The 72,089-nt window shown below is 40.9% G+C and overlaps 1 protein-coding gene across 4 annotated transcripts; it reads right to left on the bottom strand.

Moving 5' to 3' along the window:
• Positions 1-39,161: 39,161 nt before the first annotated feature.
• LOC133807100 (synaptotagmin-2-like) lies at positions 39,162-44,372 on the bottom strand. 4 transcript variants are annotated; one of them, XM_062245251.1, is made up of 13 exons: positions 44,167-44,370; positions 43,904-44,031; positions 43,134-43,217; positions 43,005-43,055; positions 42,772-42,895; positions 41,921-42,039; positions 41,700-41,801; positions 41,222-41,296; positions 40,919-40,995; positions 40,584-40,830; positions 40,069-40,419; positions 39,615-39,746; positions 39,162-39,493 (listed from the first exon to the last, which is right to left on the bottom strand). In XM_062245251.1, exons 2-13 carry the CDS (start codon positions 44,012-44,014, stop codon positions 39,365-39,367), a joined length of 1,602 nt encoding a protein of 533 aa, XP_062101235.1. In that variant the 5' UTR covers positions 44,015-44,031; positions 44,167-44,370; the 3' UTR covers positions 39,162-39,364. The 4 variants fall into 4 exon arrangements, with proteins under 4 accessions (XP_062101235.1, XP_062101237.1, XP_062101236.1 ...); XM_062245253.1 differs by having other exon boundaries at positions 43,904-44,028; XM_062245252.1 differs by having other exon boundaries at positions 44,202-44,370.
• Between the last annotated feature and the right edge of the window lie 27,717 nt (positions 44,373-72,089).

Genomic DNA, 72,089 nt, shown 5'->3' with positions numbered 1-72,089 from the left:
AAAATAACTCTATTTTGTAGAGTTATCAATCGGTTCTTGAAACTTATTGTCACTATACAACAAATTCTCAAAGAATTTAACTTCTCTTGATTCAGTTATAACATTAGACTTCAAGTCTAATAGCCAATATGCCTTGCTATTTGAGGTATAGCCAACAAATACAAATTTAATGGCCCTTGGACCCAACTTTGTCATTTTAGGCTCCCTGCTCTTGCAATGGGCAAGGCACCCCCACACTTTGAGATACCTTAGGTTGGGTCTCTTTCCTTTCCATAGCTCATATGGTGAAATTTGATTATTCTTTTGAGGAATCCGGTTTAGAATATGACAATCGGATAGCAAGACTTCTCCCCATAACACAAAACTCAAATTCGCATGTAATAACATAACATTTATCATTTTAACATATGTTATATTCTTTCTTTCCTCTATACCATTTTTTTGGGGAGTATAAGAAGTTGTACATTCATGTATTATACCATGCATTTCACAAAAACAAATTGAATTCATTGGAAAAGTATTCACCACCTCTATCACTTCTAATCCCTTTAATTTTCTTTTCCAATTGATTTTCAACTTCGACTTTATATATTTTATAAATGCTAAGGGCTTCATCCTTTGTAACGCCCTACTAATCAGGACTGTTACACTGTGTATTTTAAACAGTGCTAGACTCTCTAAATGAGTCATTTGGCCATAAACATGTGACTAAATGTGATTAACGGTTTAGGGTTAAATTTTTTGGTTAAAAGGAATAGTCATTTCATTAAAATGTTAAGTTCGTACATGGGATCCTAAAATAAACATTTACAAAGTGATTTACAGTTCCAAAAGGGTAATTACAACATAAGCCAGCCTAAGCGACAAAATAAGGTTCAACCCTAGTTCCTCTAAGAAACCCCAGTCGTGGTGGTCGAGCAGTCGCATATGTACATGTGGCCACCGAAGCTCTCCAACTCATGGATAGTCTAGCTTTCTTTTCCTCTTACCTGCACCACATAACACCCGTGAGCCAAGGCTCAACAAGAATACCTCACAAGGTATAACAATATACTCAAATATTCAAAAGCACTAAATACATGCTTCACATATATCAGATACATTCATTCCCATCATATAACCTTTAAACGCATTCCACAGTTTACAAATAAATATATTCAAGTAAGTCATACAATCGATTATTCGGCCCATGATATCAGTCTTGCTGAGCGGCCCAATCGAGCGAGGTGCATACTCAGGCACCCAGCCTGCGGTTCATGCCGAGTAATGGGGATCGCACCCTCATATTGGACTAGTTCTCAGTCACACGGTCCAGGAAACAATCATGCCAAATGACCTAACCGAGTGAGTGCGTACTCAGACCACACCCTCAGATTACACTTCCCTTTCGGCCTACGTTCCACACGCGTCATTGTTGAGTCTAGTTTTGTGTTGTATTTTAGGTGGTTTTTTATTAATCTTTTTAGTTTTTTAGTGCAATATTATGATTTGTTTTTGCTTGTTTTCAGGTTTTAGCATATAAATAAAGGAAAAGAACAATTGGAGCAAATTGGCAAAAAAATGATGAAAAATTGGCTTTTTGGTGTTGATTTCGTGAAAAGATGAATCCTCAAGCAATTTTATGGCTTCGGTGAATTTTCGGGACAAAAAGCACAAAAAATGAAGAAATTGTTAAGGGTCGTGGTACCATGATGCTGAGCCGTGGCCCGGTCCAAGGCAAAAAGCCTGTTTTTCAGAAAATTGACATGGGTCGCGGCGTAGGAACAGAGGGCCGCGGCGCGCCTAACTTTGTCTGCCTTGAAAATTTACACGGGTCGCGGCGCTAAAGAGGTTGGGTCGCGGTGCTCCTAACATCCACGTGAAGCCTAAATTGACACGGACTGCGACGCTTGAAATGTTGGGTCGTGGCCCACATTGCTTTTGAAGAAAAAATTAGGTTTTAAACCAAATTTCGAGATGAGAGAATTAGACAAAAGGGGGGGGGGGGGGGGGGACGAAAATTAGAAGTGGAGAACACCTTGGAGAGCATTTCAATTCGTTCTAAAGAGTTTTTTTTTTCTATTTCCTTTCATTCTTATGTTTAGCTTAAGTGTTGTTTATGTTTAGAATGATGATTATGAACTAAATTTGTTATTAGAGATTTTAATTGAGTCACTTGAACTCCTATTATGATCTAATGAAAAGTTGATTTTATTCTTCAATTTTTGAGTCTCTTGCCTATCTATGCTTATTGTTTGATATTTGACTGGCCATCAAGTATCATAATCTATATGCTTTTGAATCAAAATCTGAAAAGTGAGATTTAATTAGGCTTTGATAGGTTAGACATAAGATTAATCATAGAACGAGAGTATCATGATAGTTTATGTGGCATATTAAAATTGTGAATGTTAATGCTTCCTAGTTGATGAATTTATCATAGAAATATAGAAAATTATCATCTAGGTCGAGGTTTGTAATTCGTAACTTGATTATAAACTGCTTTTGACAAATTGCTAGCTTGATAAGAAAGAGAAAAGAAAACCTGTATTAGTAATTGATTGGAGGGATAGTTGATGAGATTAAAAGCCTTCATTGTTTAATCTCTAATTTATTTCTTATGTTTCTTTATTCTTGAAATTTACAATAGTTTATGTTCTTTACTTTTACAAACAAACATATTGTTAACCAAATGGAAACAAAAAATATTAATTGATTGGTAATTGATAATTCAGTCCTTGTGGGACGATACTTGGTCTTACCAAGATTTATTACAAATTGCAACTGTGTGCACATGCATAGCTATTAAATTTCGCAACAGCTACCGAGCGACATGCGTACTCAGGCATTCAGCTCGCGGTTTTTGCCGAGCGAGTAGAGACTGCACCCTTATCCAGGACTCACCTTTACGACCAGCGTTCCACATGCATTGCCGAGCGACCCAACTGAGCGATATGCGTACTCATGCATTTAGCTCACAGTTCTTGCTGGGCGAGTAGGGACTATACCCGTATCCAAGACTCGCCTTTCGACCAACGCTCAGCGTGCTATTGCCGCCCTTGATATATAAGTCAATGCTTTCGACTAGCGCTCAGCGCGCTACTGTCGACCTTGACTTTTAAGTCAATCATTTTCAATCAGATAATGCAAACAAGCGTACATCATTTAACAATTATCCAGATACGGAGCATTCAAACATGCTTAATCAAACAATCACAGGCATAATCATAATCATGCTCATTCACAGGGGACTTAGCTCTAATCATAACTATGTTTAACAATCGGGCTAAGCCCTAATCACATATATCATTAGGTGTAGTTTCGTATCTCTGGTCCAAGCATAGGATAGATAGAATGACCCTTAAGCATGATCTTGACCCGAACCCTAGTGGTAACCTAGTCACAACCATAAATAATGTCCTCATTAAGATTCAATCCCAAAAAAAAACTCTAGGGCTAATCCTGTAACGCACTACTACCCTGGAGTCGTTACCATGTGATTTTATAATGTGTCATTAGTTCGCTAATCTTAGATTGAAAAGTGTGATTAATCCAATTAAAGACTCATTAACTGAAAATTAAGTATAAAAAGGTTTGGACATTCATTAAAATTATAAAAGTATTACATTGGGATCCCAAAATAATGTTTGAAATATATTTACAATCCAAAAGTGTGGGTACGTTTGACCTAAGCGACAAAATCAAACGTTTACAACGTGTCCCTCAAAATAACCCCATTTGTGGCGGCCAGGTAGGCTAAACATGTACGCGCCGCTCCATGCCCTCCAACTCATGCTTGGTTGGCCTTTCCTTTTCCCTTACCTGCACCATAGAGCTCCCGTGACACGTTGGATATTTGACAAATGCATAATTTATTTCAACAAATGCATAATTATTCAAACACAACATACAATTACAAGTTTCTATCAGAATTCACAACAGCGGCCTACGCTGGTTGGGGTGTGTTACCAGGCACCAAGTTCACGGTCTTCACCGAGGGGGTGAGTACAACACCCTTAGAGGGTGTTGCCCTAGCAACCTGCTGTCAGCATGCTTAATGCCGATCCCGGCCTTTTCCGTTCTCGACCTCTGCTGATCCCGGCCTTCGCCGTTCCCAACCTCCTCTGATCTCGGCCTTCGCCACTCCCGACCTTTTCCATTCCCGACCACTTACTTGAGTCTCGAGCTGACCGTATAGTGCGACCCCAAGCACGATCCCCTAAACCCAAGACTAAGCGGTAAAACCTAGTCACAACACAATAAGGGATAAACATTAAGATCTAAACCAACTTAAAAGCTTCAGAATAATATACTAGCCTCTAGGACCTCGGATTCTTCTAAACCGGGTAGTAGAACCCTTCCTGAGCCTTTAGATTTGAGTTCCCGAGCTTAAAACCCTCAATTGGCCAATATTGTAACACCCCAACTTGCTAATAAGGTTTAGGACCTTGATTAGCGTGCCTGGAGGGCAATAAATGAATTAACATGTTAATATATGAGTTTAAATGAATATGTGATTAGAATGCATGTTTAGGTGGAATAAATATACGTGTGGGTCCCGTTTGTATGTTAGGGGTAAAATGGTAATTTTAGCCCGCTGAGGGCATAGATGTAATAATTATGTTATATGGTTAACACCATGTGTGAGTGGTGATATTATTGTGATGCACGTGCCGAGACGGTCCTAGGGAGCTAATTAGTTTAAAAGTCACAACGGGATAAAATACCCGGCTCGGGAGGAGCCTAAGGGTATTTTAGGAATTTTATACTTTGAGTTTGTGAGTTAATGGTTAAGTGTAATTGAGTAACTTGAGTGACCATTAGTAACCATTAGGAGTAACAAATTTAGATGAGAAAGTGGTAGAATTGTAGGAAAGGTGAAATGGCAAAAATGCCCTCGAGGTTTAGTTAGGAAAGGAATTACTTGGATGGGTAAAATAGTCTTTTGGCAGGGGTTTAGATAGCTTCAGCTGGGGGAAAGATGATTCACGTTCTAACACTTGGTCACATTTTGCTCTTGTTGAAATTGGAGGAGAAACTAGAAGGAAAAGGAAAACCAAGGGCAAGAAGAAGAAAAGAGGGGAGCTAAAATTGGGAACTTAGGAGGAGAATCAAGAGGCTTGAGGCAACTAAAATCAAGTATAGGCTAAGGATTATTCAGAGGTAAGAGTTTATCCCCTGTTTTACTAAGTTTCAAGTTTGATTTTAGAAAGTAAGCATGAAAATTGAAAGATTGTTGTGGCTGGTTTTGTATGGGAATTCAGCTTGGTAATCAAGAGGATTTGGTTTGAAGCTAGGTTTGGAGAGGGCTCAAAGTTGAATTCTTGATTGAGGTAAGAGTTTTAAACATCTTTGAGTTTTCGTATCTGATGTGGTTAAGAATTTGGAAGCATGGTTTAAGTTTTTCAAGTTTTGGTTTAAGTTTTTGACCTACTGGTTTAAGTTTATGAAGTTTGAAACCAAAGTGTGGATTTTGGGTGTGATTGTGTGTTTGACCTTGTTGGTGGTGTTTATAGGTTGTTAGATGGTTCATTTGAGGTTTCAAATTGGTTTTGGGGTTTAGGTATGTGTTTGGATTTGATTGGAGGTGTTTTGGCTCGGGGAAAATGCAGGGGAAAACCCAAAATTCTGGGTTCGCGAAGGGGCGTCGCGACCCTGTTCTTTGGCGGCGCGGCGCAGAGCTGCATCAGGAGTTGGGAGACTTTCTGGGCGTCGCGGCCCTTAAGGGGTAGTGCCGCGGTGCTAGGCTATTTTCTGGGCAGTGAAACTTTACAATTTTAGGCATTTGCCCCGGGGGCTCGGGGGATGTTTCCGTTGTATTGTTTTGGGAAATTGGAGGTCCCGAGAGTGTGGGATTGGTCCCGGGAGGTGGTTTTTGGATTGGTTAGTATTAAAGGGTGTTTTATATGTGTTGTGACTAGGTTTTTGGAGAGGCTCGGGATAGAGGACCGTGCTCGTGACTTTGGTGCATTGTGAAGCTCGGGATACAAGTAAGAAAACTATAGTACCCGTAGAGCAGGGCATGGGCCCATAGTGTTGTTGCAGGGCACGATCCTAGATTGTATTACATGTTAGGGTGTAGCCTTGATTGAATTATTTTATGCTTGAATGTTGTTTGAGTTATGTTATATGTGATTTGTTATCCAATAAATTAGCATTTGTGACGTGGCGAATAATCTCTTGACACGTGGCTGACACCTGGAGCGTCTGCTAGAGTATCGACCAGGAGACACACCAGAAGCAGGACAGACCTGTCTTTACCACGACCAGACTGGTCGGTGGTTCCGCTGGCAAAACAACATTTAGGGAAAGATCTTATGTATCCCGAATTTATTTCAGGCAATCTTCTGAATATCCCATGATTCAGGGGATAATATCTGTAACAATATTGGGCAACCCTCCATGAGCCTATAAAAAGCAAGAGATGGCTCATGGGAAGGGACTTTGGGAGCCCGGAAATCATAGAGATTATAGAAATTATCTGTGAAAACTTGTATTGTGTATGAGGAGTGTTGAAACTCATTGAACCCAAGTTCTCTGATCACACTTTCGATCCCATATCAATATCATTCTAAGTGGACGTAGGTCATTACCAGATTCTGGGGCCGAACCACTATAAATTACTGTGTTTTCTTTACTTTTGTCATTACGTTATTATCTATACATATTCGTCTATATCATTCATATTTTGACTCCGTGTCAGTTGGCTAAATCGTGGGTCAACATTCTGGTGCTTTCATTGAGAGGAAGACTCATCGTTGTTGATAAAACTAATGGCGAAAGCAGGGAAGAAAGCTGCTCAGACTGCTACCGCTGCACCGTCGAATCCGCCACCTCCTCCTCCCCCTGCAAGCATGGCGGAAGATGAGCCACAACTAGATTTTGAAGAGGAGGAAATGGACGATGCGACTTTGAGGAGCACCTTGGGCACGTTGCAGGAAGAGTTGGCTAGCCTGAGAGCCAATCAAGAGACTGCCGCAGAAGCTATGGCGAGGCAGCAGCAGGAACTCGATCGTCAGCGGGCGGAGTTAAGCGAGAGACAAGCGGAGGTGAATCGCCGCCAGACTGAGGCCATGGCAGCCCTTGAAGCGGCCTTGCTGTTGGCTAGAAATCAGGCCGCGCCTGCCTCGCAGCCTAATCAACCTGAAACTGGGCCACCCCAAGGAGGTCCCAATCCTAGCCCACCAGTCCATCCTTCAAGTCCGCAAAGGCCTGAACAGCCCCAGATGCCCCATGACGACGTCCCACTGGACCCCGAGGCAGATCCACCATCCCACGCTGCTCGAGGTAATCCCCCGCAGCAAAGGCAGAATAGAGCCGAGCGACAGCCTCGTAGTCCTAGACGCCACGAGAATGATGGGCCACACCAAGCGAACAGGGGTCACCACCCTCCTGGTAACAGGAGAGACTCGGAGTTAGGCTCTGCGGTCCGTGGATCCCAACGGCATGATAATGCGCGGGGACATCGCGACCAGCGCAGGCCACCCTCTAACGCTCGGGGTGTTTCTGCCAGAGACGGGAATAGAGGGAACAACCAGTCTTACCACAGCCAGTCAAAGTTCAAAGACGGCCACGGCTACAACGAGGCTGACTCAGGCAAGGACAATGCTGATGGGGGGAACGGAAATAGAGGCAAGAGCAGGAGCCAAATACCTCAAGATGATCAACCAAATAGACACGATGCCGGGGGGCAACCCAGGAAAAATAATGTCTTCAACCGGCTCGGAGGTAGCGAGCAACGGAGAAGAGAGGAAGATCTAAGAGACATACTCAATGATCGTCGAGAGAAGCATGGTGAGAACATCCCCCCAGCAGCAGAGACCGTAGCTATTCCTACTGCGTTGCAAGCCTAGATAGACGCACTAAATCAGGCTGTGCAACAGCTGGTCGGGGGAAGGACCTCTTACATCGACCACGATAGAAGAAAAGGCACTCCATTTATCCAAAGAATAGCCAATGCAGAGACTCCCAGCAAGTTCAAGATGCCTACGCTCCCGAACTTTGATGGATACGGCGATCCCGTCTCGCATGTGAATAAGTTTGAAATCTAGATGGACATTCAGAAGGTGTCCGAAGATGCTCGGTGCAGGATCTTTCCTGCAACACTTTCTGAAGCTGCTCAGGAATGGTTCTTTAAGTTCCCACCTGCAAGCATAGTTTCCTGGGAAATGTTCGTAAGGGAGTTATACGGACAGTTCTACGCAGGCCGTGTCCACCCGACCGAAGCAAACCAACTGGTCGAGATCCGCCAGCAGGATGGAGAATCACTGAAGGATTACATCCAGCGCTTTATGCGAGCGGCAGCCGGAGCAAAGACAGTCGGGGACGAAGGAAAAATGATGGCTATAACCGCGGGAGTAAGGCGCCGTTCGCCCCTATGGAAAAGTCTTCGTAAGGATGGGGTTAGAACCACCCAGGAGTTCTTAGACCGAGCTGATCGGTATATCAAGCTCGAAGAAGCCATTGCCGATGATGGAAAACCCTCAAATAAGGTTAAGAAGGCTGCCGAACCCGCCAAAGCCGCCAATGGCACCAAACCAAATGGCAACGGCAAGGGCAACGGAAACGGCAACGGTAATGGCAAGAATGGTGGGAAACGGCCACACAATGAGCCTTCCACCTCCGACAATAAACGAGCCAAGGGTAATCGTTATGAACCTAGGTTCACTAACTACACCGCCCTCGTTGAGTTTCGAGGAGAGGTTTACCAGGCCACAAGCTCTAGTGTGCCCTACAAGAAACCTGGGCCCATTCGAAAAGACATTTCAAAAAGAGACAATACCAAATTCTGTCGTTACCATAACGACTATGGACATGACACTAATGAATGCAACCAGCTAAAAGATGAAATCGAGTTCCTCATTAGACAAGGACACTTGAGAAGGTACGTACGGGCCTCGGGAACTTCCCAACGAGAAGCTCCAGGTGGCAACGAGCAGACGTCCACACGCCAACGCTCGCCACCATTACAGCCTGCCCCCGTAGCCGGAACACTTTTAACCATCTGTGGAGGCCCGCACCTCGCAGGAAACAGCGGAAAGGCTAGAGAACGATATGCTCGAACTCTACACCACGACCAGGACATCGAGATGATGACTGTGGAGGACCGAGCGCCGAAAAAGGCCCGCTCAGAGGAATGCGGGATAACCTTCTCTGAGGGTGATGCCCAACACGTCCGGTTCCCACATTCCGATCCGCTGGTCGTGGACATCCAAATGGCCAATATGATGGTAAGAAGAGTACTGGTCGATACAGGAAGTTCAGTGAACATCCTGTATAAATCAACGCTGGAACGCATGAAGCTGTCCGTGAAGGACTTGGAGCCCTGCAATCAAACCATATACGGCTTCTCTGGAGAAGGACTCGCACCAGCCGGAATGATCAAACTCCCAGTGACAATGGGTACAGCGCCTGCCTCAAGGACATTACTCGCCACTTTTGTAGTGGTCGATTGTCCTTCAACGTATAACGCAGTTATTGGGCGACCCATACTGGTTGAACTGAGGGCCATCATCTCCATGTGGCATCTAGCCATGAAATTCCCAACGGACACAGGGGTAGGATGCGTTTTGGGAAACCAAAGGGAAGCCAGGGAGTGCTATAACGCCTCAATCACAAAGGCAAAAAGCGGAGCATCGAGGAGCGCTACCCCAGAACGATTGCAGATGACGGAAGACAGACAAACCCAATCAGGTGGAATAGTCACCAAATAGGGTGTTGCCCAAAGTGAGGATACAGATTTGGATCCTCGCTTTGGGGATTTTGAAGAAAATGTTGGACCTGTCGAGGACCTTGAGGAGGTCCAGCTCGATGAAAAAGACCCGACCCGAATCGTAAGGGTTGGGAAGAATTTAGAACCTACCGCAAAGCAGGTGCTGGTGGAATTCTTGCAAGAGAACCAGGAAGTTTTCGCCTGGTCACATAAAGACATGGTCGGAATAGATCCTGCAGTGATCAGCCATGTCCTGAACATAAACAAAGTCTTTCCACCGGTGCAACAGAAAAGAAGGCTGCTCGATAAAGACAGATCAAGAGCCTTGAAAGAAGAAGTCGAAAGACTTAAAGAGAATGGGTTCATCAGGGTGGCGTTTTATCCATCATGGGTCTCCAATCCGGTGCTGGTCCCCAAGCCTAACGGCAAATGGCGGACCTGTGTGGATTTTACAGACCTCAATAAAGCCTGCCCAAAAGACTGCTTCCCACTCCCGAGGATCGACCAGCTAGTCGATGCAACTGCTGGGCATGAGATCCTTTCGTTCATGGATGCATATTCAGGCTACAATCAGATTAGCATGCACCCCCCTGATGAGGATCATACTAGCTTTCGGACCGATACGAGCTTATATTGTTACAAGGTAATGCCTTTTGGACTAAAAAACGCAGGTGCGACTTACCAACGACTAGTCAACCACATGTTCAAGGAACTGATCGGAGTAAGCATGGAGGTATATGTGGATGACATGCTGGTAAAGTCCAAGAAGGCTGAAGGACATGTGAGGGATTTGCGAAGGTGCTTTGACGTGTTAAACAAGTACCATATGAAGTTGAATCCCCTCAAATGTTCCTTTGGAGTCGGGTCAGGAAAGTTTTTAGGGTTTATAGTGAATTCAAGGGGAATCGAGGCCAACCCCGACAAGATAAAAGCCCTGATCGATATGAAGTCGCCAGAAAAGAACAAGGATGTCCAAAGCCTGACCGGAAGGATAGCTGCCCTTAGTAGGTTCATCTCAAAATCAACTGACAAGTGCGTTCCATTCTTCAATCTACTTGGGGGAAATAAGAAGTTTGAATGGACAGAAGACTGCGAGCAAGCATTCCAGACAATAAAGGCTCATATGTCACAACCTCCCATCCTATCAAAACCAATCGAAGGAGAGACTTTGTATATTTATCTGGCGATTACCGAAGTTGCTGCTAGTGCAGTACTGATACGGGAGGAAGAAGGCGTGCAGAAACCTGTTTACTACGTCAGCAAAAGACTTATCGGTGCAGAATTAAAATATCCACCGATCGAAAGATTAGCATATTGCCTAATTCTAGCCTCCCGAAAGTTGCGACCGTACTTCCAAGCCCATCCTATCACGGTTCTGATCGACCAGCCCCTTTGGCAAGTCCTCCAAAAACCCGAGGCGGCTGGACGACTGTTAAAATGGGCGGTCGAATTGGGACAGTTCGACGTAACTTATTCACCGCGAGCAGCAATAAAAGGGCAAGCCTTAGCCGATTTCATTGCGGAGTTCACCGAACTCCCCAGTAACGAGCTGTGCAAACAGCCTGAAGCGCCCATGCCTCAAGACAAGACTCCTTCGTGGAAACTATTCACAGATGGATCATCTAATGAATCTCACGCTGGAGCGGGAGTGATATTGATAACGCCCGATGGGCATCGATTTCACTGCGCAATCAGGTTTGACTTCGCAGCATCAAACAATGAAGCGGAATACGAAGCACTCCTCGCTGGACTGAGAATGGCCAGGGATATGAACATAAAAGCGCTCGATATTTTCAGCGACTCTCAGCTGGTCGTAAATCAAGTCCTGGGAGAATATCAAGCGCGAGGGTTAAAAATGATGGCCTACCTTAACAAAACAAAAGATTCGCTAGCACAATTTACAAAATACACCCTCCAGCAAATTCCGCGAGACCAAAATTCGAATGCAGACGCCTTGGCCAAACTTGCAAGTGCTAAAGATGCTGACACCCTGAACATAGTCCCAGTAGAGAGATTAAGTGAACCAAGCATTGATGCGGCCGAAGCCAGCATGGAAATTCGGGTAGAAGATACATGGATGGCGCCTTACCTGGAGTATCTGACAAATGGGACATTGCCAGCGGATAGAAACAAGGCCAGAACTCTGCAAAGACAAGCTGCTAGGTACATACTGCTCGACGGTGTTATGTACCGAAGAGGATACTCAATGCCACTGCTCAGGTGTATCACATCAGAAAAAGCTAAGGAACTCATGAAAGAAGTACATGAAGGCTTCTGCGGAGATCACGCTGGGGGGCAGAGTTTGGCGAAAAAGATTCTCCGACAGGGCTATTTTTGGCCAACGATGAACGAGGATTCAATGGAGTACGTACGAAGGTGTGACAAATGTCAGAGGTTCTCCAAAATCCCACGAGCAGCTCCAAACGAGCTAAAGCAGATGCAGAGCCCGTGGCCTTTCGCAATATGGGGAATAGACTTAATTGGATCCCTGCCAACAGGAAAAGGAGGAGTAAAGTACGCAGTTGTGGCAGTTGATTACTTCACAAAATGGGTCGAAGCTGAACCACTCGCAACCATCACAACCAAGAAAGTTCTCGACTTTGTCATCAAGAACATTGTGTGCCGGTATGGTTTGCCCAGAAAAATAGTATCAGACAACGGAACCCAATTTGACAGCGACCTGTTCACCGATTTCTGCGAAAGGCATGGGGTAATTAAGAGCTTTTCTTCAGTCGCACACCCCCAAGCGAATGGGAAAGTCGAAGCTGTAAACAAAACCCTCAAGGGCACCCTGAAGAAAAGACTTGAAGAAGCGAAAGGAGCATGGCCAGAACAACTACCTGAAGTCCTCTGGTCGTATAGAACATCCCATCGAACAGCCACAGGACGTACCCCATTTTCCTTAGCTTATGGGTACGAGGCCATGTTACCCGTCGAGATAAATCCCCCCTCACATCGGCGTTTAACGTACGATCAAGAGCAAAACAGCCAGCTAATGCTAGAGTCCTTAGACTCAATTGATGAGATACGAGAAAAATCTCAACTCCGAGTTGCTGCTTATCAACAAAAAGTCGCCCGGTACTTTAACTCCAAAGTTAAAGAAAGAAGATTCAACGTCGGAGACTTAGTGTTACGACGAGTTTTCTTGAATACCCGCGACCCCACTGCTGGCGTGCTCGGACCTAACTGGGAAGGACCTTACCAGATTGAAGAAGTCCTTCACCCAGGCACCTACAAACTTGCACGCTTAAACGGAGATCTCGTTCCACGTTACTGGAATGGAGAACACCTGCGCAAGTATTACCAATAAACAACCCTTCTTAAAGGACTGGCTTGTTCAAATTCTTCTATTAATTTTTACAAGTTTTGCAAAGAGGGTTAGCCACGGTGTATGGCTAACTGCTCGTATATGTAAGATTCTGTTTCAGAATCATTCGTAAAGATATGATTAGTCCATTTTTAATACGAAATTATAAGGGACTGTGCTCAGCCAGTCGTTCTTGCCAACCTTTGTGAATTTACATTTACAAATATTTGTTCACTACGTGTGTTGTTTTGCTGTATTACAAGTAACATTTTTCCGCACGAACAGGAATGTTCGAACAGGCCATGGTCAAGGCAAGTGACCAAGGACCTAAAGCTCCTCGATCACTTGGGGGGCATATAAGGCACATCGATAGCAAAGCATACTCTCAAGGTATGTAAACACATGAACAAAATGAGTGAAAGCATGCTTCAAGTACTTAGAGTATTTTTTCAAAATATATGTTTTGATAAATCATGACAAAGTACTATGCTAAGTTCGGTCATACGGACAAACGTTATAATAAGTAAAAATATTATAACACCAAGAGTTTAGCCTTTACACCGCAAGCATTGCTGCTTGAATGTAATTGTTCAAACAAAAAGATTTACTGCCCATGCAGCAAAGCTTAAAAAGAAACTATTGTTTTTACATTGCGACCCGTGGGTCGCATGTTCAAAAAGAAAGAAAGACAGTTAAATAAATTAAGAGGCATGGGGGGCAGGAGGATCCTGGGCAACAACCTGGTCAGTCTCTTCCTCGATGGTTTCTTCGTCCAAACCAACGACGCTTGGGGTTGCAGGAATCGCGGCTCTTGCCTCCTCTTCAGCCAGTTGAGCAGCGCACCGAGCCAACTCCGCAACTCTGACTTCCTCCGAAAGGTAGCTAAAGTCAGCACCCTGATTGTGTTTCCAGAAGTTATAGAAACATCGGAGTGTCGTCCTCTTGTACTTTTCCAGATTCTTGGAGTTGTCAAGCTCCGACTGCTGCACCTTGCCCTCGAGAGTGGCAATAGTCTCGTCCTTAGACTTGACTACCCCCTCCAGATGCTTGATTTCGCGGAGATGAGTTTTGTTGTACGACCGGTACTCTTCCCTCAGCTTAACCGCTGCATCTTTTGCAGCTTCAGCCGCGGACAGTTTGGTCACCGCTGCATCCCTCTCTCGGACCACCGTCTCCAACTCCTTAGCATGTTTAGCCTCAGCAGCCGAAAGCTCCTCAGCCGCCTTCACCTGATGTTTCTCGAGAACTTTAGCCTCAATCTGCTCAAAGTAGGCCTGGGCTCGGGTACGAGCAGTAATGGCAGAAAGTAAGGCCTGTAAACGAAAGAAAAAGAAGTCAAGACTTATCACGAGAATTGAAAAAACAAAGACTCGAGGAGCAAAGAAATACTTACGCTGGAGATCTCGTTCAGAGTCCTGTTCAGGATCTGGTCGACTGGTAGCTCTACAGCTTGGATCATGGCGGCCCCAACACGCTCACCTCTGCCAATGCGTTCAATTCGATCCTTAGCGGATCGAATGGTATGGCTCACAAGCCTGGCCTCATGAGCCTCTTCGCGAGAAAGATGCTCCCTGGCAGGCGCAGGAGGAGGGTTGGACCGAGCAGGGGTGTTTTGCTGTTCAGAAGGAGCTGGAGGAGGGGTAGGAGTTCGCCCAGTTGGCGCAGGACTTTGCACGGTTGGTGAGCCCTGAGGAAGGTCTTCTGGTCGACTCTTCTTGGCTGAAGGGCCTCGACTGGTTTCACCAGTTCGTTTCTTTGACCTCCGTTGAAGTTGAGGGACTTCCTCTTCCTCTTCGGCCTGGTACATGTCAAAGATATTGGGAGTCGACATATCTGCATGAAAATAAACATAAGAGGTTAGTAAGGGAAGAAAAAGGTGGAAGTAAGTAATACAACAGAAAGAAGATAATAAAGTGAATACCCGAGCTACAACTACTGGTCGCTATACTATTGACTCTATTAATCATATACTCATTTTCTGGCATGAAGAAGTTTGGCCCTAGATTTGGAGCATATGTAAAGTTGCCATCCCCGTCAAACATGTGACAGGGGATTGGCAGACCATTTAAAAGCGAAATAACGTTACCATTGTCATCAGAAGACTCTTCCAAGTCAACAACTGGTTCTGGGGCCTTTTCTTTCCCCTTGCCTTGGGGAGCAGAAGGCCTTTCTGCAGAAGGGCTGCCCGTGGGTTCCCTGATCGTAACTCCTGTTGGCCTCCTCCTTGGAGAGGGCACAGGAAGTTGCTGCTCGGGACCCCCCCCGGCAGTGGGTTCGTCCGTTTCGGACCCTCTATTGTCATGGCGAGGAGCCAGAAGGCCAGATGACCTCAAATTATTTTCTAGTGTCAAGGTCTTGACACATTTGGTTGCGGCGGACATCTTGGCCAGAGTATCAGACCTCGACACCATGTCTGGTGTTGGGGTCGGGCGCAACCAGGGGCCTGAAAAGCAGATCGAGTTTGAGAAATGACGATAGGAAATACTATATGATAAAGTATCGACCAGGGCAAAGACAAATTTGTACCTCCTCTCGCGAAAGCCAAGTTGTCACTGGATATATCCGGAGTAAAGAAGTACTCCTTGTTGTAATGTCCCACGTTTGATATGTGGGTGGTGCCACTCAAAAACGTCCGGCCAGTTTCCTGATGGCAGAAGTGAAAAATGCCCGTCCCGTTGTGTTGGGGATTGGACTTGAGGTCAAAGAGGTAGTTAACCTCATGAGGTGAAGGTTCTGGCCATTTGTTAAGTTTGTACAGGACGTAGAGTGCAGCCAACATCCTATATCCGTTAGGGGTTATTTGAAAGGGAGCGACGCCGAAATAATTGGCCACCCCCACAAAGAAAGGATGAAGAGGGAGATAAGCCCCCGCTTCAATGTGATACCGAGACTAGGCGCTGTTTGCTCCTCCTGGACGGTTAGCCCTCTGCTCCGCAGTAGGACGTGTAATGGTTACCCCCGTTAGCGGGTATTTTCTGAAGCAGTTCGCGACCATCCGAAGGGTCATCGAACTGGCTGGAGGAGTGTACCACTCGACATCAGGCGGATTGCGATGACGAGGACGAGCCCTAGTTTGGATATTGGGGTCAGGTACAAGATTCTCTCGACCACTGGTCGAGGGAGCCCCCGCCTGCGAATCAGGCTGGGCAGAAGAAGAAGGGTTACTTTCAGATTCGGGCCTTTTCTTGCCAAAGGATTTTGAACGGGCCATTGAAGGAGAAGGGTGCGGTCTAGAAGAGGCTCGTGAGAAAGGTATCTGATGGATGCGATCGGCTGGTTGTTCTTCTCCTTCGAGCAGTTGGGCGAGGAGATCGTCGTCAATGGGTCTCTCACCTCCCCACAAATCTGGCATCAAAATCTGCAAACAGAAGAATGGGGAGGCGAGGTAAGAGGAATCTAGGAGATTCTTAAAGTAACGCTGGTCGAGTATAAAAGCTAAGCCTTTATATAGCAGCATTCTAACTAAGTCTCTCTGCGCAAACAGTTTAAAAAAAACGGACCAAAAGGGTGAAAGTGAAAAGTTTTCCTGAAAAGCTTTTTCGACTCCCCTCACAACGGGAAGAAATTATTTCCAACTGGATTAAAAAATCGAAATGCTACTTCGATCCTACGTCCTAAAAAGCACTAATCCTGGGTTTTAAACCTACTCAAAAGCCTACTTTGCCTACAAAAAAACATCTTATCTACAGGCGTTCAAAAAACCAGAAACCAATAGATTCAAACAGTACACCATTTAAAAGCATGCACCACGAAAGGTTAGAAGCATGGAGTTTCAGAGTAACTTACCAAGGAAAGTGGTCGTGAAGATGGAAGTGAGAGTTTCGGGAGTCAATGAGCCCACCGTCTGATCCTACAGCACAAAGGAAGGTTCGCCGGAGAGAGTAAAGCTCTGGTTTTTAGGGTTTTTCGACAAAGAGATGACGTGCGTAAAAAGGAAGTGCCTCAAGTAACCTTATATAAGTTTGTCTTTGGTGTTCAAAAGGCGTGGTCATTAGTTTTCCATTTTCAAAGTATGGGGAAGCGTAATGGCCGTCATAATTGTTTCTGGGAAACTGAAAAGCCTTGATTAGACAGGAGTGGTTTGCTTTTTTCAAGAACGCACAAAGGGCTCTGACACGTCAGGAGGGGTTACCGAAGGGTCGTTCGTTCAAAGTTTATTTACTGTTCGTGGTAAATAAACTTTGGGGGGCAAATGTTATCCAATAAATTAGCATTTGTGACGTGGCGAATAATCTCTTGACACGTGGCTGACACCTGGAGCGTCTGCTAGAGTATCGACCAGGAGACACACCAGAAGCAGGACAGACCTGTCTTTACCACGACCAGACTGGTCGGTGGTTCCGCTGGCAAAACAACATTTAGGGAAAGATCTTATGTATCCCGTATTTATTTAAGGAAATCTTCTGAATATCCCATGATTCAGGGGATAATATCTGTAACAATATTGGGCAACCCTCCATGAGCCTATAAAAAGCAAGAGATGGCTCATGGGAAGGGACTTTGGGAGCCCGGAAATCATAGAGATTATAGAAATTATCTGTGAAAACTTGTATTGTGTATGAGGAGTGTTGAAACTCATTGAACCCAAGTTCTCTGATCACACTTTCGATCCCATATCAATATCATTCTAAGTGGACGTAGGTCATTACCAGATTCTGGGGCCGAACCACTATAAATTACTGTGTTTTCTTTACTTTTGTCATTACGTTATTATCTATACATATTCGTCTATATCATTCATATTTTGACTCCGTGTCAGTTGGCTAAATCGTGGGTCAACATGATTATAGTAGAATGAACAGCAAAAGAGCCGGGAACGACAAGGAGTCGAGAACGGCAAAGGCCGAGAACGGCGAAGGGCCGGGAACGGCGAAGGCCGAGAACGGCGAAGGCTGAGAACGGCAGTGGGGCCGGGAATAACACTTAGCACATGGAGTGCTTATTTTTAGGGTGAGACCCCAATGGATACATGGGATATCCTTACGGTGAGAACCGAGACCCCAGGCTTTGGTAACGCTTCTGGGACGACATGGCCGTATTTGTTTAGTCTGATGGACTGTCTGTTAATTTGTGGATTATCTGATGTGTTGTTTATATAATATGCATATGTTATGTGTTGTATGAGTTTTCTTGTTGGGCTTCGGCTCACGGGTGCTCTGTGTTGCATGTAAGGGCAAAGAGAAAGTCAACCAGCCATGAGTATGGAGAGCATGAAGCGGCGCGTACATGTTTGGCCTGCCCGACTGCTTTGGTTGGGGGCATTTTGAGAAATGGCTGTATTAAATTGTGATTTTGATAGTTAATTAACTGTAAACCTATTTTGGGTTGTAAATATTTTGTAAACTTTATTTTGGGAATCCCAAATGTTAGACACTTGAAATTTTCAATGAAGTAGAGTATTTTCAAAGTTTACAGCCTTAACTTTTGCTTAGTCACACTTTTGTTCTAAAAACCTCGTTTAGCGAGTTGATTGCACATTTTAAACTCACTTAGTAACGGTTCTAAGGTAGTAGGGCGTTACAAATATCCTCTATCAGTCGCGACCCAACCCCTTAGGGTCGTGGCGGGCTACAAGTTAGAGGGCCCCAGGTTTTTTTCTGGGGGACACAGGCCGCGACGCGCCTCAGCTTACGATGCGGTGACTGGACCATTTCAGAGGCTCCCAAGCCTCCTAGGTTCATGTGGGTCGCGACGCCTGAAGAACAGGGCCGCGACTCGGACCTGTGAACCCAATTTTTTCCAACATTTTCAAATTCCTAAACTCCCCAAAATTGTTCCAAACTCAGTTTTTTACCCCAAATAAACCACCCAAATCATTCCAGCAATTCAGATACATGATAATTAACAACCTCTAGCTTCTAAAATATTCCAAAACATCAAAATTCAAAAATCACCAATGTCACTTAAATAACTCAAGGTTCTACTCCATACCTTTGAATCTTAGCAGAATTCGAATCCCCCCCCCCCCCCCCCCCCCCCAGCTGTTGGTACTCCTAGCTACCTCCAATCTTTAGTCACCACCTCAAGTCTAATTCAAATCATCACCAAGTTAAAAGCTCCAAAATTCTACACTTCCAAGCTTTGAGAGAAAAACTTAGAGGGAGAGAGAAAGAAATGTGAGAGAGAGTGTTTGTACAAGTTTCTTTTAGTTTCTAGGGTCTTCCAACTTAGCTGAGTCTATTCCTTTGATAAAAGACCAAAATGTCCCTTAAGCATAACCTTATCCTTTAATGGCCCCAAGGGCAAAAATCGTCATTTGCCACATTTCTCGCTAATCCTTAAGTAGCCCTATAAATTCCTAATTAATCCCGACATACCCAAATAATCACTAAATAATTACTTGTTATCCGATAAATCTCGAATACTCACTAGGTTTCCCCAAAATATCCCTAAGCTCACCCCGAGCTTGTTATTCGACCCCGTTGTGAATATTCCGCTAATCCGCTCCCTGAGACTGTCTTGGACCACACATTTCAAATATATCCCCATAACACTGGGGTCTCACTCAAAACATATATATATATAGCAAATATACCCTCAACGAGTTAAAAATTACAAATATGCCCTAATTAACATAAACGGGCCCACAGGCATATTTAATTCACCTGAACATGCATATATATTCACATTACCATATAAATCATTTATACCGCATAATCACATATATGTTCCACTAATCCCACCTATAATTCTAATTATGCCCTCCAGGCACAGTAATCAAGGCACTCATCCTTAATAGCTAATTTGGGACGTTACAACTATCCCCTCCTTATCGAAATTTTGTCCTCGAAATTTATTCAACATCTCAGGATACTGATCCCGCACAGCTGCCTCTAGCTCTAGAGTCTAGTCTTTTACCTTGCTATCTCTTTGTAATACCCTCGCCAGAATGACAATCCTATTCTGTTAGACTTTATCTCTTCTATCTAGGATTTTCACTGGCTTGTCCACACACAATAAGTTCCTTTGAAATTCTAGGGTCCCTTTACCTAATCAGGGGTAGAACCCGACACCTCTTTCCTTGACATTGGCACCAGTAACACCTTATGAGCCTCTACCCATGCTGGGGTAAGGCTAATATGTAGGCCCCTCACCCTATCCTTTCTAGGATCACATAAGTCTATCAAATCTATAATCAAATTTCTTCTTTCTTTCCCAAACTAGCTCATCCTTTTTAGTCCACAATACTCGGAGAGGTACAAGTCTCCAATCCTGGAATTCCACGTCCCCATATTTAAATTTGTGAACTCTTATGTCTTTTCAATATAGCAGACACTCCTGCCCTAATAATCCTGAACAACTTCATTGGTCCTTCGGACCAATTTCGAACCATAATACTTCTTGTTTCTTGCCTCACTTCCCCAGAATAAGTAATTCTCTTTTCTTATCTCACAAGATCTTATACAAAGTCACTCTGGACGTCGACCAGTATTCATCACCATGACAATCCACTCCAGGGACCGTATCTACCTCAATATCTCAAAAACCTACACATTCAAGGTAAAATACTTGGAGTCTGAGTTGTTCCTTCAAGTTGTCGGTTTGTCTTAAGGTAATCATTAATTCCAAACCCCAATCTTATATTCATCACCCTCTATGACGCTTTTCAGAACCTGGGAACCTAAGGGTCTCAATCCCACACTATTGATTTTGGTGTCTAGTGGAGACGTGTGGTCTCCTTTCGTACACAGTCCCTCTTTCGATATCTCACTCAAAAAAATCATAGTCCGTTAAACCAATATGTCAAGTCACAAATTTTCGCATCCACTCATCTCATCTGCAATCGAAGGTGATCCACCCTTACGGTCCATAATTATATCCCTCCATACTAACTCCAGGATACCTTAGAGTCATAATAGCCCTTCTGGCTTTTGTTTATTGTTTCTCACTTACTAAAAGGTTAGGCAGTGCTCCTCCCGGTATACTAATTTTAGGCCTTAACACCCATTCAATCTTCCTGGACACAACAATCATAAGGGGTAACCCAAGACTCGTCTCGAGTCTCCCCCTCGACGCCAGTATCCATCGGATCACTCATCCAGTCTGCATATCTTAACCTATCCATACCAAAGTGGTAGGATTCTTAACCATTCCTACAAGATCTTCTTTTTGTGTTTCATTCTTCATCAAGGTATATCTGCCAATTATCATTCACAGGTTCCACAGCAATCCCAGTCGTTACCCTACCTGGCTTTACCGTAGTCCATTACTGTCAACTTAAAGTTCCATGCAGAGCATCTAATGTTCTTATTCCTCTATCCACCATGAAGCACGAACAACCACCTTTTCAGTCTACACACGGGCGCACCCTAATCCTTGACACACCACACTAATACTCCACATTTTAGGCAAGGACAATGTCCATCGCATTGCCCTCCTGTACCCGCCCATCACATGCATATCCTAATACCCCTTGCATGTGAATCAACCCTTATTTCAACCTCTGAGAATCCAGATCACAACTATCCATTCAGACAAACTATAGGTTTCTATGTTACTTTAATCAAGGGTATAACAATCCCCAAAGATGCTTCAAGTAAAATTTGAGGTGTCACACCAGTCTCACCATGTTTCTAACCCCCTAAGGCATTCCTTTAACAATTGCCTTGCGACTTATATCTTAACTGAATCATATGCAATCCCATCACTTCCCACAATGTGACATTGAATATCATCTGGAGAAATCAGAAATTATTCCTTCTAGAGCCTTACCTATAATCCCCGTTTCCTCAGCCTCAGTAGTATCAATACAGGTCTTACTCATATTCTGTTCTTAACCGGAAGTAGTCCAAAACATTCTTGATCGAGCTAGATATGACTTGTCCAAAACATCCCTGTATTATCTACTTGTTGAATTCACGTGGGTCGCTGAAGCATTGGTCAGTTAGAGAGCTTTTGCTGGCAACCCATCACATCATACTTAGTGCGAGCGAAAATTCTTGGAATGTCTCTTTCCTTGATCCTCAACTGGTAATAACCAGATCGAGGGTCAATTCCTAAGAACATCGTCCTACTTTACAACCGGGCAAATAAATCCTTCATTCTTGGCAATGGATATCCATTCTTAACAATTATTTTATTTGGCTATCCATATGCAGTACACATTCTCGCAAGCTTGGCCTTCTCCTTAACAAATGGCGTTGACATGTTCCACAGTGAGATGCTTCGTCTGATCAATCTTAAGTCAAATAACTTCTTTAATTGAACCTTTAATTATGTCTGCTCAGCTAGCGTCATTCTTCATGTTGTCTCTAATACTTGATCTATTCTTACCTTATTCCCGTAGCACACTCAATTTCCTAGTCGCGATAGTAATCCTGACGAACCCTTGTAAACCCATCTGAAATCCCACTGACCGATCCAGTTTCCCTCTGATCTAACTGACATAACCCTAGTGCTACCTACCACAATGGCTAAGCATCTCGTAACCGCAGCCGAGTCCTTTCCTTTTTAACCCAAAAGTCACCATCCTCTCTCTTACAATCCATGGTTGTCTCTTATTGGAAAACTAAACCATTCTTAGGATCATACCAAGATCCTCATATAACCCTCTCAATCAATTATTACTGCTAACTTCCTACCCATAATACTCTCACCCTTTTCCTGGAAATTGCCAACTTTCCCTAGTAGACACAAGATCTCAAGCCCCATAGCGTAATATTCATACAGTATGTATCCCATATCTATATTTCTACTAAGAGGTACGTAGCACCAAACTCAGTTAGTACAATATAAAGGAATGAGAACTAGAAGGCCAACTTGTCATCTCTGACGAACTAGCCTTGAGCTCTGACTGCTTCCAGGAGGACTCTCGAGCTGGGTCGAGCTATCTGTACTCTTTGATTCTTTTGTCTTCGCTTCCGAGCAATGCTTCTTGATGTGCCAAACTATTCCACATAGAAAACATCCCTTCATTCGGCATTCTCCCAGATGGCGTCTCCTGCACTTGGCGCACACTAGATAACTTCTCCAGACCTCGTTGCCGCCTTGGCGGCTACCCTAAATACTATATCCCTTCCTGTCAAGATCAGGAGTGGTAGAACTATCAATGGTATTTCTCTTCTGGTTGCTGGGGCCTCTGCCTCTACCTGATCCCACAAATGGGGGTTCCATTACCTGAGTTTCATGCCCCACGACACTCTCGCTCTATATCTCACCTTCTGTATCCTTTATGGCAAGGGTCCTCCCTACTGCCTGAGCGTAGGTAGAAATCTTATGCACTGGAGCGATCCTAACTCTCTGAGTTACCTCAGGGTTTAGTCCTTGAATGAATCGTTCTTTCCGGGCCACATCTTATGGTACCAAACCAAAAGCAAATTTGGCCAACCTATGAAATTCATTGATATACTCTGTAACGCCCTAAACTCCAAGGACCGTTATGGTGCGCATTTTAAATAGTGCTAAACTCGCTAATTGAGTCATTTGGCCATAATCGTGTAACTAAGTATGATTAGCGGTTTAGGGATTAAAAATTTCGGTTAAGACATAACTTTTCACTAGAACGTTTACTGTATACATTGGGATCCCAAAAATATAATTTAAATGTCTATTACAAGAAAATATTTACAACCAGCCGATCTAAGCGGCAAAATAGGGTTTAACCCTAGTTCCTCTTTTAACCCTCGGCCGTGGCGGTCGAGCAGCCGCATATGTACACATCGTCACCTAAGCTCTCCAAATCAAGGATGGTCCAGATTTCTTTTTCCTTTACCTGCACCACATAACACCTGTGAGCCGAAGCCTAGTAAGAAAACTCAATATGCTCATGAACAGTAATAACACGTCATCAAATCATATCCGGCATGCCTAGCAAACATAGCTCTCTTCAAGCATGCAAATAAACTCATATAATGCTGGGGAATCTAGGATAAGAAATCCTGCCCTCCTGATTGGATGACTATCAAGTCAATCCTAATCAGATGAGTGATTTAACACTTGAGGTTTTGGTAAACTAGACTGAGTGGCTGACAAGCAAGTCACCACGGGGCTCAGCACCCACAACCATGCCAACGATGATCATCATGATCATACAGAGCTTATAGCCCTGAGCAGATGAGTTAATATCACTTTGAGGTTTTGTTAAACCATAATGAATGACTGATGAGCGAGTCACTATGGGGCTCAGCACCCACAGCCGTGTGACGAAATCGTCACCTGGGCTTTTTGGCAATGGCTCTAATCAGATGAGTGATTTAACACTTGAGGTTCTGGTAAACCATACTGAGTGACTGATGGGTAAGTCACTAGCTTAAACAGATGAGTGAATGATGGGTGCGTCACACGGGGCTCGGCACCCATAGCCATGTGACTAAATAGTCACTGGGCTCGCTGGCCCTGGCTCTAAATGACTAGCCTTTGGCTAGACAATCACTTTTAGTTTTCATCGAACTTGAGGTCGGTCCGACATTAATGCCCATTTGAGTCATTCAATGCAGATGTCGATTAGATTTAATCTTTTATCGGTTTGCGTTAAACACGCTAAGTCCGTCCTTGACTTTTTAGTCAATACTAGGTGACCAATGCTCAGTACTACTGCAAACTTGACAAGTAGGTCACAACTTCACAGCTAATACTGACACCATTGCCAATTCTGACTAGTTAGTCATAGCCACGCACAAGTAAGCAATGCTACCAGGCACATATCACATGTCAAATATCCAAATATTGGGCATTCAACATGCTTACTTAACAGTTGCTAGCATAATTATGATCATGCACAAACACAGAGACTCAAGCTCTGATCAATCTCATATTCAACATTCATGGCATGCCCTAATCACATGTTTCTCATTCATCACATGCATCACATTTAAACACTCGACATGCCTCAATAATAACCATGCACAAGTGAGCAAGATTGATAAGCATTCGATATGCTATCAATGTCCACATTTAAACATCCAACATGCATAAAGAATAACCATGCATGTCACATATGGGGTGCAGTTTTCTTACCTCGGGTTCGACCAATAATTAGTAAAAAAAGACCCATGAGAACGATCAATCCTTTGATCCTTTAGCGGTCACCTAGTCATAACCAAATATGGAATCCCATCAATAAAATAAATCATAAAAAGGTTAATAATCTAAAACCTCACTCCTGGGATCCATCCAGCACTCTTGGGACTCCCAATCACCCAAACGGGATAGTGGAACCATCCCCCGAGCCCCCAAAATCATCCAAAACCCCAAAAATAGGTTTGCTGGAAAGTGGACTAGCGCTGGGGCGCTGCCCCCAAGACAGAGAGGCCTAGCTCCTTGCCCTGCTTAGCGCTAGGGCGCCACCTGCAGACCAGAATTTCTTATGGTCTTCTCCCATGCGATTTCCCTTGAAAACCAAACCTCCAAACCAATCCCAAACATCATCAAAACATCAAATTCAACCCCAAAACTTCATCTATATCACACCCTCATCAAAACCCAAGTAAACTTTCCCCAAAAACCTCCATGAATTCTCAACCTTTCACTTCACAATTCTCAGCTGAAAACTAAATGAAAAACAAAATATAACCAGAATTCATGGCTGAATCCTTACCTCAAGCTTGATTTAGATCCTTTGTAATGGTTGAACCAAGGTCCTAAGCCCTCAAACCTTGCTCTCCTGGCTTGGATCCTCAAGTAGGGTTCAAAAATTAGAAAGGAAGAAGAAGAGAAGAATAGGTGCGGGAGAGAGATGAGATAGGATGATGATGATGCTCTATTTTTCTTATACTTTCTACAACCTTTGAATGATATATATCCTTTGCCAAATGACCATATTGCCCCTAGGTTATTTATAGTCCTCTTAAGGCCACCAAGGGTAAAACTGTCCTTTCAAGCCTATCTCGTTAATCATAATTAATACCCTCCAATTCCCGTTATTCTCAACATTCTCAAATACCAATAAATCATATCCTGTTACCCTTTAATTCCCGGCAACATTCTAATCATCAAATTACCCCGAGACTCACCCCGAGCCCCAAAACTAACCTCGTTATGACTAGACCGATAACTTGCATTCCATGATCGTCTCATGCTGAATGGCTCGAACAAATCCACATATCATGTGGTCTTATTTTTAATTCACCCATATGCATGAAAATACACAATAATGCCCTCAACGGGCCAAATTACCAAAATTCCCTTATAATTAAAAATGGACCCATATGCATGCATTTATCATCATATTTTAATATAATTCACATTGACATGCATATCACCATTTAATAACATAATAAATCAATTATGGCCCTCCCGACCTCCCAATCAAGGTCCTAAACCTTATTAGGAAATTTGGCACATTACATACTCTGTCCCTATCTTACAACCTTGAGCCAAATTCATAAACTCATTGGTCTTCGCGATTCAAACGGCGTCACAATAGTAACTTTCGTTGAACAACTGCCTGAATTCCTCCCAACCCATCATGACAACATTCCGGGTCTGGGATACAATTTCCCACCATGTTCGAGCATCCTTTTGCAGCATGTATGTGGCACAAGCCACTCTATCATTGCCTTCCACTCTTATATAGTCAAGGATGGAGCTAATCATGCCCATCCACTGTTCAGCTCTAAATGGATCCAGGCCTCCCTAAAAAACTGGAGGGTAATGCTCCTGGAATCTTTCATATAATAATTCCCATCTGTTCTTACCCTTAGGTTGAACTGAAACTGCTGCCATTGTTGTCAAAACATACAGAGCAACATTCCCTGATGGAACCCACTGTCTTAACCACCTAGTCTCTTCCTTTTGCTTTTGCAGTCTAGCCTGCATGTTGGCGAACCTCTGCTGCCAATCCCAAGGGACAGATGGAAGATTCTGGCCCCAACTATCATTTGCAAACCTAGCATTAACACTGCCTGCTCCAACTGATTGCCAGTGATACATAGCTTCTAGATCTGTCTGCAGTCAATGACTTAGCCCATCAGATGTGGCGATCTCATTCGAAACTACTTCACGAGCAGGGCCAAACAATACAATAGCCACATACAATAAGCATACCAAGACAAAAGTGTATAATGCTCATGCTCCCTATATTAACAAGTAGATAAGGCAACTTAGATAAGCAATTAGACAAATATTTCACTTAATACCAACCAACCTTGAGTTGAGCTTGTCTCTGGCAATGAGTGTACATGTTTGGTTAATCTCCAAGAACTATAAACCTTGGCTCTCTCTGAGACCAAGTTGTAACGCCCTACTACCCTAGATCCGTTACCATGTGGTTTTAAAATGTGTCATTAGCTTGCTAATCGAGGTTTTAGACTGAAAAGTGTGATTGACCTAATTAAAGACTCAATTACTGAAAATTAAGTATAAAAGGGGTTAAAAATTCATTAAAATTATAAAAGTGTTACATTGGGATCCCAAAATACTGTTTGAAATATATTTACAATCCAAAAGTGTGGGTACAGTCAACCTAAGCAACAAAATCAAACGTTTACAACGTGTCCCTCAAAACCACCTAGCCGTGGCGGCCAGGTAAGCCAAACATATACACGCCGCTCCATGCCCTCCAACTTATGCTTGGTCGGCCTTTCCTTTGCCTTTACCTGCACCATAGATTACATGTGAGCCGAAGCCCAGCAAGGAAACTTCACAGCACAACATATAATAATACATTTTAACAAATGCATAATTAATCAAACACAACATACAATTACAAGGTTCTATCAGAATTCACAACAGCAGCCTACACCGATTAGGGTGCGTTACCGGGCACCAAGTTCACGGTCTTCACTGAGCGGGTGAGTACAACACCCTTAGAGGGTCTCGCCCTAGCGGCCTGCATTCAGCATGCTTAATGCTGATCCCGACCTTTGCCGCTCCCGACCTTTGTCGTTCCCAACCTTTGCCGTTACCGACCCTGCCAATCCCGGCCTCGCCACTCCCGACCTTTGCCGCTCCGTCACAAACACATGCATGACGTAATAGTTACAAACAATACACATAATACTAAGCACATTATAGCTCTACGGGCACAGACAATTATCTTACCTGAGTCCCAAGCTGATCATATAGTCCTAAGCACGATCCCCTAAACCCAAGCCTGAGTGGTAAAAATTAGTCACAACGCATTAAGAGATAACCATTAAGACCTAAACCAACTTAAAAGCTTCTAAATAATATACTAGCCTTCGAGACCTCAGATTCTACTAAACCGGGTTGTAGAATCCTTCCCGATCCCGAGCTTAAGAACCTCAATTGGCCAATATCCTCTATTTGAGCTGCAGCCTAGCCCCTTAGGGCTGTGGTGGGCTATAAGTCAGAGGGTCCCGAGGCTCTCTTCTAGGCACGGGTCGCGACTCCTGGACCATTTCAGAGGTTCTCAAGCCTCCTAGGTTCATGCAGACCGCAGCGCCTGAAGAACAAGGTTGCGACTCGGACCTATGAACCCAATTTTTCCCAGCATTTTCAAATTCCTAAACTCCCCAAAATTGTTCCAAACTCAGTTTTTTACCCCAAATAAACCACCCAAATCATTCCAGCAATTCAGATACACGATAATTAAAAACCTATAGCTTCTAAAATATTCCTAAACATCAAAATTCAAAACTCACCAACAACACTTAAATAACTCAATGTTCTACTCCATACCTTTGAATCTCAGCAGAATTCGAATCCCCTCCTAGCTGTTGGTACTCCTAGTTGCCTCCAATCTTCAGTCACTACCTCAAGTCTAATTTAGATCATCACCAAGTTAAAAGCTCTAAAATTCTACACTTCCAAGCTTTGAGAGAAAAACTTAGAAGGAGAGAGAAAAAAACATGAGAGATAGTATTTGTACAAGTTTCTTTTAGTTTCTAGGGTCTTCCAACTTAACCGAGTCTATCCCTTAGATAAAAGACCTAAATTCCCCTTAAGCGTAACCTTATCCTTTAATGGCCCTAAGGGCGAAATCGTCATTTGCCACATTTCTCGCTATTCCTCAAGTAGCCCTATAAATTCTCAATTAATCCCGACATACCCAAATAATCACTAAATAATTACTCGTTATCCAATAAATCCTGATATACTCACTAGGTTTCCCCAAAATATCCTTAGGCTCACCCCGAGCTGGGTATTCGACCCCGTTGTGACTATTTCGCTAATCCGCTCCCTGGGACTGTCTCGGACCACACATCTCAAATATATCCCCATAAATCTGGGGTCTCACTCAAAACATATACATAAAGCAATTATACCCTTAACGGGTCAAAAATTACAAATATGCCCCAATTAACAGAAATGGGCCCACATGCATATTTAATTCACCTAAACATGCATATACCACATAATCACACATATGTTCCACTAATCCTACCTATAATTCTTATTATGTCATCTAGGCATAGTAATCAAGAAACTCAACCTTAATAGCTCATTCGGGACGTTACAAATCCTGTGCTCTCGGGACTTCCAATCCCACCCAACGTGGTGGTGGAACCATCCCCCGAGCCCCCAAATTCTTCCCAAGCTCTAAAATTGAGTCTTGTTGAAATTGTTATAGGGCAGGAGCGCCCAACCAAGTCAGAAAGCCCCAGAACTCCCCCTGCATGGCGCAAGGGCGCCCTAACAAAAACAGAGAGCCCCATGCCCTCCTCTACATTGCGCAGGGGTGCCCAATCACAAGGGCAGTGGCGCTACCATGAGAACCCATAAATTTCTTGGTTTTCCTCCTACGTTTTCTTCGAATTCAAGCCATAAAAATCCACCTCAAACACATCCCATAATCATAATTCAGTCCTAGAACATCATCAATACATTAACACCATCAAAACCCAACCTTAAACTTGATCAAAACCCCATCAAAACTCAAAACCCAAACTTGAGCTTCAATGCTCAAGAACACCTCAAAAACATGATAGATTAACAGAAAAACAAAGAGAATTCTTACCTCAGTTTGTTAAGCTGCAATCCTAAGTTTCATATGCCCAAATTGAGCTTCAATCTTCCAATTCTTGAGCCTTTCTTCCTCCAAATTCCAAAAATCCCCAAGAGGTATGAGAGAGAGAGAGAGAGAGAGAGAGAGTAACGAGAGAGAGAATGGGAGAGAGAGCTGAGAGTGTTTCCTTGATTCTACTATGTTCTGAATAGGTTGGCTGGGTATATCTATCCCTTAGGCAAGAACTGACTAAAATATTCCTTGCCCCTTTAACTTACTCTTTAATGCCCTCAAGGGCAAAACTGTCATTGCCACCTTCCCCGCTAATCCCACTTAATGTTTCATCATTCTCGTTAATTTCAATATCCTCAAATAATTACCAAATAATTTCTCATTACCCGATAAATCTCGGTAATATACTAAATTACCAAAATACCCCTAGGCTCACCCCGAACTAGGTATTTAACCCTTTTATGACTAAACCACTACTTTGCTCGCTAGGATCGTCTCCTACCGAACAACTCAAATATATCCACATAATAATGTGGTCTTAATCAATAAGCACATATATATATATATACAAATATGCCCTCAACAAGCCAAAATTGTGAAAATGCCCTTCTAATAAGAAATTGGCCCACATGCATGCTTAATACACCTAATCATGAATGTAATCACATAATAATTCAATTATTACCCTCATGGCCCCCTAATCAAGGCACTAAGCCTTATTAGGGAAATTGGGACGTTACAATTATCCCTTCCTTATAGGAATTTCGTCCTCGAAATTTTACCTGAACAGCTCGGGATACTGATCTCGCATGTTTGATTCTAATTCCCATGTCGCCTCATTGACCTTGTTGTTCCTCCATAATACCTTAACCAAATGTATTGTTTTGTTTCTCAGGACCTTGCCCTTCCTGTCTAATATCTAGACCGATTGTTATTCATAAGAAAGATCTGCCTACAGCTCCAGATCTTCGTAACTCAATACATGAGTCACATCGGATACATACTTCCGAAGCTTTAGAATATGAAACACATTGTGTATGGCCGACAATGCCGGAGGTAAGGCCAATCTATAGGCCACCTGACCAATCCTCTCCAGGATCTCAAACACTCCTACAAATCTAGGGCTCAACTTGCCCTTCTTTCCAAATCTCTTCACCCTTTTCCATGATGAAACTCTAGGGAAGACATAGTCTCCCACTTAGAACTCCACATTCCTACACTTCAGATCTGCATAACTTTTCTGTCTATTCTGAGACGCGAGCATCCAAGCTTTAATCTTCTCAATAGCCTCATTGGTCCTCTGAACTGCCTTAGGACCCAAGCGTTTCCTTTCTCCCATCTCATCCCAGTGAATGGGCGATCTACATGTCTTACCCTACAACATCTCATAAAGAGCTATTCCAATGGTCGACTGATAGCTGTTGTTGTAGGAAAACTCTATCAAAGACAAATACTTACTCTAGGACCCTTCAAAGTCCAGTACACATGCTCGCAGCATGTTCTTTAATATATGAATCGTCCTCACTAACAGAAAGTGATCTGATTTGGTATATCGATCCACAATGACCCATACCGAGTCATGATGACCCACGGTCCTGGTTAACTCCACCACAAAATCCATGTGATATCCTCTCATTTCCACTCTGGGATCCCTAGAGGCTGTAACAGCCTTGCTAGTCTCTATTACTTAACTCTCACTTGCTCACATGCTAGGTATTAGTCCCACAACCAGTTATATCCCTATTCATCCCAGGTCACCAATACAAATTCTTTAAATCCTATTACGTCCTCGCGATGCCTGGATGCAATAAAATGGTATAGTATGGGACTTCCCCCAAAATTTCCCGTCTAATACAACATCTATCAGAATACAAATCCAACTCTTATACCTCAATAAACCTATCTCTAAAACTGTATAGTCCTTAGCCACTGTAGCTAGGATGTCCTCTCTATGTCTCATCAACCGAGAATTACTTATCTAACCTTCCTTTGTTCTCTCTCGGTATCAGTTCTAAACTGAATAACTATCCCGGATCCCTCCGGCTTAAAACATCTGCTATCACATTAGTTGTTTTTTTGTTCTGACAAAAAATTCAACACTAGAGTAGTAATCAATCGTTGCTTCAACTCCTGGAAGCTGTTCTTATATCTGTCTGACCTTACAGACTTCCAATTCTTACGTGTCCATTATGTTAATGGTGAAGCAATCCTTGAGGATTCTTCTATAAAACACTGGTAATACCTCGTTGCTCCAAGGAAACTTCTAATCCCAAAAGCATTCCTGGGCTTAGCCCATTTCTAAATTCCTTAACTCTGGATTGATCCATCTCAACCCCATTCTTTCTAACAACGTTACTAAAGAATGTCACCTAAAGTAACCGGAGCTTGTGCTTCTTGGATTTGACATATCATCTGTGTTCCCTCTATCCCTATACTATCTACTGGAGATATTGCCCATACTCTGTCTCCGATTGAGAGTTAATCAGAATACTGTCAGTGGAGATCATCACAAATCAGTATGGATAAGCCTGGAACACTCTGTTCATTAAATCCATAAAATCATGTATGAAAAGTTGTCTTCAACATGTCATTTCCTTCTTTGATCCCCAGCTGGTAATAACCATATCAAAGATCAATCTTCAGACCTCTTGTTTTGTCTTTCAACTGATCAAATAAATCACCAGTCCCTGGTAGCAATTACTCATGCTTGACGACCAACCTGCTCAATTGTCTGTATTCAGCACACATCCTCAATATCTCAACTTCTTTCTTTATCAACCCACACCAATGTATCCCATAGTGGGGAACTAGATCTGGTAAACCCCAAATTGGTAGTTCTTATAACTATACTTCCAATTATGTCCTTGTGTCAGTCTTAGGATAGACTCAGTTCCCTTGCCATGATAACAATCCCTGTTACTCCTCAGAAAATCCATCTGAAACCTCAATGGTCAATCCATATCACTTACCTCACTCAAGGTTGCAACCAACTCCTCTTCGGTTGTGTTAACCTTGGATCCAAAGTTTGTATGCTTTCCAAACTTGCATTCCCTAACCAAGTGGTCAGTCTTGCCACAAACAAAACAAGTCTCTCACACCATTGAATTGCCCTTCATTTTTCTTTGGGACTAGGTAATTGTTCTTCATTGATTGGGGTTTCTTGTGGGCATTTCCCTTGGATTCAGGTTTTCTCTATGGTATTTGTAATGCCCCAAACTCCAGGGACCGTTACAGTGTGCCTTGTAACCAGTGCTAAACTCGCTAATCGAGTCATTTGGCCAAAATCGTGTAACTAAGTATGATTAGCGGTTTAGGGATTAAATTTTTTGGTTAAGATGTAACGTTTCATTAGAACATTTATTGTATACATTGAGATCCCAAAAATATAATTTCAGAGTTTATTACAGGAAAAATATTTACAACAGGCCGATCTAGGCGACAAAACAGGGTTTAACCCTAGTTCCTCTTTCAACCCTCGGCCGTGGCGGTCGAGCAGCCGCATATGTACACGTCGTCACCTAAGCTCTCCAGCTCAAGGATGGTCCAGCTTTCTTTTGCCTTTACCTGCACCACATAGCACCCGTGAGCCGAGGCCCAGCAAGAAAACTCAATATGCCCATGAACAGTAATAACATGTCATCAAATCATAAGGCACACGCCTAACAGATATAGCCCTATTCCAGCAGGCAAACAAATCCACGCAATGTTGAGTATAACACATCAACCAATGACCATAATAGTCATCCAGGGCTTTTAGCCCCAAATAGAAGAGTGACAGTTGTACTAGTCACTAAGGTGGGTTCCGTTCCCAATAGCCATGTGACGATAGGGTCACCAGGGCTTATAGATAAGCGATCCTTTCACTAGCTTAAACAAGATAGGTATCTGGTGAAATAGTCACCAGCATAAACCTGTCGAGTAGATAAGTGATCCTTTCACTAGCTTAAATAGGATAGGTGCATGATGACTAGTCATCAACAAAACCTTCCTCATGACCATAGAGTCATAACCATGGAACTCTGTTCCCTAGCCATGTGACAAGCAGTCACCTAGGTCTTAGGCCTTGGCTCTGAGTAACTAGTCCTAGACTAGCCAAGCGCTTATAAGTTTCATCGACCTTAAGGTCAGTCCAGCATTAATACTCCATATGAGTCATTCAATGTTGATATCGATTAGATCTAATCTTCATTCGGCCCTGCGTTAAAGACACTTATGCCGTTTCTGACTCTTAGGTCAGTGAAATGCGACCAGTGTTCAACCCGTTGTGAACTTGACTAGCAAGTCACAGCTTCACAGATGGATCTGACACCATTGTCGATTCTGACTAATAAGTCAGTGCCGTACACAAGTAAGCAATGCCACCAAACATATATCATATGTCAAATATCCGAATACAGGGCATTCAGCATGCTTACTCAATAATTACTAACACAATTAGGATCATGCATAAACACAGAGGCTCAAGCTCTGAACAATATCATACTCAGTATACAAAGCATGTCCTAATCACATGTTTCTCGTGCATTACATTTAAACATCCAACACGCATCAAGAATGACCATGCATGTCACATATACACAGGGTGCAGTTTTCTTACCTCGGGTTCGAGTAAGAATTAGAACAAGAACGATCCTTGAGAACGATCGATCCTTAATCCTTTAGCGGTCACCTAGTCATAACCAAATACAATCTCCAATTAATGAAAATCATCAAAGATAGGGTCTTGACCAAAACCCCACTCTCGGGACCTCGAAACATACCCACACGGTGAGTAGATTCGATCCCAGACCTTAAGGATTGAAACCTCGAGCCACAAACCCTTAAAAACACTCAAAACAGGGTTTTGAAGAAACTGTAGCGCTACCCTCCTAGCACCCCAGCGCTCAAGACAGAACCAAACCGCCCTAGCCTCCTCTGCAGGTAGCGCTGTAGCGCCCTATACTGGGCGCTGTAGCGCTACCTTCAGCCAGCATCTGCCCAGAAAGTTCTTCCTTCGATTCCACCATTTCTAACCCAAACCAAAAGCTTCCAAACATCAAATTAAGTCCCAAATGAACCCAAATGCCACCTCCACATGTCCTAGGCACCACAACCCCAAGAACCCTAGCCAAAACTCCAATCAATTCCCCACTTTCCAACCCAAAAACTAGCTGGAACTCAACTAAGAAAACAGAGCAAAACCAAGAGTTCTAATGGCTAAAAACTCACCTCAATCTCAGCAACACACCCTCTTCAATGGTGGAGCATAACCCTAGCTTATCCCAACTTGGTTCCTTGGCTTGATTCCTCAAACAAAGCTTGAAAATCCAAATAGAAATGGAGGAGAAAAACCATCAGGAGAGAAGGATAAAGGAGACTTTGTTTTTGACAAGGTTCTACAGCCTTAATGGCTGATATACATCCTTAAGGGGTGAAAATACCTAAATGCCCTCAAGTCTAAAATAAAACCTTAACAGCCACCAAGGGCAAAACCGTCCTTTCGCACCTATTTCGTTAATCATAATTAACACCCTCCAATTCCCGCTATTCTCAACATTCTCACATACCAATAATCCATACCCCATTACCCTTTAGTTCCCGGTAATGTTCTAACCATTAAACTCACCCCGAGCCTCGAACTTAAACCTGTTATGACCAGACCGAACACTTGCATTTCATGATCGTCTCATGCCGAAAGGCTCGAACAAGTCCACATATAATGTGGTACCATTCATAACTCACCCACATGCACGAAAATACACAATTACGCCCTCAATGGGCCAAATTACCAAAATGCCCTTATAATTATAAATACACCCATAAGCATGCATTTATCATCATATTATAATATAATTCACATAAACATGCATATGATCACTAAACAACATAATAAATCAATTATGGCCCTCCCGGCCTCCTAATCAAGGTCCTAACCCTTATTAGGAAATTCAGGCCATTACAATATTAGTCTTGGAGGTCCCACCATTGGAATCTTCCATACACTTTTCTCTAGAACGAGACTCATCTTCAATCCTAAGGTTTTTTAGGATCTCCTCCAAAGATATCTTCTCATTCTTACGGAGAATTTTATTTCTATAGCCCCTCCAAGATGGAGGCAACTTGGCTATGATCCCACCCACAATGAAGGACTCTGGCAATGTCATCTTAAGTGTAGACAACTTACTCACAATAACTTGCAACTCATGTACTTGGGGGAGGAGTTTTCCATCAAAAAATTTAAATTCCATGTGTATTGAGTTATGAGGAATTTCTTGGTACCTTCTTCTTCTTCTCCTTCTCCTACTCCTCCTCCTCCTCCTACTCCTGCTCCTTCTCCTTCTCTTTCTCCTTCTTCTTCTTTGGTTTTGTACTTTTTCTCATGAGCTTCCCAAATCTCATTTGCCGATGTAGTGTTGGTGTAGAGATCATAGAGACAATCTGAGAGAGCATTGAGAATAGGGCATCGACATATTAACTCATCCTCTTCACACTTCTTCCTTTTTTTAATCACTTCTTAAGAGTCATCATCCTTTGGACTTTGTTAAGTATGTAGTAGACTTTCAAAGTAGTGAGGAGAATCTTGATCTTGTCTTGTCTTCGCACAAAGTTTGAACCATCAAATCGACTAGTCTCACTAGATCACAGGACATGAACTTGAGGGCTGAGATTGAAGAGATTTCCTCCTTAGTAGGGATGATAAAAAAATCTGGTGGATTAGGGCGGGTCGGAGCTCCGATCCTACGGGGCAACCCCGATTCGGATATAAGCGGAGTGAAAACTGAGTGGGTTGAGATCCGACCCGACCTGCTAGTGATTGAAGCGGGTCAGATCACGACCCGTCCTAGTTGCTGTTGTGTTTTTTTTTTTGTAATTAAAGAATTTTTAAATAAAAAATCAATTACTACCATTATTTGGGGTGATCTATGTATATAAATATATATATGGGAGCACTCTTAATGGTTATTACCCATGGATGATTACTTTAATATTAACCATTAGATTAAGATCAATGATCCATATTTATAGTTGTTAATTCATATTTCTAAAAATAATTTTTGATTTTTTTAAATTTTTGGAAAGGCTACCTGATTACATGGCGGTCACATGCTTATTAAATTAAATAATTAAAAAAAATCTTATTTAAGCATTATATATGAAAATTCAAAATTAATGTAGAATTTTTTTTTACCCATTGGTGACTTGCTATACCAAGTCACTATGTTGCCACATCATTATAATTATTGGTACCCATCTATGGGTAGTAATCATTGAGAAGTCTTCCATATATATGTATATATATATTAATATATATATAACAAGACAAAATATATTTAAGAGAGATAGAGGAGAAAATTAATGTTTTGTTTTGAAGTATATTAAATTTTATTTATTTTAGTATGCAAGACCATTTATAAAAAAAATTGGACAACTCATTTCTATCTAGTATGAAAAAAAAAATTTGCCATTTATTTTATATTGTAACATTTTTTTAAAAAAATAAACTAATTTTTCTTTTATTAAAGAAAAAAGAAAAAAAAAACCTAACCGGGTCGGGTCTGACCCGCTCCATCACATTCGAGGCGGGTTTGACCCGACCCGCATCAAAAGCCTTAACGGGGCGGGGCGGGAGCTTAGCAGGTCAGGGCGGGGCCGATCCACCCCATTTACATCCCTACTCCATAGCCTTGGTTAGTAGATAAATCTTAGAAATAGACAATCTTTGAAGACAAAATAAGGGTTTAGTGATAGAAATTTTTAATTGTTAGGTATATGGCTATACACAAACTTTGAATATTACAATTCAAATGAATAAACCAAAGATAATCTACCCTTTAATGGATGAATAATACAAAGGAAATGACAGAAATAAGAACAAGTAGTAGAGTGAACCTTTTAGTTGTAGAACATTGGTTACATAAAATCACAAGTCAATGATTTTATGTGAATCAATAAATGTAACAAAGGCGTGACACAAATTGAGATTTGTCGTCCAAAAATCTCTATTCCTAGCCTTCCCATTTGAGATTGCTTGAAGATACTACAATGGAATGAGATTGAGATTTACAAACCTTGAATCTTCAAACAAGTCAAGCTTTTTTATGAAAGTCTTGGAGAAAACTAGTAATCTTGAGAGCTAGAGAGAGAGGTGAGTGATCAATCCACCAAAAACTCAAATGACTCATTTAAATAGTATAGTGGCCCTCATTAGACTCAACCAATGAGACTAGAACATTTAATTTGAATTTTTGAGCCAAAAACACATCATTATACGATCCTGTACGAACCGCTAGGCGACGCGTCGTCTAGACCCAGACGATGCGTCGCTTGTGTAGTACTTTCAGAGACCGGCAGTGCGTCGCCTCCTAGAGGCGACGCAATGCAGGTTTTTCTGACTTGGCACCCCAAAATTTATCTCAAAACATCTTCAAATGTCTAAGTGATTTTATATACTCCAAATAAACACTTTAGACTCAAAAAGATAATTTATAAATGCATACCGAAAGTCAACTCGTACATGTTGACTTTAGCGAAATCATTATGGTTTTTGCATCTATTCGTGCCTAATAAATTTCACTATGTATTTAACCAATCATAACACCTCCCACAAATTTTTAGGAAATTTCGAATAATCTATAATATCAAAATCAAGATTTAAACAGTTTGTTGCACACATGCTTGTTTCAATATTTATACATGCGTAAAATAAACTATTTAAATCATGATTTCAACATCATAAATTATCCGGAATTTCCAGAAAATTTATAAGAAGTCTCTTGTAACTAACTTATACACCGTCATGAAAAAAAAAAGCACATATATAAGTGATCGACTTAAAAAAGTTATACCAGCATCACCCAAGTCAAACATTATTTTGAATGGGTTTGCATTAGTCACTTCAAATGGTTTGGTTAGAAATTTACATGAATAACAGCCCCTATACATAAAGATACTTGAATATGGTAATGAGAAAGGACATTAACATTTATTCAAATTTCTCAGTATGATAGTATTAGAAGTGCAACGTGTGTACTTACGACAAGTGGAATGAAACATCTCTATAAAGTAGAAGGTTGGTAACTCAAACTTCCACAATCTTGGACAAGAGTTCACGTGTAGAAAAGTGTTTGGAAGCATGTCATTTTGGCATTTTGTCTATTGGCTTTGGCTAACATAGGTTGGAGCCATATAATGAGACAAGTGTCAATAAATGCCTCAGCGCTGCATCAGTGGTTACTTGTGAATGACTCATTCACGTACAGCCAAGTACCTAAGTCAATCTAGTTAAACATTGGTTTTACTTTCAAGTTCAAAAATGCTAATCAATATAACATGAAACTCTCTTCACATTTTAAATTGTATATTAAAACAATAAAAATATAAAAACAAAGAGTGAAACAACACCACTTCTTACAATATAGTATTTACCAGGGCCAAAAAAAAAAAACACTGTATTACAGCCAACCTTAACCGTGGGAGATGTGATTTAGACCTACAAATCCAGATCAGAACTGACGGTCATTAATAGTAGTTAAGAGGTTCTCCATTGCAGTTCAATTTGTATCCTTCCATTCTTGGAATCAATGAGATGGTACTTCTCATTAATTCTTCTATTGCTAACCACATCAGCTAGTTTTATATCCACATACCCCAGAACTTCCTGGTTGAAAAAATATATATAATTTTAATATGTGACTTCTCAATGTATACTATATGAATAACACTGTATTTCTAATATTTAGCTCTAAGACCACAATATCGTAAAAACATGGATGAGTAACCTTGGGATGCAGCAAGCCCATTCTTGAAGAAACACTAACAACTTCCACATAAAGCTTATCATTGGTAGGAGGTTCATCCAGCGTAAATGAAAATTCTTCATCCCATCTTGGATCCCGGTTCTTCTTCACATGCTACATTATCATAAAACATGATGCCAGTCAAAATAACATGAAACTCAGTTCAAAACAATGGTAGTGCCACATTCGATTCAAGAAAACTTGTCACCATTGCATAAGCTTATATAAATATTTATAGAGAACAACTTCACAGTGGATTTCAAATATATACTGAACGTGGCAAACTATCATTTGGTCTCAGATAAGTTGCTCCTGAAGTTGAGGTTAATACCATAATATCTGAATTGCAACATATAGCTAATTACAACAAAACCACCATAATATCTACATTATATATATGTATATAATGACCTGAGTATTACAAGTAACAAACTACCTTTGTTTTTTTCTCCTCGCCTCTGAAAAGCAATCTGACATATGGATTGGTGTGGTACTTTCCTTCTACATCTTCAGCTTCGTGAATTATAATTACAAGTAAACCACCACCTGCAGGTGTTCCTTCAGGAGCCTTTTGTACCGCATTTGAATCTTCAACATTATCAGGTATTTCATCTTCCTTGAAAGGTTTGTATGTCAACTCCAACACAATCTGCCCACGAGATTTCTCATTCTGAGCATCATCTTCGTTCATGTTTTTGAGTAGTTCTAGTGTGAGAACCTTAGACTCATCGGGTGTGAGGTCTTTCAAAGCAACGGTATTCAAACCCATCTTATCGTGCTTGCCAACCTTAAAATTAGAAAATATAAAGAGGTGAATTAGATACATAACATCAGTTAACACAACCAGTATTGCTAGCAAGTGTTATCTGAGAAGGCAAATTACATTTCTGGCCATGCCGGCATTCACATATCCAAACAATACAAACAAGAAAAATCTCACAAATAATTTACCTGTTCCCAGTCATAAACCATTATCTCTAATGCTTGAGTTTGGGGGTCTTTGATAACCATGTTAAATTCCTCGTTCCATTCGGGATTCAAATTTTTATGCTTCACCGTTGTTTTCTTTGAAGGAAGCATGTCCTCAGTTAACTTAAGTTTAACATAAGGATCTGCTCCACCCATAAAATCTTTCTTTTTAAGTTTCAAGGCCCTCACCACTTTTACATTCAGAATTCCAACAGGTCTCCTCGAAGCTCTGCCAAAATTAAGCAACACCATCAAATTATAGCAATAGGCCTATGGTATGGAATTTTTATGATATAATCAGGGGGAACAAATTTTACTTTGTTGGATCCATAATTTGTACTTCTAGAGATTTGGGCCATAAATACATGTTTGCAACTTGATCTTTAATCATTTCCTGAGGCAGAAAATAATAATAAAAGAAATAGTATCAAGGAACAAAAGGAAACATCTCTGAATAATAAAAAAAAGATAAGTTAAAACTGCAAGCAATATTCATTTAGTTACTATATTAGGATTAATATGTACTCTCAGAAAATTATGTTTGTCTATAAGATGGATGCATGTATTTATGTGTTTATTCAACTAAGCCTCAATCAACGAAACTTAAACGAGTACTCTACCTGGACAAACCCATATAGGCCAGGAATGGACATAGCATCAGCACCAAGTACTTTTAATCCAAAGTCAACATGTGGCTGCAAAAAACATTAGAGACAATAATGAATGGAGGAAATAAAGATTTTTTTTAAGACAAGACCTAAAAGAGTGCCACATAATATAAATAAATAAACAAATAAATAAGAGTGCCATCAAATTATAGAACTCAAAACTGATTCTGTATATCCAACCTCTCCTCGAATGATTAGTTGCAGTGAGAAATAACTAGACTCGTAATAGAAAGAGGCCATATGAATCACAATACTGATATGAAAATTTACCAAGAAGATTTTTATACTTCAAGAATTCAACAACTGAGCCCCAAAATTTAGTCTAATGTATCATCAGAGACAGCACAATTCTTAAGACTACAAAGTAAAAAAAAAGCCCTTCTGTCCAATGATCAGCCATATACCATCAGTAAGATATGTAGATCCATACCTTCTCCATAAGGGAAACAAGTATTTTTGCAAAACAAGGAAATTCTGGAACCAAAGGCTTCAGGGTAATACGTGGATGAACAAATACTTGCAGATCAATAACCTAGAACATTGAGAAGAATCGGTAATTTAGTATTCTAAAATGTTGAATCCAGAGCAACATTTGCTTGATCATAATAAATAGGATATTTTTTTTCACTTTACCAACTATCAAACAAATACCTGAACTGTGGCTCTCAAACCAAACGCTTTAACTGCAACCATAATGTTAGGATTTCCAGCCCATCTTAATGCTGGTTCCATTATCAACTCCTTTTCATCAGTTACATACACTTTCATTCCTGGTATAGGGAGACCAAGAATGAGCATTGCCACAATCAGCAATATGAAATTAAAACAATGGAAAATGCAGAAAATACATAGTTATGTCTATCAAAAATCACCAAAAACAACAAGAAGATATATAATAAACCTGCAGGGCTCAAAAACAGGCTCCAAAGTTTATCACATTAGGCACCACTTGACTCTAGCTCAAGTGGTTAGGTGTGTGTTGTTTAAGGGGTCAGTAGTTCAAATCTCAGCAGGTATTTAACAAATATTGGGATTGGGTAACTATTTATTGGTTCTTGTGTGTGTAAGTATACCACATACAGCAGAGCATAGAGTAGAGGCAAATTCACAAAAAAGCAAAATCTTTAAAATCCGGAAGAAAATAATGCTCAAGAAGAAATACTTGCCCAAGGAAGCATCATTACTCAAATGAGGAGGACATCTTATATTTTTAATAACTTTTAGTTTGAAACCACAAGTATTAACTCCGTCTATTAATATGTTCTTATTAAAACTTCGATAAATAAAATCACATAAACAAGAGACTATGGAGGTCACCATGTATCTATTCACACCTAAGCTTATGAACGTGACTAGTCATAAACTTCCTTTTAATATGGTATGATTTCTTTCACCATAATTTGATTGGTTAAATGAAATGTCCGAAATTTGTTGACTAGCATTTAAACTTACTTTCGGTTTACTTGTGTCTGTGAGTCAGTGCTAGAAGTTTGGATTCTAACCTTGAAATGTAGGAGCTAGGGAGCCCAAGGTAAACGCCTCAAAATCAACAGAATCAATTTTGTATTTAGGAATCTGCTCAGCAATAATGGGATTAGCTATAGTCAGCACAGTTTTGCAGATGGCCTGAAACATACAATATAGGGGGGAGAAAGGGAAAAGAATAAAGTGTCTGTCAATACTCCCAAAAAAAAAAATATGCAAAATGCAACAAAATGAAACCTATACTTCATACCTTGTCCAGATAAGGCCACATGATTTCAATGAATCTGTTGAGCCAGTCAACCTTCACAGAAACAAACTTATTAGAACCTTAATATATGAGTATGGGAAAATAAGAATTTTAAAATATTATCTTACATACGCGATCATAATCAGGCATTTTAAGCCACAGTGGTATCTCTGAAAGTAACCCTTGAAAAGTTTTAGAATCTTGCTCCACCAGAGGCTGAATAACGGGATCCAGGCACATAAATGACAATAAACATAATCAAAATGCTATCAATATCTTAGTAGGTTTTTCAGTTCCAAGATAGACTTAGTTATATAAAAGATCTAACAATCCTGCCAACAATAGTAGCCAGCCTAAGTCCTAAATTTTGAAAAATTGATCAAGTAAATGGCATTATAGCAAGACCAATTGAGGTAAACCATGAGTGAACTTTATGTAAAGCTAATAGAATCTATGAATTCAAACTGACTGATCAAAAATACCATCCAAATGACTGAAAAGATACAAGAAATGGACAAATATCCTAAAGAGTGTCTTCTTGATCGAGATTAACAAGCTCTCGCAGCTTCTTATTTTAGTTATTTCAATTTTGACCACTGCCACTGCGGCACATCACCAAAATCGACAAGATTCTGGTACGAGCATACACGGATACAAGTACATGAAGGGCATAATTGAGACAAACTGAAAGAGAACCTATTAACTCAACTGATTAACCAAAAGTACCATCCAAATGACCGTAAATACAAGCAATGGACAAACACCCTAAAGGGTCTTCTTAAACAAGCTTAACAAACATGAGCAACTATTCTAGTACGAGCATACAAGTGCATAATTCAGAAAGAAAAAAAAAACGTTCACACAAGTGGAGAAGACTAAATAAAGGAAAGAGTGTGACAGACCTTGACATCAGTTGGCTGAAAGTATATGAAAAAGTAGTAGCCGATCACAAGCCCAATTGAAGTTCCCACTCCAAAACCACAAATACCCGCCATAACACTCAAAATACCCATCTCGGATCTTCAATCTTCTAAAAAAAATAAAAAAAAATAGAGTACAAAAAGCAAAGAAGAAAAATATATCAAACAACCAGAGAAAATGAAAAACTCCTTTAACAGTCACTTTGCTGGTTCTGAGAGTAAACCCTGAATACTCAAAATCAAACCTATAAAAATCAACGAAGCAGATAAGACAACCCACAAATATTTTTTTCCTTAGCAGAAAGATAAAGTGCATTGAATGAGGCAATTAAAATCTTGGTGGCCAAGGTTTTTGTCATGAATGAGAAACGATCACTAAATTCACAGTACAGAAAAACGGGTTTGAAAGGAAAGTTTAGAATGTTGTGAGGGCACTAAGTGTCGGTAACGTCTACGTGGTTTTTAATTGGCAATGTTTTTTTTTTTTTGAAATATTATTATTTTACAATAAGGGAGGGAAGGGAGATAGAACGACCAATAAAAAATTTCTGTTGATTTTTATTTAATTTTTGTTTTCAGTGGATGTAATAATACTTGCCAGATTTTGGGATAACAATAAATAATAATATTAATTGAATTAAAAAGGTGTAAAGGAAAACAACAATTCGTTTCTTCTATTTTGGCTTTATTTAACTTTTTTTTTTGGAACCCTTTCTTTCTTGTGTACGCTTTCATTTTCTGCCAGCTACAGTTTTAAAAAATTTATGAAATAAAAATACAAACATGATAATAAAGAGGGGTTTTTTTTCTTTCCGTCTCTTTGTTTTGGTTAAAACATAGTTAGTAGTAAATGAAGTCAAACTAACAAGGACCACCTCTACTTAATTGCATAGTTTGACCTAAAAACAGTTAAGGTTCAAAGTTGGTTTGTTATACTGTTATTTGAATGAAGATGGTATTTGTCAAGAGGTTAGGGTCTTCACCTAAAAAGTTTCAGATGTCACAACAATTATTTAGCTTTTTTTTTCCTAAAGAAAGGGAACAATCATATAGTGACACACCATCATTTATTTTTTAACATAACTGAGGATTAGTTAAAAATTTGGGGTTATAAATCTAAGATTATGGCACACATTGCATTATATTTTTGGCCAATCAAAATCAACCCTTTTGGTCAATCTTTTTGAGTTGTTGATTAAGAGAGAATATTGCTTTAAAGATTAATCTTGGTGCCAAATACCTGGCAAATATAATAATCGGAGAACAAAAAAAGGCTAAAGATTCCAGAATGAGGACATAATTACCTTCTCTTTGTTAAGATAATGAAGAAAGGCAGTGCACTTCTAATTGGACCCCATTAATGGGTCTATTGTGATTAATCGTATTAATGCATAGGCCCAAACCCATAATGAATTGGAAACGTCAACATCAAGTATTAGTTTGTGTTAGATATTTGAGGAACACAAAGGTACCTTCCCCTTTGACTGAAGAAAACACAAAGTAAAAGCCTAGGGTTTGAATCCTTCTATGCAATGATAAGAGACGTACCGACGTATATGTTACTTGCCCATCCCCATTTTCCATCATCTATTCCAACATGTTCCATAATCCATTGATAAGCCACACATAAGTAAGTTGAGATACGATTAGATGGTGTTTAATTTGGATTAGAAGGGTGATGTGAATAGTAATTAAATTAAATAAAAATGAGGGGTTTTTACATATGTAGATAACTAATGTAACAATATTACAAATTAATGACAAAGATTGGTAGAGTTTTTGTTAGAAATGCCTATAAGTAGTTACAAAAATTGAAAGGAAGATGGGGACGAATGATAATTAAAGTTTTTGGAGGAACTTTGGCAACTTAAGATACCTCCAAAAGCTAAGAATATGAAATGGTGGGTTGTTACTTGTTGTATTTCTACTCGGACTTAGTTACATTTGAAACAAGTGTCAATAGAAGCCACTTGCCGGATGTGTATTTTGAAGGAAGAAACAATTCTACATTTATTAGTTAAATGTCCTATTGTGGAGAGCTGAGTGGACAGAGCTTGGGGGCCAGTTGGCTCAGGTGTTTCAGGAAGGGTTGAAGGAGATTGTTGACCACCGATTTGGCCAACGACAAATAGTCAAATAAACGATATGAAATAAGAGCTGAACTTAAGAATATAAATACGACACAAATGATTTTATAGTGGTTCGGCCCCAGAGATTGGTAATAACCTACATCCACTTATACTTTTATTATTGTAGTAAAATTCTCAAAGCCACAATCAGATGAGCCTATGTCAACTGAGTTTCGCAAGCTTGAGAGAGTACATGAATCGATGTATAAAAGTATGAACACACCTAGCTTTTTGTTTGGAGTTTCAGAGTATAATGACAGCTTACAACCTAGAGAATTATAACTTAGAAAATAATGATCCGCTAAGCCCTCTATTTATAGGAATATGTAATGACTCAACTAATTCTAAGACTTTGGACCATTAAAACTACTATACATAGACACTATTCTTAAGGAAACATACATATGAAACATTCATAACTTTATTAAAAATTATAAAGTAAAAGTTGAAATATATATAAATGCGGGGTATGAGATCCCATTGTTTGAAAATAAAACATAACTTAAATCTTGAATAAATTTTTTACAAAACCAAGTGCGAAAAATACATAGAAACATAATAAAAGACTGAAACAACGTCGTCCTCGAATTGTTCACGTAGTCCACCGAATCCATTCTTCCTCAATACACAATCCCAAGCTGCTAAGAATTTTTCCGCCGCCATAACTATTTTCCTGCATACATAAAAATAAATGAATGAGCCTAATGCCCAGCAAGGAAAATCTACTAAAAGCATAAAACATAAACATATGACTATAAAGATGTATACCATATAGGACTGCAATATTAATGGTTATTATGACATGTGATAAATCATCTACGTCCCCTGTCTAATATTTGAGGTAGGTTAGATCACATGATAGTATATGATAACCCATCTAGGTAATCTGTCTAATATTTGAGGTAGGGTAAATCATAACTCTAAACATGAAAATGATAAACACTAGGGCTTGCTAACTAAGCAACTATGAGCCCTAGGTAAAAAAAAACATAACATACATAAAATTATCATAACATATTATACATAACACATAACACATAAGCATATAGAAACTATCCTATTTTCCTTACCAATACCGGGATGTGAGAACAAGTACGAGATTTTGGAACGCTCCTAAAACCAACAAGAAGAATGTAAGTATTCTAAAGAAAAGAGATGATGACAAGAGGACTAAACCACCGAGAAGAAACTTACCGAAAGGAAACCTTAAATTCAAAGAACTTTGTTACACCCAGATTTCGAGACCTGAGATTGTGACCTCAAAAGCTAGACTCGTCAAGTATGAGCTCGAGATATATAAAACACATGTTTAAGGTTAAACCTCCGAGGCAAGATGGCAATCTCGAAGACATGTAACCTCGAGATTCTTTCCAGGCTCGAAAGGCATAGCATCGGGATACATTCGTTACCGAGTGCCTTCAGATCGAATAGTCCGAGCTTAAAGAGTGTAGGCTCGAATCATGACAGCCTCGATAGAAATTATATGCTCTGAGCTAGTCTTGGAATAAGATGGCCAGTTCGTAACCTGTCTGTAAACCTTGACTGATGCGATGTTGATTGATGATCTCGGAGATTTGATGAATCATCTGATGTAACACGCTTTGTACATTTAAAGATATTTATTGTTGTAATGTCTCGACATTAAAGGGATATTAACAAGTCTGTTATCCGTTTTCCTGGTCTTTAGGGGACGTTTCCTTGTATATAGGAGTTACAGCATTTAATATCATTATTTCAATTAATAAGCAGGAGTATCTTCCCGAAATATGTGGGAATGAACTCTGAAAACTCTCTATAAATAGAGAGGTCATGAACACTTGTAAAGGACGGATCTTTTGCTTTCTTGAGAGAAACTCTAGAGAATTCATCTCTGAAGGATTTCCATAAAACTCCAAGTCTTAATAAAATTGACTCGTGGACTAGGCAGAGTTAACTGTTGAACCACGTAAAACTCTTGTTGTTCTACCATATTATTCATCTGTGCCATAGTTCCTATTGTTTAATTGCTCTACATTTTAAGTTGACGAAAAACGGCGTCAACAGTTTGGTGCTTTCGTTGAGAGCCTTAAGCAGTACAATCCCTGATTAGCTATGGCTGCAAATGATCAGAATATTCCTGAAGAAAACTATCCACGCCGCCCTGGGAAACAGCCGATGACGAATCCAGAACCAGAAGAGAGAAGTGAGTCCTCCGATTCTCAAGGACCTCCGGCACCTCCGACTCCCACGGACGACGAGGACATGTATTATAATCCTGAGTGGTATGTCCCCATTGTGGAACTCGAAAATCGACAGTTAAGAAAACAGTTGGCTGAGCCCAAGATGCGTAACGAGGAGCTGACTAGATTAGCTACGAAGGCGCAGGCGACTCAGCCCCAACCTCCGCCTGAGGTCCAAGCCCCACCTCCGCGGGACGTTCATGTTCCTCCCCGCAGGCCTCGTGGGCGACCTCGCAAAAACGCTGCCACAAGACCGGCAGAACAGCCTGCTCCCTCGAGGCCTCGAAGAAACACCGGGGCTAGAGCTCCGGTTAACTCAATTGCAGAGTTACCAGTTGAAACTGGGAATAACCGAGCCCCTGCAGAGGCTCGGACTCAGAATCCTAGTAACACACAGAATGTTACCGAGTCGGCACAGGCAAACTCGGGACCATCCAGACCCCGAAATGGGTGGCAGCCACCATCACCCATACGGTTCCCTCCATCGCCAATAAGATATCCCTCACCGCCTCGGAGAAACACACAACCAACCCAGGGTGATAGGGAAAGGCGGGCTGGGCAGAAGCAGGGGAATGGAGAAGCTGCTAGAGAACGGAGAGGCGCCCAGCCTACGAGAAGCCAAATGTCTTGATCTCGTACTGTAGAGACGAGGCAGCTTGAAAGGAATCCATCTCGAAACAATCATGCGATGAGCCTCGCCAGCGACGACTCAGGGGACACCAGATCAGTCAGTATGTATGATCAAGGACGTAGAAATACTGGGAACTAAAGGAACCACCCTGACCTGCGGGAACACCTGAATCAAAATCGGGGTAGTGGTAATCCCTCGAACCCAGACCTAAGAGATCGCCTAAATGGACGCAAGGATCCCATGCGAAGGCGCGAGCCTGGAATTGTGATCAACGATAACCAATTTCAGGTGAGACCCCCTGTGGATCCAGTTTAGGAAAGAATTGATCAATTGGAAAGAGCATTTAGGCTCTTATAGAATGAGCAAGGTCGGAATCGGGACGAAGATTCTGATGAGGAGCTCGAACCATTTGCTCCCCACATTTCCAACACTCTGTTTCCTCAAGGGTTTCGGATTCCTCATGTCCCACCTTTTGAAGGGAAATCTTACCCGTATAATCATTTAAGTACATTTAACACTATAATGAGAGCAAGTAATGTGGGTTACGAGCTTAGATGCATGTTGTTTCCAGCATCGCTTACAGGACCAGCGAAAAACTGGTTCGAAAAATATAAGAGGCATTCAATCACTTCTTGGGATTAGTTGTCAAAAGATTTCAAGAAGCAATTTAGAGCCATGGTCGGGATAAGGCCCGAGGCATTGGTCCTGACTAATGTCCGGCAACAACCAAATGAAACGCTGAAAAGCTACGTTACAAGATTCAATCTGGAAGTCGCCCGAGCTCGGGATGTAGACGACAGCAGTCATTTAATGCTTGTCCGAGCTGGGGTAATGCCGGGAAGTCCCCTATGGGAAGATATGCAGAGGAAGCCTGTGAGGTCTATAACCAAGTTTAATAGTCGAGCTCAGAGGTTTGTCAATGTAGAAGAGGCGAGGTCAACACTGAATATGACCTCTCAGCCAATAACTACAACGACAAATATAAACTCTGCCTCGAGCACGGTAGACCCATCAGCCTCGAAACCCCCTGCAGAATACCCTTCCAAAAGGAAGAAGAATGAAGGAAGTAACCCCGAGGCAGAAATGGGAAAGAAGAAGAAAGGGGAAAGGTATTTCTCCGTGTACAAGGTGTACACTGAACTCAACGAGTCTCGGGAGAATATTTACCTGGCTAATGAAAACCAGGTCCCTTTCAGGCGTCCAGACCCCATGAGAAACCAAAAGTCCAAGAGAGACTCCAGTAAATACTGTCGATTTCACAAAGATACTAGGCACACTACTGATGAGTGCATGCAATTGAAGGATGAGATCGAAGGTCTGATCTCGAGAGGATACTTCAGGCAGTATGTCAAGAACCAGAACAATAATCAGGCTTCTACCAGCCAGAGGACAGCTGCACTGCCGCCTGCCCAAAACAACAATTCCCGGGCTAGGGAAGAAGAGAGACCCCCTCCGATTGATGGAGAAGATGTGGTAACCATCTCGGGCAGGCCTCACCTTGCAGGATCGGGCAAGAACGCCCAAAAGCGATATGTGAACGAGCTGAAAACTGGGGACGGGTCCCCTTATGAACCCGAACCCAGAGCTCCAAAATACCAAAAGGTTGAATCTCAGCCTATAACCTTTACTGAGGACGATGCGTCCCATGTTCAGTTTCCTCACAACGACCCACTGGTCATCACTCTCCAGCCCGCGAACAAGAGGGTTCACCGAGTTCTCATTGACAATGGGAGCTTAGTGAACATTCTCTATAAGGCCATCTTAGAAAAGATGGGACTCACACTTCGTGACCTAAAAGCTTGTGCAATGACGCTATACGGTTTTTCAGGAGAAGGGATTGCCTGTATGGGATCCATTGAACTCCCTGTGACCTTGGGAGACTACCCAGTCTCAACAACCAAGATGATGGAGTTCGTAGTAGTGGACGTCAAGACAGCTTTTTTGAATGGCCACCTTGATGAAACCATTTATATGGAACAACCATAAGGGTTTATAAAGAAGGATCAAGATCAAAAGGTATGCAAATTGTTGAAATCCATATATGGATTGAAACAAGCATCAAGATCTTGGAACTTAACATTTGATGAAACTATTAAAACATATGGTTTCGAACAAAATGTTGACGAAGCATGTGTTTATAAATACATCAAAGAAAAAATTGTGGTTTTCTTAGTTCTTTATGTTGATGATATCCTACTCATTGGGAATGATGTAGAGACATTATCAAATGTAAAGAAATGGTTGGCTGACAAATTCCAAATGAAAGATTTGGGAGAAGCGAGCTATGTTCTAGGCATTAAAATTCTAAGAGATAGAAAGAACAAGCTCCTAGCACTTTCACAAGCAAATTATATTGATAAAGTACTTGAAAGATTCTCTATGGAGAATTCCAAAAAGGGTCAATTGCCGACCAGACATGGAATTACTCTTTGCAAAGATCAGTGTCCAAAGACACCACAAGAGCAAGAGGGTATGAGAAAGTATCCCTATGCATCAGCAGTAGGGAGCCTAATGTATGCAATGTTATGTACTAGATCTGACATATGTTATGCAGTAGGGATTGTCAGTCGTTATCAATCAAATCCAAGTTTGGAACACTGGATTGCAGTGAAACATATTCTCAAGTATCTCAGGAGAACGAGAGACTATATGCTAGTATATTCGGGTAGTGACCTCGAACCTACTGGATACACTGACTCAGATTTTCAATCTGACAAGCATAGTAGAAAGTCTACTTCTAGGTCAATATTCACTCTTGGTGGTGGAGCAGTTGTCTGGAGAAGCATTAAGCAATCCAGTATAGCATATTCAACCATGGAAGCTAAATACATAGCAGCTTGTGAAGCAGCTAAGGAAGCAGTTTGGCTGAAAAAGTTCTACACAGATTTGGAAGTAGTTCCAGAAGTGGAGAAACCACTTGTTCTATACTGTGACAACAGTGGAGCAGTGGCCAATTCTAAAGAACCAAGAAGCCACAAGAGGGGAAAGCATATAGAGCGCAGATACCACTTAGTCAGAGAAATCGTACATAGAGGAGATGTGACCATTCTGAAAATCGCATCAGAACACAACTTGGCGGACCCGTTCACGAAGACGCTTCCAGCAAAGCAATTCGAGGGTCATGTACGTAATATGGGATTGAGAGAAATGCCTCACTTGCTTTAAGTACAAGTGGGAGATTGTTAGGAGTGTGTCCTAAAAGCATGTAAAGACATTTGTTTTTTCTGTGAATAAATAAATACAATGGTTTATTATTATTGTCATATTTAGATTGTTAAATTATTATTTGAATAATTTTGTAAATATCATAAAAATTCCATATTCATTATTGAGGGTGTGATCTTGTATTAGTACGAGAGAATTAAGATCACATGAATGAATAAAAATAGTCAACAACAACAAATTAAAGTTATGGAATTCATTAATTGGAGTTGTAAGTATGGTTTACTGAGTATCATAATGATACAAATAATCTAGATTCAGATTATTGATGTGGAAAGACATCTCGGTAAAGGTGCTTTATATAATATGATTATATATGACATGGACCGATATGAATTAAAGTCTTTATCCAAAAACCATTTAACAATAAAGACTTGTAATTCATATCATAACTGATGATCATTTATAGATCAACCTAAATCCTGAGTGTTCATGAACTCATGTTCATATTTATTAAATCTTTTGATTCACTCGTTAAGGTCTCTTCAAACAATGAGGCTAATGACTTTTGATTTGGAGATTTAATATCATGGATGGCTGGGAACATGTATCAACAATACGGAATCTAATCTTTCCTAACGGATCGTATATTAGTTCCCTTAAGGGTTAATTCTGGAACTGAATGATTTTGAGCTCAAATCTATAATTAGATTATAGATTAATTATTCACTAGTGAATTAATGGTACTTAAGGAATAAGAAGTAAATTAGAAAGGTTAAATGGTAATTCTTCCATTCTAATTTATGAACTAATTAATTAGAGGGTTGAACTATTGAAAGATGGTTATATCAATGGACGACTTAAGAAAAAGATTTCTGTAAAAGTATATCTATAACATAAAGAGTGCAGTTCTGAATTTATAGTGGAGTAATATCAGAATTAATAAATTAACTATTATAATTAAAGAGTTTAATTATTTAGTTTCAATTTATTGGAGCTTAATGTTATAGGTCCATGGTCCCCGAAATGACTCAAACAATCACTGACAAAGGTAAACACAAAAATGGGCAAAAAGGACATATGTGATAAGTAAAATATTTTTCTATGTATCAAACATAATTATTGTTTAATTATGTCTAATTAATTAATTGAGAATTAATTAATTATTTGATTTAACAAAAATATAATTAATTTTGAATTAATTTATTTTTGGGATTTTTGGTATTTAAATAATAATAAAAATTGGGAAAAATCACATGTCATCACAGGTATGTGGTACACGTGTAGCATAGTGCACAGTCACTGTGCTACACGCATAAGAGAGTGTGTTCAGTCTCTTGATTCCACAATTTTAGTTATTTAAATATTAAATAAATAATGAGATATTTTAATATGATTAAAATATTATTATTTAAACAAAAATCTGATAACTGGTCAGTTATTTTGAATTTGTTTAAAATAACAAATATTTTAATATAACATGAAACTCAATCCTCAAAAGTGCTCTTTCGGAGTATCTTCAGGAAAATTCCTGGGATTCATTGTGAATGCTCGGGGAATAGAATATGCCCTCATCTCGGAAGCATAAAGATGTCCAAAGTTTGACTGGCAGGATGGCAGCGCTAAGTAGGTTTATCTCGAAATCTACAGACCGGTGTCTTCCATTTTTCAACCTTTTGAGGGGAGGTAAGAAATTCGAATGGACGGAGGAATGTGAGTTGGCTTTTCAAGAACTCAAGAAACACCTCGCAGAACCCCCCATATTGTTGAAACCTATTACGGGAGAAGTTCTGTACCTGTACCTTGCCACGACCGAGCATGTCATAAGCGCGGTACTCGTGTGGGAAGAAGGAAAAGTGCAAAGGCCCGTGTATTACGTCAGTAAAAGGTTACTGGGGGCAAAATCAAGATATCCCTTGATGGAGAAGTTAGCTCTCAGCCTAATTCACTCATCTCGAAAGCTCCGACCCTATTTTCAGGCGCACCCCATCCATGTACTTACTGATCAACCACTAAGACAAGTCTTGTCCAAGCCAGAGCCTCAAGTCGACTGCTCAAATGGGCCGTTGAACTTGGAAAATTCGAGATCACTAATCATCCAAGGATGAACATAAGGGGACAGGCCTTGGCAGACTTCATAGTGGAATGCACTGGCGTGGCCAACGATAAAGTTATAACCCCAGCCCGCGAGCTGTGGAAACTTTATGTTGACGGGTCTTCTAATGACAATGGATCGGGAGCAGGAGTAATCTTGATCACCCCTGCAGGAAGATGATTTCACTCTGCCTTAAGATTTGATTTCGACGCGTCGAATAACAAGGCCGAGTAAGAGGCTCTACTGGCAGGACTCCGCATAGCCAAAGAGCTCAAAGCCAAAGCCATACATTGCTACAACAACTCCCAGCTGGTGGTTAATCAAATTTTGGGAGAGTATCAGGCTCGTGGTACGAGAATGGCGGCATATTTAGAAAAGGCAAAATTCGAGCACAAAAAAGAAAGGAGTTGAGATACTTACGAATTTATCTAAACAAGTAATATCTAGACGGAGCAAGGCCATCCGTCCAGAAGAAGGCTTTCTTGAAGTCTGGTGGATGATTGGGTAAGTCCCCGAAGATCTTTGGCTCCTTGGGATAGCTCGAAAGGTAATAGAAGTCGTCCCCTCCCTGAGCTCGGGAGGGATTGCTTTTCAAGCAAAAGAGATATAAAATATCTTCTGGTGAAGGTCCTGCCCACTTCAGCTCGTGGTACAGTGACCTCAGGGCAGACAAAACCCTGTAAGAATTGGTGTTGACATGGAAGGGAGCCAGCCCAAAAAATTCTGTGAAGTCCTTGAAAAAAGACTTCAAGGGCAGTATTGCCCCTGCCTTCATATGCTCCTGACTCCAAGCTGCGTATCTCAGCTTGCTGTCAGGATTTCCATCTCCTGGAGCGCGGAAACTCCGCTCATGGGAGGTCGGAGCTCGACACCTCAGCGAGCCCGATAGTCCTGCCATGAAAGGCCAGAATATCAGTTATCTGACCTAGCGATGTAACCGAGCTCCAGTAATGCTCGGCCTCGAAGAATTCTCTCCTCGGCTGCGAGGTAGAAGGTTCCCCCATCAGCGAAAATTGAAGATCACCCGGCTTGAAGGCGCTTGTTACTTTGAGCGTAGGGTCGAGAGGAATCGGTCTAGGCTCGATGTCCGGATCTGGATAAAGGGCGACCCTTAGTCTTTTCCTTTTCCCTTCTTCGACCTCGTCTATCTGACGTCGGAAGTGGTCTCGGGTGTCCTCTTGCTCACGCCTCAGTTCGTGCTCCCGAATTAAGCGCTGGTTTCGAGTAAAAGGAGACTCCGGGCTCGAAGCTACTGGTGAGTAAGGAATCGCGAGCTTTGACCCCCACCACTTTCCTGAATTCTGTGGCATCTAACAAGAAAGCAAAAGGGTGAGGGCCAAGCGAGCATGAAATAACGATATAAATAATACCTAAGCTCGAATAATCGAGGCTACAAGGCAAGCTCGATCCAAAGGATAAGGCTAATATCAGAGCGTGTAGTCCACCGAAAGTAAAGAAGGTGGACATAATATTGGAAATCCCGATATATCAGGGAAAAAAAGGTGGCGGTTATTCAAAAAATGATATTTTTGGGAATCGTGCATTCTTTAAAAAACCCTGATTTTGTACCCAATATCTTGGTGTGAAAGATATGTCCTCTAAAATTTGAAAACCCAGAGAAGGAACTATATTTGAACCTTTTTAAACAAGAACTGGGTTTGAATCTAATGTCTATCAATCAAAGCATCCTGGTGCATTAAACTAATGAATGGACCAAAAATAAATCCTAGTGCCCATGGTGCAACAGAAGCGTAAACATGCATAAAAAAAAGAGGGCAGCGCAAAGAAGCCATGAGCAGAAAACTTACACAATGTGATCGATGGAAACGGAGAAATGGACGATTGTATAAGCGGTTGTAAGTGCGATCTCACGGAATCAAAGAGTCCAATGTTACTTTTTCTACTCGGCTTGAAGAACATCCAAGAAATGGGCAAGGAGGTTTCTGGTTTTTCTTTCTTCCTTTTTTCTCTCTGAAATGAACGTGAAAGTAAAAGAAGAAGACGACTGGAGTCCAATTTATAAGCCCGTGGGAGTGCAAAATGTTGGATTACTCTGGGCATCAGATCCAACGGTTAGGGACAAATGATTCGATGGGACCATAAAGGATGGCAGGCGGATAGACGTGGCCAGGTTTCCAAGGTACTCAAGTACTTTGAGTGGTCAATACCCAGCTGACTTGTGTCCATACTCGAGTATGTTGATGGAGCGGTTCCCAAAGGAAGTAGGTCAAAAGTTTCCTTCTCGTAGGACTCAAACTAATACTTTTGAGGGGGAAAAATGTTACACCCAGATTTTGAGACCTGAGATTGTGACCTCGAAAGCTGGACTCGTCAAGTATGAGCTCGAGATATATAAAACACATGTTTAAGGTCAAACCTTTGAGGCAAGATGGCAATCTCGAAGACATGTAACCTCGAGATTCTTTCCAAGCTCGAAAGGCATAGCATCAGGATACATCCGTTACCGAGAGCCTTCAGATCGAATAGTCCGAGCTTAAAGAGTGCAGGCTTGAATCATGACAGCCTCGATAGAAATTATTTACTCCGAGCAGGTCTTGGAATAAGATGGTCAGTTCGTAACCTGTCTGTAAACCTTGACTGATGTGATGTTGATTGCTGATCTCAGAGATTTGATGAATCATCTGATGTAACACACTTTGTACATTTAAAGATATTTATTGTTGTAACGTCCCGACATTAAAGGGATATTAACAAGTCTGTTATCCATTTTCCTGGTCTTCAGGGGACGTTTCCTTGTATATAGGAGTTACAACATTTAATATCATTATTTCAATTAATAAGCAGGAGTATCTTCCCGAAATATGTGGGAATGAACTCTGAAAACTCTCTATAAATAGAGAGGTCATGAACACTTGTAAAGGACAAATCTTTTGCTATCTTGAGAGAAACTCTGGAGAATTCATCTCTGAAGGGTTTCCAGAAAACTCCAAGTCTTAATAAAATTGACTCGTGAACTAGGTAGAGTTAACTGCTGAACCACGTAAAACTCTTGTTGTTCTACCATATTATTCATCTGCGCCATAGTTCCTATTGTTTAATTACTCTACATTTTAAGTTGATGAAAAACGGCGTCAACAACCTTAAATACCTAACCAAGAATGGAAAATATTGAGTTAGGACTTGAGTAAAGAAAACTATAAGAAACTAATGAAACATACAGAAATAAACTAGGAATAGGAATACCTTTGAATGCACTAGAACCGAACTACACCTTGATATCAAAAAACACACTATTAACCTTACTTCCCAAGTGTTTAATAAGCTTAAGATGATAAAGCTTATAACCCCAACCCAAGTGTTTATCACTCAAAAGTAAACCTAGCAGCTTGAAGGATCTGAACTCAGCTTGAAGAATGAAAGAAATGGTTGGGTACTAGGTCCTATTTATAGAGTTCCAAGAGTGAAAATATCTTCTTTTAGCTTGAATAAAAATAATGAATATTTAATTGAAAAACATTTGAATATTCGTTCAGCAGAGACTTAAGACTCGGTCAAAAGATTTAGAGGCTTGCTAAGAGGTTGAGGGTTGAATTGAGCTCGGTTTCAAAACCATCTGCAAATCTTGCCCTAGAGCCAATATATCACCTGGGCTTAATTCCCGAGGCTCGTCGATGTGTTCGTGCGAAGTTACGTGTTTTCGTATTCCCTGTGTGGCGATATATCACCCCTAGAGCTGAGATATATCGACATACGTTGAAATATTATACACGTAATTGTACTTTTTCAGCCTATTTTGAATTGAGTAAACAACTTTGACTGAGTCATATAACGATTTTAAAGCTGCTGACAGATTCTGGGGTTTTCAAATATTTCTCTTATAAAACTATTCCTAAAAAATACTTAATTTCTCACTAAACATGCACATGACAAGTGTCATGATCTTATTAGTTCTATCTAAACCTTATAGTATAATAAATATCATCTTTATAATCAGCTATATTAATCAAACCTTATGTTATAATTAATACTCTTAAACTATAGGTTAAACTTATAAAATCTATAAGTGTTGCTACGAGTGTTCAACTAAGTCCCGACTTGAACCAAAATCCACAGTAATAAACATTCTATAGCTTACTACTAGCTATTACTACTACTACTATCTAACTAGCTAAGTAAAATTCTTGGACTTCTACAGATTAGGAATCTGAATTGATGGGTCGTGGGCCTTGCAAGACTTGCATGGCAAGTAACAATAAAAATATTGCTTATATTATACATTATACATTTTACATTTAAAATAGGAAATATCTAATAAATATCTCTGTTCTAACTAATTTTGAGTGTTTCTTTTGCGGCATTCGACCAGTCCTTGTCGAGTGGTCATTGACCAACTTGGTCGGCAGTGTGTAGTAGACTGTTGAGTGGAGCTTTGACTAAGTCTTGACCATTTGTATGATGAACCTTCCTGTGATTCTCTATCAACTGGTCGAGAGTCGACTAGACTCTTCGTAAGCTACATTGTTGTTCAGCTGCCATGTGTCCTAAATCCTTGCCATGTCGTCACGCCAGTTTTTAGATAAAACATTTGCCCCCCAAGTTTATCATGACATGACTAACATCAGATAAACTTATCCGAACAGTTTTATGCGAACAGACATTTATGACCTATCTTTTCAGTTGTACTTCTCTTTGCCTTGGAAAATAAATATTATGATGACTTATTTTTCCAAGAAGAAAACTCACGGTCTCACGACTTCCAATGTGTAGAAAAGGTACCTTTTGAATCTTCATTTTCAACTACTTACTCGAGTATATAAACCTCTTCTCCTCTTGCATTTTATTTTTACAGAACATAGAAAAGTTTAGTAAAAACTCCTTGAGATGTGAGTAATCTGAGCCTTCTTTGAGCAATTTCTGGTTGATTTTTCCTTCAATTTTTTATCCAAGTAAGTTTGTAGACTCTAATCTTCCATATTTTTACAATTTTCTACAAGATACATGTGTGATTCTTTATGATTGTGAAAACTATAAAATACTGTAACGTTCTTGAGTTTTTCTTGAATTCTTAATGAATCTATTATGTATTATGAGATTTAGAGACTAGAATAGTAGTTTATAAGATGTGTAGACACATTGCGTAGACTTTGCTGCTGTAGATTCGTAGTTTTGGACACAAAATCGAAGTAAAAATTCAATTTTTATGGTTTCAGAATTTTTCCCGCCTTTTGGATAGATGGAAAGTTTTCTTGAAAAAACTTTTCATTTTCACATTTTGATCCAAAATCTTTACTGGTCATATGGTCAATCTTGTTTGTCTAAGAGTGTAGCTGGTCGGATAAACCAATGGGTTTACCCTCGCGCAGGCTTCATTTTTTCCTTTTTTTTTATTTAAACTCTATTAGTCATTAGATTCTCACCTCCCCTTATTCTTCTAAGATATTCATGCAGACTACTGGGGAGGTGAACGACAATAGACGAAGATCTTCTAGCTTTGTTGTTCGAAGACTCATGGCAGAATATTGTTCAACCTCCTCTTCAAACTCCTGCCCAAGAATCTATTCCTAATCCTTCTCCATCCAGCCCTTCTAATCCCATGGCTCGGGTCAAACAAGTGGCTCGATGAAAGAAGAAAGACCCTCAAGTTAGTCGTAGGGCGACCAATGCAGAGGCATCAACGACCAATGTACCAAGGTAGCCAAAAATTTCTTTTAATGACAAAAATATTCATTACTTTGGTAATGGCAATTGGAATCATATTAACTCCTATTTATTCATTATCTATGTTACGACAGATGTTCTATGGATATAGGCTTTTTAATGCACCAAACTCTTATTTTGTTGATTCTGGACCGCGAGAATTATTTGTTTCGATCTGTATTTTTTTACCCATCTCAAATACCTTGGTACATTGCCCCACCTAGTGAACTCCCGACCAAGGTGGTGGAGAACTACCCCCAAGAAGTATGGGCTTCAAGGTTTTCCTTATATAAACCTACCCCCCGACCAGAGGGCTAATGTCCTTAGGGGTGCTTTCAGGGCCTGGTCAAGGTACAACATCAAGGCTAGTGCCACCCTACTATTATGATTGGTTAAAATACAAAGACTAAGTGTTGTTACACAAGCTAGGTGTAAAACACTTAATAATTTCACATAGTGAAGATATAAAATTTGAGTTTCTATTGCAGGCACTTAAAAATTGTGTTTTTGGGTCCAAAGTGATACAATGAGGTATATAAGGATGCCCAAAAAGTTTGGGAGCATTTGGAGGTGTTTAAGGTCCATTTTCAGGAGTTTTGATCTGTTGGGGTGGCGTTGCATCGCCACCCTTATGGTGTAGCATCACCTAAAACTCTAGGGTTTTAGCGATGCATCGCCTACTAGCAGGCGACGTGTCGCTTGCCGTGTACGTACAGACACGTGTTTTAACTCCAAATGGTGTGTTTTGAGGCTATAATTCTATTGGTTAGACCTAATGATTGTGCCTACTCTATAAAAGGGTTCTCGTAGAGTTTTGATAGTCATGATCACTCTCTCAAATCTCCCTCTAACCTTTCTCTCTGTAGCTTTCAAGATCTCAAGTTTTCTCTAAGAAATTCATAAAGAAAGTGTTTGTCTTTGTGAATTTAAAGGCTTGTTCAATCACAATTCTCATTTCCTCTTAGAAAGGCCTCAAGCATCCATCAAGGGTTAGGAAATAGAGAATTAGGACAAAGATACTCCTCATGTATAAGAATTGGTTGTGTTTTTTTTTGAAGAACTTCAAGGTGGTGTTCTAGCAAGGTTTTGAAGCTTCAAGAAGATCAAAGAAGTTTGATCTACAAACTAGGGTTTCCATCCTCTAACTCAATCTTTTGTTGGTCTCTGTCAAGGATATTTGTTTGTAGATTCATAATATTGTGGTAGTATAATCTCACTCTCCCCCAATATTCTAATTCTCTATCATCTAAGATACATCATCATTGAAGAATCCTCATCATTTTCGCCCTTGAAATACATGACTCAATTTCGTTATTGGATAGATTCGATGGGAATAACTTTGTTCGTTGGTAAGACAAAATTAGGTTTTTGCTAACCACTCTCAAAGTGTTCTATGTCTTGGATAAGGATCTAAAAGCTATAGAACCCACAACGGAGGATGACACTCAAGAAGTCATCAAACAAAGGAAGAAACACGAAGAAGATGAGTTCATATGTAGGGGTCATATTCTCAATGTGCTATCGGATTGGTTGTATGATCTCTACATGAACACAAAGACTGCCAAGGAGATATGAGAAGCTTTGGAGAAAAAGTACAAAGCACAAGAAGAAGTTACAAAGAAATTCCTTATTACTTAGTATATGGAATTTAAGTTTTATGATATGAAACTCATTCTTCCCCAAATACATGAGTTACTAATTATTGTAAATAAATCTTTCTACCCTAATATTGTTGAGATTGGTTAAATACATAGTGGAATTGTTTGGGCACGAAGAGTGTAGTGTCCCAGAATTTTACTTAGCTAGATAGTAATAGTAGTAGTAGTAGTATGTTAGGTTTCGTGGATTTTGGTTCAAGCCGAGACTTAGTTGGAAACTCATAGCAACAGTTATGGATTTTATAAGTTTAACCTATAGTATAGAAATATTAATTATAACATAAGGTTTGATTAATATTGCTGGTCTTAGAAATATTATTTATTATAACCTAAGGTTTAGATAGAATTATTAAGAATGTGACACTTGTCATAATCATGTTTATTAAGGATTTAAGTATTTTTGATGAATAGTTTAAACAAAAGAAAGATCTAGAAGCTTTAGAACCTTCCAACAACTGTTAGGATCACGTTTTGACTCAGTCAAAGCTGTTTAATCAATTCAAAATATGCTGAAAAAGTGCAAATACGTGTTTGATATATCAACATATGCCGATATATCATTGTTATAGGGGCCGATATATTGCCTACGAGAGATACGGAAAACACGTTGACTTCGCACGAACGAACGAACGGGGCTCAAGATATAGGTCTAGGTGATATATCACCCAGGGTAGGCGATATATCGCCCCTAGGAGTGAATTTTTGGAATATTGAGGATTTAAATTTAAAAACAACTTTAACCACTTGGACTTGCCTTTGAACGATTTTGACCGAGTTCTGGGCATCTGTTGAACAAAAATTCAAATCTTTTTCATTTTATATTCCTTTATTTATTCAAATTAAAAGGGGTTAGTTTCACTCCTTGAACACTATAAATAGGACCTAGTACTCAGCCATTTCCTTCATTCTTCAAGCATTCTTCAGAGCCTCCAAGCTACTAAGATTACTATAGAGAGAAACACTTGGGTTTTGGGATAAAAGCTTTTCCAATCTAAGCTTTTCTAAACACTTGGGAAGTGAGATATAGTGTTATTTCGGTATCGAGGTGTAGATCAAGTCATAGTTATCCAAGGTATTCTTATCCTTAAGTTCAGTTCTTCATGGTTCTTTAGTTTTCTTTTATTTTCTTTCAGATCCTAACTCTTGTTTATAATTCTTGATTAGGTATTTAAGTTTCTTGAAACTTAAGATTTTCGGTAGTTTTTGTAACGCCTCGGTTACCCCAAGACCGTTACGGTGAACGTTGAACCGTGAATTTAACTCGCTAATCGAGTTCTTTGGTTAAAAACGTGCTTCTAGGTGTTATTAATAGGTTAAGGTGGAAAACCAATCAAAAGGGAATGATATATTTTATTTAAAACATAAAACTATTCATGGACCCATAAAAATGTTTACAAGTTGTTTACGATACAAAATGGTCATTATAGTTTGAAATTTACAACCTGTCATTCTAAGCGGCAAAAATAGGGTAAACCCCCTAGTTCCTCTGAGAACTTCTTGGCCGTGGTGGTCAAGCGGCCGCATATGTACACATCACCACCTAAGCTCTCCACTCAAGGCTGGGTGAGCTTTTCTTTCCCTTTACCTGCACCACATAGCACCCATGAGCCAAAGCCCAGCAAGAAAACACAATAATGCATATAAATATTAACAAATGATTATTATTATAATCACACAGAGCTTATAGCTCTAAACAGATGAGTGAATATCACTTGAGGTTCTGGTAAACCATAATGAGTGACTAACAAGCATGTCACTAGCTTAAATAGTTGAGTGACTGCTAGGTAAGTCACTAGCTTAAACAGATGAGTGACTACTGGGTAAATCACTAGCTTAAACAGATGAGTGACTGTTGGGTAACTCACACGGGGCTTGGCACCCACAGCCATGTGACTAAATAGTCACTGTGGCTCTAAGTAACTAGCCTTTGGCTAGACAAGCGCTTATAGTAATCATCGAACTTGAGGTCGGTCTGACATTAATGCTCTTCTGAGTCATTTAATGCAGATGTTGATTAGATATAATCTTTGTTGGCTTGCGTTGAACATGCTAAGGCCATTTCTAACTTATGAGTCAGCACTGTGTGACCAGTGCCCAGTACCACTGCCGAACTTGACTAATGAGTTATAGCTTCACAGTTGATACTGACACCTTTGTCAATTCTGACTATTCAGTCAGTACCATGCACAAGTGAGCAAGATTTGCTAAGCATTCAATAATCAATCTATGTCCACATTTAAACATTCAACATGCCTCATGAATAACCATGCATGTCACATATGGGGTGCAGTTTTCTTACCTCTGATTCGAGCGAGAATTAATAAAAGAATGGCCCTTGAGAACGATCTGTCTTTTAGTTCCTTAGCAGTCACCTAGTCATAACCGATTGGAATCCATTAATAAAGTAAATCAATAAATGGTTCACAATCTAAAACCACACTCCCGGGACCAATCTCGCACTCTCGGGACTTTTAATCCACCCAAACGGGGCAAAGAAACCAAACCCTGAGCCTTAAAGATCATCCCGAGCCCTAAAAATGAGACTTGCTGAAATTGGCCTAGTGCTGGGGCGCTGCCAAATCGCGCTGACCCAAAGCAGAGAGACCCAAGTCTCTGCCCTGCATAGCGCTGGGGCGCCAGCTTCAGACCAAAGAAATTTCTGGTTTTCCCTCCTTGCGATTTCCCTTGAAACCAACCCTCCAAACCAATCCCAAACCTTACCAAAACATCCAATTCAACCCCAAATCTTCATCTATATCACACCCTCATCAAAACCCAATCAATTTTACACAAAAACATCCTTTAATTCCCAACTAGACACATCAAATTCTCTAAACTAAAAACTATAAAGAAAAACAGAGCAAAGCTTATATTCATGGATGTTTTCTTACCTCAAGTTGGTTTTGAGTCCTCTTCAATGGATGAACTAAGTCTATAACCTCCAAGCTTTGATTTCCTAGCTTGATTCTTCAATTTGGGATCAATAACTTCAAAGGAGAAAGAGGGAAGATGATGAACGTGAGGAGCAAGAACAACACTCTGATTTTGGTTCTGTTTTCTGCAGGATACCAAAGTCATATATATCCTAGGGGTGAAATGACTATTTTGCCCCTAGGTCATTTAAAAGTTTCTAAAATCTCCCCAAGGGTAAAATCGTCATCTTCCACCTATTTTGTTAATCATAATTAACGCTCTCCAATTCTCGCTATTCTCGATATTCTGAAATACCAATAATTCAAATCCCGTTACCCTTTTATCTCGGCAACGTTCTAATTATTTAAACATCCCGAGACTCACCCCGAGCCTCGAACTTAATCTCGTTATGACTAAACCGCTATTTAATATTCAAAGATCGTCTCATGCCGAATAGCTCGAACAAATCCACATTATAATGTGGCCTCAACAATATATCACCGACATGCATACAAATATACAATTACGCCCTCAACGGGCCAAATTACCAAAATATCCCTGTCATGAAATGTGGACCCACATGCATGCATTTAACATCATATTATAATATAATTCACATAAACATGCATATAACAGTTTAATAGCATAATAAATCAATTATGGCCTTCCCGGCCTACTAATCCAACCATTAAACCACATTAGGAATTTTGGGGCATTACAACTATCCCCTCCTTACAGAAATTTTGTCCTCAAAATTTACCTGAACAGCTTGGGATACTGACTCTACATATCTGACTCCAGCTCCCAGGTCGCTTCCTCGACCTTGCTGTTCCTCCACAATACCTTAACCAAAGGTATTGTCTTATTCTTGAGGACTTTGTCCTTTCTGTCAAGTATCTGGACTGGCTGGTCCTCAAATGAGAGATTTGCCTCAAGCTCCAGATCTTCATAGCTCAAAATATGAGTCACATCAGATAAATACCTCCGAAGAGCTGAAACATGAAACACATTATGCGCAGATGACAACGCTGGAGGCAAGGCCAACTTGTAAGCCACCTGACCAATCCTCTCCAGGATCTCAAATGGACCTACAAACCTAGGGCTCAGCTTACCCTTCTTCCCAAACCTTCTCACCCCTTTCCATGGCGAGACTCTAAGGAAGACATAGTCTCCCACTTGGAACTCCACGTTCCCGCGCTTGGGATCTACATAGCTCTTCTGTCTACTTTGAGAAGCGAGCATCTGAGCTCTAATCTTCTCAATGGCCTCATTGGTCCTCTGAACTGCCTCAGGACCCAAGTATCTCCTTTCACCTGTCTCATCCCAATGAATGGGAGATCTGCACTTCCTACCATACAACATCTCATAAGGTGCAACCTCAATGGTAGACCGATAATTGTTGTTGTAGGAAAACTCTATCAAAGGTGGATACTTACTCCAAGATCCACCAAAGTCCAGCACACATGCTCGCAGTATGTCTTCTAATATCTGGATCATCCTCTCAGATTGCCCATCTGTCTGAGGATGATAAGCAGTACTGAACTTCAACTGTGTTCCCATGGCCTTCTGTAAACTCCCCCAAAACTTGGAAGTAAAAGTGGGGTCACGATCTGACACAATCGACCTCAGTGCTCCATGGAGACACACGATCTCTCTCACATAGAGATCTGCATACTAGTCAACTGTATAAGTAGTCCTAACTGGCAAGAAGTGAGCTGACTTGGTGTAGCGATCCACTATCACCCAAATAGAATCATGCTGACCAACAGTCTTGGGTAAGCCCACCATGAAATCCATTGTGATGTCCTCCCATTTACACTATGGGATATCTAGAGGCTACAATAACCCTGCCGGCCTCTGGTGCTCAGCCTTGACCTGTTGACATGTCAAGCACTTAGCCACATATTCCACTACATCCCTCTTCATCCCCGGCCACCAATACAACGATCTCACATCCTGATACATCTTTGTGGTGCCTGGATGCAAAGAGTAAGGTGTAGTATGAGATTCATCTAGAATCTCTCGCCTCAAAGCAGTGTCTAACGGAACACATATCCGCCCCTTGTATCTCAACAAGCCCAAATCAGACACTGAATAATCTCTGGATGCTCCAGCCAAAACATCCTCTCTGATCTTGATCAGTTGTGGATCACTCAACTGACCCTCCTTGATTCTCTCCAACATTGTAGACTGTAGCGTAATATTGGCCAACTGGCCCACCAGCAACTCTATACTAGCTCTGGTCATATCCTCTGCTAACTCTCTAGCTATCAGCCTCGCACCATAAATCTGTGCCAGACCCTTCCGGCTTAAAGAATCAGCTACCACGTTGGATTTTCCTGGATGATACAAAATCTCACAGTCATAATCTTTCACTAACTCCAGCCAACGCCTTTGTCTCATATTCAAATCTTTCTGGGTGAAGAAGTATTTCAGGCTCTTGTGGTTTGTATAGATCTCACACTTCTCCCCATAAAGATAATGCCTCCATATCTTTAAAGCAAAGACCACAGCTGCCAACTCTAAATCATGAGTGGGATATCTCTTTTCATACTCCTTCAGCTGACGAGAAGCATAAGCAATTACATTTTCTGATTGTATCAGAACACAGCCCAAACCCTGATGAGAAGCATCACAATAAATCACAAACTTCTCCTAGTTTGTTGGAAGACTCAAAATCGGAGCTGTAATCAATATCTGCTTCAGTTCCTGGAAGTTGTTCTCACACTTGTCTGACCACACAAATTTTTGACTCTTGCGTGTCAGCTCAGTCAATGCAGTAGCGATCTTTGAGAACCCTTCCACGAAACGCCTATAATAACCTGCCAATCCAAGGAAACTTCTAACCTTAGAAGCATTCTTTGGGCTTGGCCAATCTCTGATTGCCTCAATCTTTGCTGGATCTACCTTAATCCTCTCCTTACTGTAACGCCCTACCTCCTTAGAGCCGTTACTAAGTGAGTTTTAAACGTGCATTTAACTCGCTAATCGAGGTTTTTAGGTCAAAAGTGTAATTAAATCATAAACAGTGAAATAAACTTTGAAAATAATTCCATTTACTATAAATCGTTGAGTGTTTGACACTTGGGATCCCAAGATATTGTTTAGAAATATTTACAACATATAGTATACAAGTTTGAGTCGACTAGACGACAAAATCTAAGTTTTAGTACAACCATCTCCCAAAACCACTGGTCGTGGCAGCCAGGCAGGCCAAACATGTACACGCCGCTTCACGCTCTCCATACTCATGGTTGGTTGACTTTCCTCTTGCCCTTACCTGCACCACAGAGCACCCGTGAGCCGAAGTCCAGCAAGAAAACCCTCACAAGCAGATAACATATGCACAACAAACACTTAGTATATAATCAGGCCACCAATAGGCTAAACACATACGACCATGCCGTCCCAGGCGCTTTACCAGGCCCTGGGTTCGCGGTCCACACCGTGAGGATATCCCAGGTATCCTTTAGGGTCTCACCCTAGCAACTCGCACTCCACGTGCTCAACACTGCTCCTGGCCCCTTGCCGTACTCGACCTTGCAACGTGCTGAACGCCGTTCCTGGTCCTTTGCCGTTCCCGGCCCCTGCCGACCTCGGCCTGCACCGTTTCCGGCTCTCGCTGAACATTCACATAATCGTATTCATAGCATAACAAACATATACTGAATACTAACAAATTCAATCAAAGGGCTACGCCCTGCAATTCAAACATATTGGGCTCAGCCCTGCATACAAGCTCTGTGGGAACAGTGGTTTTCTTACCTGTGTCCCAAGCTCCTTAAGCACCGAAGTCACGAGCACGGTCCTCTATCCTGAGCCTCTCCAAAAAAACCTAGTCACAACATATATAAAACACTCTTTAATATTAACCAATCCTAAATCATTTCCCGGGACCAATCCCGCACTCTCGAAATCCCCAAATTCCTAAAACAATTCATCGGAAACATCCCCCGAACCCCCGGAGCAAAAGCTCAAAATTGCAAAATTCCATGTTCTGAAAATAGCCTAGCGCCGCGGTGCCCAAGAACAAGGCCGCGGCGCTCCTTCGTGAACCCAGAATTCTGGGTTTTCTCTTGCATTTTCCCCGAGCCAAAACACTCCCAAATCAACCCCAAAGCATACCTAAGTCCCAAATTCAATTCAAAACCCCACATAGACCATCTAACAACTCAGAAACATCAACAACAAGCCCAAACACACAATCAAATCCCCAATTCACAAATTGGCTTGAAACTTTATGAAACTTAAACTAACAAACCAGAAACTTGATTTACAGCAGCTAATACATAACAGAGATACATAAAACCCTTACCTCAAGTATAAATTCGCCCCTGAGCCTTCTCCAAGTCCAACTCCAAGAAAATCCCTCTTATTCCCAAACTGAATCTAAGCAAGGTTCATCCCCAAGAATCCACCAAATAACCACACATATCAGCTGTTAACCTTACTATTTTTCTGAAAAACTCAATCAAGATACTGAATAAGACTTACCTTTGAGCCTGGGTCAATCCCCCAATTCCCAGCCTTGAATCCCTTGAACTTTATCCTAAAATCCTTCAAGACCAGTCACCTTAGAGAGAAAGAAAGAAAGCATCGATAGAGAGAGAGACAGAGAGATTAGGTTCCCTTTTTGTTCTTCTATCTTCTTTTGCTAGCTGATTCTAGAGTCCCAGCTCCCAAATTGAGCTTATCCATCTGCCTAAAATGACCTCAATACCCTTCCATCTAACCCATACTCTAGCTAATCCTCAAGGACAACTTAGACCTTTCCCAACTTCTTACAAATATACCATTTTATCACTTAAGGTAGTTATCCTCACTGGTTACCAATGGTTACTCAAACCACTAAAATATCATTAACCAATACTTACAAATCCCCAACCTCAAGTTATAATGTTCCCAAAATACCTCTAGGCTCCTCCCGAGTCGGGTATTTGACCCCGTTGTGACTTTTAGACTATATAGCTCCCTAGGACCGCCTCAGAACGTGCATCACGAATATATCTCTGTTATATCAACAACATCACATATATTTCACATATATTACATTTATGCCCTCAACGGGCTAAAATTACCAGTTTGCCCCTAACAACCAAATGGGCCCACAAGCATATTTATTTCACCTAAACATGCATTCTAACCACATATTCATTAAGTTCACATAAAATTAATACAGTTTAACAATTATTGCCCTCCAGGCACACTAATCAAGGCTCTAAACCTTATTAGCAAATTCAGGTCGTTACAACTATCCCCTCCTAATAAAAATTTCGTCCTTGAAGTTTACCCAAGCACGTCAGACAGTAAACCCTGTACCTCTGACCATAATTTCCAAAGTCCACCGCTTTTACTCTAATCCTCGACCACACTCTTACAAGAGTAACAATCTTGTGCCACAAGATCTTGTCTAATAGCCATACTTTCGTAAGCCCCCTGCTTACACCATAACCCTGCTGAAACTTCAGGGTCTGCTTAACTCACAATGACCACCTCATTGTCTTATTCTTGATTCCAGAAATATCCATAAGCCATCACCCCTACTAGGGTGAGATCAATTTATAGGCCCCTGGCCTAACCCTTGGTACAACTTCAGAATTTATGTTGAATCAGGAGTCAAAACTCCCATTTCTTTCTCTAAACACCATTCTTTTCCTTGTCTACTATTACTTAGAGAGACACAAATCTCTTATTCCGGAACTTTATTTTTTTTTTCCAAAATTTAACAATGTACAAGTTCTTTTATTCTTCTAGATAGGCAGACACTCCTGCCTTAAGAATTCCATCAACCTCTTTGGCTTTCCCTCTGAACCAATACTAAACTGTAGTATTCACTGTCTTTCACCTCTTACCATGTCCTATATTCGTGTTACCTTAGCTAGACGCCAATATTTGTCACCAGGACTCACTAACCAAGAATTACACTTTCTTAACATCTCAAGTATTTGCATACTCAACGCTTAACTCCTTAAAATATCTGTTAAGCTTTCAGACTGCTATTCCATTTGCAATCAACCGATAACTCCAGGTTCCCACTCTGTTCTCTTTGTTCTCCAGTTCCTTTCCAAAACTTAGAATATTATAGGGTCTCAATTCAGTACCATTGACGTTCTACCCTGTTACCAGTTTACCTGAACCAACCACATTAACCCATCCAGCTAAGTTAAAACTTTTCATGTCCAAATACCTTACCTATTGTTGACTGTCTTTTTAGCCAACGACGTGAGAACGTCAATAACGACAAGCCTTCAAGAGAATATAAACGACACAGACGGTATAATAAAGAAAATAAAGAACACACAAGAGATTTTTATAGTGGTTCAGCCCTGATTGTCGGTAATAGCCTAATCCACTTAGAGTTTTGATTTATAGATCCGTACTCAAGATCAGATGGACTGAGCCAACTGAGTTTCTTCAGTACAGATTGCAAAAATACAAGAATTCTCTCTTATTTCAGCACTTTCTCTCTCTAGAATAGACAGACCCAATTTTCTCTCTCTAGAAAGAAGAAGCAGAAGGAACCCCTCTCTCATCCCATAAACTCTCTATTTATAGGCCTGGGATCCTCAACTGATATCCCCTTATGATAGGGATATTTTATTATATTTATTACATTTAAACATTCAAAATTCGAAATGTAACAAACCCCCCATTTGTGGGAAAAATGAGAGATTCCCGCGTATGTTGTTGGAGTTGTGTCTGACTTAGTCTCCTCTAGCTAGTTGGTCCACCTCCTACTCACTACCCATGCAAGTGCTGGTTGAACATGCATGGTGGTAGGACATGTTTTTGTGGGTTGAACGTGCATGGTGGTAGGACATGCACTTCTCTCCTCTAACATGGCACTCTCCTCTAGCATGCCATGTTCCTCCTTGAACCAATCTCCTTGGCTTCTCCTCGGACCAAGGTGGTCCGAGGCAACCTCCTTGGCACCTCACCTTGGACAACATTGGGGCAACCTCCTTGGCACCTCACCTTGGACAACATTGAGGCAACCTCCTTGGTGTCTCACCTTGGACAACATTGAGGCAACCTCCTCCATAACATCTCACCTTGGACAAGGTCAAGGCATTCTCCTTTAGCATCTCCCAAACATGTCCGATCGAACATTGTATAGGCTCTCCTTATCAAAATCTAAGTCTCCTTCCTCTTGCATGAGACTCCTCCTCCTTAGCTACTTACCTTGGACACGTTCGAGCCAACACTTAGGAAACCTTGGGAGGCTTGCCTCCTACACATCCTTGGGGTCTCTTAGGACCACATCCTCCTTGGGGTCTCCTAAGACCACTTTCTCCTTGGGGTCTCCTAAGACCACTACCTTGGGGTCTCCTAGGACCACACCCTCCTTGGGGTCTCCTAGGACCACTCCCCTTAGCTCTCCTAGAATGCATTCTCCTTAGCCTCCTAGGATGCATTCTCCAATTTTTGGGTATAACACCTATAGTTTGATGTGGTTTATCCCTACGATACACCACCACATCGCCTTACCCTCCTGTGTCCAAAAGAAGACACTAAATTCCGTCACCCGCTCAACCCTCCCGGTACAACTTACCCTAGGAGGTGGAATGATATCCATTTAGAATTCTCATTTCTACATCAAACTCTCATTGGATCTTTCATCTGTTCCTGATATCTCAACTTGTACTACCTTGACAGGGTTCCTTCCCGTTTCAACCCAAAGCCAACACTCTGGACTCCACAGT

This window comes from Humulus lupulus, chromosome X (assembly GCF_963169125.1).
Source record: "Humulus lupulus chromosome X, drHumLupu1.1, whole genome shotgun sequence".
Classification (NCBI taxonomy): domain Eukaryota; kingdom Viridiplantae; phylum Streptophyta; class Magnoliopsida; order Rosales; family Cannabaceae; genus Humulus; species Humulus lupulus.
The sequence above is the reverse complement of the archived record's forward strand: the minus strand, read 5'-3'. Positions and strand labels throughout refer to the sequence as shown.

Coding starts and splice junctions, on each gene's coding strand:
- LOC133807100 (XM_062245251.1), bottom strand. CDS start 44,014: ATGGGTATTTTGAGTGTTATGGCGGGTATTTGTGGTTTTGGAGTGGGA. Junction 41,297..41,699: donor TTGTTTCCCTTATGGAGAAG/GTATGGATCTAC, acceptor TGTTTTTTGCAG/CCACATGTTGACTTTGGATT. Junction 39,747..40,068: donor GCGAGGAGAAAAAAACAAAG/GTAGTTTGTTAC, acceptor ATGATAATGTAG/CATGTGAAGAAGAACCGGGA.